The following is a 71250-nucleotide window of genomic DNA, read 5'->3' as shown; positions in this document are numbered from 1 at the left end:
TCAGGGGACTGCAGCTCCTTGTGGCCGGGGTGCCCACTGCAGCCACTTGGGGAATGGTGCCATTTTATTTTTACCATAACACCAAGCTTTTGGAACCATGGGCCCAAACACGTCTTTCTTATTTTAAGTTGCTTATGTCATATTTGGCTATAGCAACTAGAAAAAGAACTAATTCGGATACTGAATACTCAAAACCAAACAGGGCAAAGTTCTAACCTTCATGGCACTCAGTTTTTCTGAGAAAAAAAAAAGGATTGGAACAGTAATACTGTGTAACAGAGCTGCCAGCAGGTCTGGCTACTACAGCTTTCTTTTTTTTTTTAAGATTTATTTATTATGTATACAACATTCCTTCCATGTATGCTTGCATGCCAGAGGAGGGCAACAGATCTCATTACAGATGGCTGTGAGCCACCATGTGGTTGCTGGGAATTGAACTCAGGACCTCTGGAAGAACAGTCAGTGCTCTTAACCTTTGAGCCATCTCTCCAGCCCCATACTACAGCTTTCTTAAGCAGAAAGGAATTCTTAAGAGGTTATTATAAGTCCTCAGAAGCTTTTACAGGAAGAAAACCATGTTTTAAATCACAGTCATATTGGGGCTGAAATTCCTGGAATCAGCTCAGTCCCTGTTTGTCAGTTCATGTCGCAAGGGAGGAACATGAATCTATCTCCAAGGGAGTCACACACCTTGACAGCAGGCTGGAGCAGACCCCTGGACATGTTGTCTCTCTGAGAGAGCTAAGAAGCAGGGACACCAGGACAGAGTCATGACTAGACCACACGCAGAGAGGACTCATGGTCATAGAGAAACCAGAGCTAGGCAACAGCTAACGTTGTAAGAATGAATTCTATTCGGGGCTTGCACGAAGGGAAAAGAGACCTCACACAGATTCTATTTTTTTCTAGGCACAGTAGAAGTAAAGGGGACTTAGAATCAAGGAGCAGGGTTAAGGGTCAGAGGAGACATAGGGATAGAGAGAAACTCTGACAAAAGTCACCAAACAGGATTCTTGCTAAACAAAGGTCAGAGTGTTCAGATGTCATGTCACTAGGGAGAGTGTCATGCTGGGTGAGATGGTTGTTGCTGTAGCTGGAATTGGAGAAGGGCGTGGATGGGCCTCGGAGAAGGTACAGGAGGCTGACTGAAGTTTGGTCAAACATAGAATCCTTGTCATGACTCCATGTTCCTCCTTTGCGTTAAGCAGCCCCTAAAGTGTCTTTAAATGGGGTGTGTTTTTAAAGAGTCCCATGGTTGCAGTTGTGTCTCTGGAATAGGATTGATCAGTCTGGACCAAAGGTTGTTCCAACAAAAGTGATCAGGAGGGCTGGGGAGGCTGCTGGTCAGGTCCCTTTTCTTCTCCAGCACCACCAGGGTCATGCGCCCAGTTATACTCAACGCAACCACCTGACAGAGATAGCACATGAGCCCTCCATGTCCCCAAAGCTCTTGTACCGAGAGCATGGAGGGAAGAAAGAGAACTCCTGTTGCTACACTGTCCCTGTGTCCTCTTCTATGAGACATGGCCACATGTTCTGTTTCGTGTGATTATGTGAAAGATTAGTCTGTGAGGTGTGAACTTGGACATGGTATTTCCTGGGAGGTCTCCACACTAAATCTGTTTTTGGGTTGGACTCTGAACAGATTGTGTACCCTGATGTGCCACGCCGCTCATATTTCAACAGCACCCAGTGAGTGCCTGGTAAGTATGAGACTGTAGAGTTGAGAAATTCTAATTCCTCCTAAACCACTTGGGTTGACAGTGACTCAGCACTGGATGGAAGATGGGCATAGGACTTTACCTAGTAACAAGAAGGAAGAAAGTGTCGTCATTCGGGACAGTATCCAGGTGACATAGCCTGCCACAGCCGATAGCAGCGGCCATGTTTCAACAATGCAGAGTAGCTGAAGTCCTCCTACCCTCCTAGTGGAATGGCATTGGAGATAGGGCCCTTTTTTTTTTTTTGTAGTTTTAGGCTCATAGTGGGATTGGTAACATAGATGAGAAAGGCAAAGAACATTCTTTTCTGTGGGTGAACACAAAGGACATAGAGAGAAGGCAGCCCTGGGAAGACAACCCACTAGGAACTAAATAAACCACATCTTGCCCTTGGGTTTTCAAGCCCCTCGAGCAGTGAGGAAAAGATGTATGTTCTTTACAGTGCTCACAGCTGAACATACAGCTGATGTCATGGGGGCTCCAGTGCACTAGGAAATGTTGTATATAGCGTCTGGAGTAGTGTGAATATAATTAGCCCCTCCCATAAACTCATAGGGAGTGGCACTCAGGAGGTGTGGCCTTGTTAGAGAAAGTATGGTCTTGTTGGAGGAGACTGAATGACACAGGCCTTTAATCCAGACCTTGCGGCTGAAGGGCACACTTTTAATCTGGGCCACACCTTCTGTAGGAAGTGTGTCACTATCGGGGTGAGGTGGGCTTTGAAGTCATTTTCTCAAGCTTCACTCAGTGTGACAGTCAACTGACTTTCTGTAGCCTGCAAGATGTAGGACACTCGGCTATTTCTCCGGCATCATGCCTGCCTGCATGACACCACGCTCCCCTCCAAGATTGACTGAGCCTCTGAACTGGAAACAAGCCCCCTCAATTAGAATTTTCTTTATAAGATTTACCATGGTCATGCTTCTGCACAGCAAATAGTAAACCCTAACTAAGACAGCTTCCACCCTTCCTACCCTTCTTTGGGTCCCGTAGCAACCCTACAACCTGGCATCCTTGCAAGGCTTCTGGAGCTTACTCCACCCCTGTGACATAGCCTTTCATATGAGTAGACTGTGCTGCACACTGTGACATATTTTGAGAATCACTAAGGGTGAATTAAAACACAACCACTCAACTGTTTGACCATTTTCCCATTGACAGATGAGGCCTGTGTCCCATTTCCTTGAAAATGGGGTGTCATGTGATGTCTTTAATCATAGCTTATGGGGAAAGTGCAGCCATATGAGTCACAGAGGATAATATGGTTCTTCCTGTCCACTGGTAGCTATGGCAACTTAAGCTACCAAAGAAGAACTCTCCCACCATGAGGCTGCCTTGCGAGGAAAGCTGTATGTAAGAGCTTGGGGGGCACAGTGGAGTGCAGTCTTCCATAACTCGCCAGACACCCGACACAGGTGCAGATGTTTCTAGTCTTTGCTCTAGTTGCCCCTGCCTTTAGCTTTTCTCCATGACATCTCCAGACATTTTGGAGTAGAGATAAGATGTTGTCACTGTTTCATGGTTGAGTTCCTGACCTACGTAATCTGTGAGCACCAGAACATTATGGTTTCCACCCCGCTCCATGGTTGTTTGTCATACAGGATGCTACTTGCATTGACAGGTAGGAAAAATAAACACACACAAAAGTGACTAGGTCAGAGTCATGGAGCCAGCATGGCAGAGGCAGATCCAAGTCCCCATGCTGCATCCATATTTTTTCTAGCCTTACCTCTCACCTGGAAGTACCTTTACCTCAGGGGCCACTCTTTGGAGTTTGCAAACTAGAACATGTTCAGAGACCATAGCTAAAAACTGGATCCAGGAGGAAAAGTTAGAAGGCCTACAGAAATTTAGCTTGGGCATACCTCTTAATGGACTATGTAGCCTGCATCTGGTAAACCATTGTTGGGGAAAGAATAAACATTTTGTACCTTGTTGGAGCATGGTGAGCAGTGAGCACGATGGGGCAGACTTTGGCTTAGGTGGGAAGGGATCTACAGGCACTAACAGGAAAAAGACAGGACCACCCAAGAAACCAGTAAGTTCCCATCTTTGGATGCTGCCAAGTATACCCTATATATACCAAATTCAGCAAGGATGACCCTGGATGTGTGAATGCCATAGAATACAAAAAACCTTCAGGTTGGAATAGGACTAGCTAACTTTAATACCCTGTCTAGCTCTGAGATATTGGAGTTTTGGTCACAAACTAGGAAGGGAAAGCAAACTATCACCCTTTAGAAGTTCTGTCCCCAGAGCAATGTTGGACACATGTCACTCCAAGCATCCCCTTAGGGAAACGTCCACAGGTTCTCCCCTAAAACTCTGCTTCTCACTCTGATCCTTGCTAAGCATCCATCGATGGGCTGGGCCAATGGGTCAAGGAAGAAAGTGCTCACTGTGTGAGCACAAAGACTTGAGTTAGGATCCCCAACACACACATAAAGGCTGGGCATGGTTTCCATGTCTGTAACCTCATCGTTGGGAGTGGGGACAGGCAGACCCCAGGAGCCCACCTATCAGTAAGCTTAGTGGACATAGTGAGCTCCAGGTTCACTGTCTCAGAAATGAGGTGGAGAGCCAGGCAGGGTGGCCCACACCTTTAATCCCAGCAGGCAAATCTCTGAGTTTGAGGCCAGCCTGGTCTGCAGAGCTAGTTCTAGGACAGCCAGACTACACAAGAAAATCCCGTCTCAAGAAATGAAACAACAAGAAATGAAGGTGGAGAAGAAATTGAAGAAGACAACTTGATGCTGACCTCTGGTCTCCCCAAGGACGCAAGCACACTCTCACCCCAGGGCACGCACAGAAACCTGCTACAAAGCCACAGACTTTTTGAAAGTACAAATATTTATGATTCTGAAAGCTCAACGAATATTAGGAAGAGTTTTCTCAGCTTCTTCAGGCTTAGGGACCACAGGAGGAGGACAAGGTTTATGCTCCAGGGTTGGGGGCCTTCCTGCTCTGCAAGCTTTGCCACGGAGGGAACGAGTGGCTGATTTGGTCAACACCTGGACAAGCCTAAGTCTCCCAGTCCACAGTGGACTTGGGTCAGGACTGGTTTATTGTCTACTCTAATTATTGTTATTAGGATGGTGTAAGAATTTTCATCCACCTGCAACCTAACAATTCTGGTAATAAGTGTTACAGACACCCCAAATGCCAGAGACACGGGTCTTTCTCAGTTGCCCTGGCTGTGTTACTTTCCGGCACTCCCACTGGCTGCCTGATGAAGAAGCTCAGCCACTGAGACACCTGATGGAAATCCATGTTTGTTGGCTTCTCAAAGACCCTGATTCAGCAAATGGATCAGAGCCCAGGCACCTGTGTAACCTGCACCCAGGGGCTTTTGTAGGAGGAAGGAATGACCCGCAGGCTCCTGCTGGTTCCTTCCTTCTGACATTTCTGTTTGGTCAGATGTAAGGCTAGGGTGGGCTTTGCAATACCTAGAGACGACCCAGGGGAGAGGTGGAAGGACGAACCCAGGCTGGGCTCACCTTGTGGGTCAGGAGCATTGGGTGAAAGCACTGGAAAATGGGGGACAGAGACTACAGGCTGGGTGAGGTGTTCCCCCCACCCCACCCAGGGTCAGGGCTGAAGCAGCTGGGCCTACGGCTCACTCTTCTTGCCCTTGCTCTTTTGATGTCTTCAGGGGTCACTGCCCACAAGGTTCAGCAGGGCATTCTTGTAGTCGCCACTGGTGTCATTCTGGAGGAAGAGGCACATGTGAGTTAGAAGGGTGTTTGTGATGTTGGCCTTGGTCTTCTGTTACCATGACTAAGAGTTGGGCTCCTTGGGCGCGGCCAGTCCCTTCAAGGGTTTCTATGCCACAGTTCTATGTAACACCATCCCTCTTTCTTCCTCATTTCACCCTGTTCCGCTGATTCTCCTTTTAATTCTCTGTCTGGATAAATGGGGGTGCTTGTGGAAAATGAGTCACAGAGACAGAGCCGCTCTAAAGCTCTCAGACAAGGAAGGCCTGTGGGCGGTTTCCTCATACAGTCAACTGCCCCGGGTTCTTCCTCATGTTTCTCTCGGGTTCCAGAGACACAGAGTTATTCGCTTATTCAGCATGATCCATGTGCATTCAACTCCTGCCATGGCGGAAAGCAAGGAGCCCAGAGTCACATCTGAGCTCATAGCATGGGGTAGAGAAAGCTTGGGTTTAGGTTCTGTAGGCCTGGACCATGGTTCTGTTAGAATACACAGACTCTCCTTTCACATCTGTGGTACCTGCACTTTCATCCATAAAACACCATTTGGGATGAGGTGCACCTTGTGGGTGACCTAGCAGCAGCACAGGCTAGCCTGTTCTTAGTCTCCTGTCACCTGACACATTGGTTGTGAAGTCTAAACCACAGCAAATAACAATTGCAACTCCCCTGTCTGCCTGCCCGCCTCCCTGATGCCATCCTGTCTGAAACCTCAGGTGCCCTCAGTATCCATGGAAGAATAGTTCCAGGACTCCACAGATATCAAAGTGATACGCTCAAATCCCTAGTAGGGAATGCCACTGGCCTTGGGTATAAATTACATACATCTTTCTATACTTTAAACAATCTCTAGATTATTTATAATATCAAACACAATGGGAATACTATGTAAATAGTCATGCCATATCGTTCAGGAAATAATGACAAGAAAAAAAGTATGTATGTGTTTAGTACAGACGCGTCTTTTCCTGAATGATTTTGGTCCTAGGTTGTCTGAACCAACAAATACCAGTTATATTGTAAACTACGAGTTGTTTCTCAAATGTAGTCAGCAATATGTCCTGCTAAGAGAATTAGCGCTTGACTGAGTAGCTAAGGAAGACTCCGGGATATACTTGCCATGATTTGACTTCTGGTCTCAATTTGCACCAGTTTCCAGACGGCTGTTGGCCTCAGTCATAACACGGTAACAGCCCTCTGCACTTAACACCCTGGGACCTTCACTAATTGGAATGTAGGTGGATAATCACTGGAGCCTGAGTTCCCTGCTAGGACCCCTTAGATCTGGATCGAGAGGGAATCCCCATTTCTACGAAACTTCTTAGTCTCATTGCCCCTTCAGAAACCGTTCCTTCTCAAGGCTTCAGCATATCCTGCAGCTCAGACACACAGCCACTCTCTGGGATAAGAGCAGCCTCTGAGCTCCACACACTCCCCATAGTTACACTTCCTCCTTCCTGGTCCCTACATGTGCCACATGGTAAGCATACAAGAGTGAGATGCCTGCTAGAAGGGATGGCCACCTATGACATCTGTGTCCCAGGAATGTTTGTGTCACAGGCTGGCGGAGAAGGGAGGGACCTGTGTCTTACCATGATCATGCTGCTCAGAGTCTTGCCATACATCTTCTGGAACTGACCCTTGATAAGGTTTAGATCAATCTCACTCCTTGAGACGATGTTCCTTATCAGTGTCCCATCACGTGTCCCTGCTCCCTGGAGAAGACAGTGCCAATCAGCCATCACGTCTCACCTTTCCTATCTACCTCTGTAATGATGGACAGACCTGTGGGTGGGTGGGGGGGCTCTGCACCAGTAGGGAGAACACCAAGAGGGGGGCTTTGCTAATATAGTTTTTTTCCCAAATTCTTTTCCTTGGTAGTGTTAGGGACAGAACCTGAGGACTTGTGCATGATGGGCAAGTGCTCTGGGCTCCTTTACAGCCCACAACAATGGACCTCTCTTTCTCAGTCTCCTCTCTCAGGGGCTGCGCCTTTCCTTAGTAGAAGCCCAATACTTCAGGTTGCCGTATGATTTGCTTTGCCACATCAGGTTCTATACTCCAAACCCTCATTGCTCCAGGAAGGTTTTCTGTTTGAGCGGCATCACTGCCAATGTTACTCAACTGGCCATTCCACAGCAGGACCTTCTGGCTCTCTCTCATCCCTGACTAGTCCCGGGTCATGACCAAGGAAACAGCACACTTTCTCCTTCGTGGGACAGTGTGTCCGGAGGGCTGGTTTGGCTCTCACTTTAGGTGCTGCCAGAGTTATGCTGGCAACTGATGTTAGTGCCCAGAGGTTGGGCACTGATGTTAGTCACTGATGACTGCTTTAAATGTCTCTCTTCCAGTTTAGTTCCGGATCACAGCAACTCTACTTGTAAAGAGCAATATGTCCACTTCTGTAGCCAGGGCAGCCTTGTAAACAACGGGAACTCTGAAGCTAGCACATGGTCTCGGGGAGGAAAACTGACACGCTAGATGTGGGAATGTCCCCACAGTCTGTCTGTGTCAAGGGTGTTACGGCCTGCAACAACAAATGTGTTCTCAGAAAGGAGGGATAGTGCGATGAAAAGCCCAACCCAATGGGTTCAAGACTGACGCATGACTCTCCCCCTTAGCAGTCATGTGACCTTGATCCAGCCTTAGCTTCACAACATTTCAGTTGGCAGTTGTGACATGGACCTCACAGAGGTGTCAACGTTCAGTGAGCCTTCAACAAACATCTGTCAATGCACCTGCTCAAATGTCCCTTCTGGAGCTGTGGCTTCCCTTCCCTAGTTTGCCCTTTGAGAATGCAAACCTTTCTGACACATGAGAGATTAGAAAAAAAGGGACCCCAGAGTTCAGGCAGCAGTGGCTCTGAGCCCCCTGGCTGTGCATCCGGCATCCTGTCGGGGTGACTTATTGTGAAGGAGGCGGCAGCCAGGACGGTTACCTTCATGGCGTAGTGGAGTCTCTCAGCAAAGTAGCTGTGGAGGTTCCGAGTGCATTTCACTGGCAAACAGAAAAACTGTGTTAACAACAAGAGGAGGGTGTGGGCCGTGTTGCACACACTTGCGTTTGTTTACGTGTTCCTGTGGGTGTTAAGGGCTACTGTTGTGTAAAGGCTAACATGTTTCTCTGTGTGCCACCTAGCTTTAATATGGAGGGTTTGTGTCGGGCAGAGAGAAGGAGGCAAGGAGCAGAGCCTCAGGCAGTGGGCAGAGCTCCAAGAGCCCAGAGCAGCCAGGTCAAAGGTGAGATGTGAATGCAGTGGGCACCTGTGGGGCTCGTCTGCGTCATCACCTAGGGTCTTCAGGAGGACACCTCGAAGCTGTCACATTCAGGAAGCCCCTCCATTAAGAATTTGACTGACAACATGGTTCCACACAGGTTGCCACAGAATGGGGGCTACACGTCTCCGAGTCCCTTGTGAGTGGAAACCCCGCGTTTTGTATTTTCATGTAACAAAAGAAGCTTGGCTTTAAGGACTAAGGCACCATGATTCCTTGGCTTGGAACATGGACCTCAATTTTTCTTTTCCATAGAAATATCTTTCATGGACCGTGGCATCTTCTATTGGGAGACGGTGTTTTAACCCAAGGCTGGGAGAGTGTGGGTTGCATGGGGAATAGGAATGTGTGTAAACTCTGTCCTGATTCTGTATGACTTTGTTGCTCAACCTTCTGATGCATCTGTGACCTGAGGTTGATTAACTAAGGCTTTAAGAAAAAACGAGCAGGAACTGCCTGTCACAGTGTGGTCCGGCACACCTTTGCTGTTGAGGAGGCATTGTTATGTAGGGTCCATGGGTAGAATTCTAGGTGACGTCAGAGGGTGTGACTAGCTCTTGCAACACAGGATAAACCAAATACACTTTGCCACAGTCATCAACACTGTCCTGGAAAGAGTGCCTAGCCTGGGAATCCCCATCTTGGGTCCCTTATGTGAGGTGGTACAGGGGTGGTTCTCTGCCTGGCTCAGGACTATTCTCTACTGTGACTCATTCCATATGACTTCAGCTTTAGGCCCAAGATGTGCTATGAGCAGGTTACGGTAAGCTGACTCAGTCCTCTGGCAGGCAAAGGTTTCCGGGTTTCTCGTGGCTGGGCCTCAAATCACACACACCCTCATTTCTTCAGTTAGCGACTAAGGTAATGACTTGAAACTTCAGTTAGACCCAGAAAGGTGGCTTTGAGCAGGGTACAGGAACAGAAGTAGGATGCTCATTAAGCAGTATCTGTGGGCAGGCCTGGGCCCTGGTCCTGGAGTTACTGTGGTAACACTTATGTGTATTCTCTCTCTCTCTCTCTCTCTCTCTCTCTCTCTCTCTCTCTCATGCAACATGGGGCACTGTATAGATAACACAGGGAAGAGTTCTCACCAGGCCACACTGAGACTCTTGGGTGCTATGAACCCAGGGACCTGACCTAAAGGGTATAGGTTAAGAGCATTGGGTGTGAGGTATGACCTTTGACTATAGAGATCCCAACCTTTGCTTTCACCTTCATGGGCTGTGGATGCATATGTGCCAAGAGCCACGCCCCTTCTTACCCACAGTGAGCATGGCCTCCTCCAGGGAACCATGGGTCTCGCTCTTGATGCTATCCTCAATGCTCTTATTGGCAATTTTTTCATATTCCTCGAACACTATGGAGAGAAGAATTTACTCAAGAAACACATAGATTACACGCTGCACATCCGTGTGCCATCTTTGCCTCCCTCTTGGCACAGGGGAAAGAGTTCAGGTCTCCATGCCTCTCTTCCCAAATCTAAGCCACGTATGACTATACATCAGATCTTCCCACAAAGGGAGAGGATGTGTGGCTAGGGCACCACATACTGCCAGGGCCCACAGACGTGAGTCCTGTTCCACCTTGACTAGGGCAGAGAGTTTGAGCTTATTTTACGCTTTCAAAGTTGTTAACGACAGGTGTAGCTACAAACGAGATATCCTGATCTAGGGAGTGGTTATTTGGTGTTTCAGATTAAGACAGCCCACGGAGGTGGATCTGCTCCATCTTGACCAAAGGTCAGAGAACTCAAGCCTATTCCTGTCCCTTCATTTCAAAACAGAAGGTTTGACCCAGGGAGTGGCTGCCTACAGGATACTTGCTCTAGGGTATAGTCACTGCATATCCTGCCCAAAAAATCTAATGCTTAACTCAGGAAATAGTGACTTGATATCTCAAGTACTGAATAAAGCAATTGTTCTGGTTGTCCTTTGTGTCACGTTAAAGTGGTCTTTGATCTTCTCCCCCCCCCCCTTTTGGATTGGGGTATATAAAATAAAACATATGGAAAATAAACGTGGGAAGGTTCAGGATTCAGTTTTAGTATTTTCTGAGTTGCCCTCCTGGTGCTATCCCTTATCTCTGTGTGTCTTTCATGTCTTTGTTCCTCCAACCTAATTTTTCTAATCCACATGCCCTTACCCCGAAATGTGAGAACCCATCGAGGATGGACCCTGACCATGCACCCCGTGTTTCCCCCCTCTGCCCCGTACCTCGCATCAGGTGAGTGGCACTGCGTGTACACAGAATGGTGATGAATTTCATCTCATCAGTTCCGTGAATCTTCTCACCCGCTGCATACAGATCCTAGGGTTGGGAAACAAGGAGGTGAGAGAGGACTCCGGGGCCCCAGATCTGAAGTCAGCCACCATTTCACTTGGACAGTCCAGTATGATGGCTCACTGTCCTGGGCTCCTGTTCCACCAACAACATTGGCTCAAGGGTCTTCTCTATCTGGGGCCAGAAGCTACTTTAGGAAATGCTCCTTCCCTGTTGCTCTGGGAACACTGAACAACAAGAGACAGATAAACAGAGATCTGTGTATGAATGAGCTCTGGGCTCTGAGAGAGGCTGTCTCTGCCAGGAGAGCCTTAGTACTTTCCTTCCCCAGGTTCTCCAGCTTTTTCTTCTTCTGGAGCTTTCCAGAGACCTTTCTTTCCTCCTTTGTCACCACAAGGTGGAGGCTGTAAGGTGGGGTCTATACTAAAGAAGGCTCCCCTTGGCAAAGGAGATCACGAAACTCAGAGTTCAGCTGCTAAGACCAGGGCACAGTATCACCTGTGCATCTTGGAGGGCCAGTCCTGGGTCCACAAAGCCGCTCACGTCGTCTCTGCTGCCCTAGGATCAGAGGAAATGGCTCTGTAAGGCAGGTCAGCAATCAGAACCCATGGCCGAGGGGACTGTGGGGCTCAGAGGGCAGGTAGGTAAGGGCTGCTGCTTCTAGAGACCATGAGACCTGCAGGCCAGCTGTCCTCACCAAGTCTCATTTTTGGCGTTTGTCTAATATGAGCAGATTGCAATGGTGGATTCAGGGAGCTAAGCTAGGCAGAGCCTGGCACGGAGCCACACAAAGGTTGAGGGAAGAGGGCTCTGCAGTTAGGACCCCTTTATCATGCTGAGGCATAGGTACTGTCCTCAGACCACTCAGGTTCCCCATATCCCAGATGCCACTCAAAGGCATTGCTCAAGAGTTGCTGCTAGGGCCTAAGCCAGCCACAGATTCCTGGAGCCTGGTTGTGATACCTGAAGGAGGCACACTAGAATCCGCTCCAGATAGCCACTTGTGTCTGCTTGGATGTCTTCTTCCAGGTTAGTCCCGTAGTCTGCAGGAGAAGAGAACCAGAAGGCATGGACAGTGAGTGACCCAGGGCCTGCAACGTACTTCCTCCTTTATACCTACTTCCTGCCTCTTCTTCCCATGGGCCTGGGAGGACAAGTTCTTGGCATAGAAGGTGTACGTATAACAGATGTCCTAGAGATGGAGACCGGTCTAGGTAATCATCCAAACCCAAAGTGACATAAATGAGCAACCAAGATAAAGGGAGACACAGACCAGGCCAGAGAACCAGACCAAGACCTGCAAGATGGAGGCCATTCTGTTGCCAAGTTCAGTGAACCCAGATCCTTCAGGCTACCCTGGCTGGTTGTAAACATGGAGGGCTGGCTGGCCTTTGCTAGTTTGGCAAACTATGTACTATATGGGAGAGCTGGCCAGTGGGGCTCCCCTAACACAGTGTGGCCCTAGCAGATGGCCCTCTCCACTGTTCTGGCTTAGCCCATGGGCATCCGGTAAGCATTCTCCCATCCACTGCTGCCTCTGTTCCCAAGTACTGTCTGTCACAGCATTAAGGGACATGAGTTTAGTTGGCACACATCTCTCTCCCCATGCTCAACCACAGTTGGGCACAGGATATAGGTACTGGGACAGGTATGAAAAGACCTCGAAAGGGTCCTTTCCAATTTGGCATAGCTCCCTTGGGAGCTTCCCAACTCTCATTCCCTCTCAGGCTGCTAACACTTCAGCCATTCCCAGGTTTCCACCCCACCATCTTGGCCACCCCCTTACCTTCCTCATAGGCCTTCATTATCTCTTTCAGCTGGTTCTTGGTCCGAGAAGCCAGAATCTCAATGATGACCCCTTCTTTAGTTCCTAAGCCCTGGGGAGATAAGCCTCTATGTTCTGGAGTGTTCTGCCCCTGGTCTCCTGCTATGCCTGCACTGTCTTCTCAGAAGCCATGGCCACCTCTCTGCCCTCCTCTGCTGGGGCCTCTGTTAGAGGGGTGGTATTGAATCCCCACCTTTGTTTCTTGTGACAGCTATTGGGGCAAATTATCTCGGCTCTCCTTCTTTAGCTGGGTGGTCTCACACAGGTGGCTCTACCTGACCATCTTTATGTACACTCATCTGTCAATGAGGAGAATGAGCCAACCCTACCCTGAAGATGGGATTAGAGAACACAGCTGAAATGCCTGGCATAGATCACAAAGGTATCCTTCCAGTGGGAAGGATTGTGGTTTCTGGGTCTCCAACGCCACCTCATCTATGAGAGTAATAGGAATGGTGAGGAGAGAAAGATGGCCAAAGGTCGGTGCTTGGACCGTAGAGATGGGTTTCTGAGTCCCTTGCATTCCTTCTGGTCCCTATTCTAAGAAGTACGGATTGGGTCTTCACTATGACTGGCCAGCCGCACTGTGGGGTGACTGTTTGAGCAGGCTGCAAGCTCATTAATTAAGTTGGGGACCAGGCGGCCATTCTAACGTATGGCAAAGTGGAGTACCTTCATGGCGTCATGCAGTTCCTTGGCCTCGTATCTGTATGGCGGGTACATGAGGGCCACGATGAGTCTCTCAAATTTGCCACTCAGCTCTGACTTTAAGGTCTCAGTGAGGTCCTAGGGCAAGCAAAAGGGAAGGTGAGATGATGTGTCCTCCAAGCCCACTGGAGTCAGAGAGCAGGTGGGACCTGGCCTGGAGACTCTTCCTCTCCACATGACAGAGTTGTCATGCTGGTGTGATCTCCTGGGCCAGGTCCTGAGCTTCTCTAAGCAACAGCATCTGTGCCTGTTGAATAGGGACAACAGAACTTGTTCTTCATACCATTGATTAGTGCCTGTAAAATATAGACAACGGAATTTGTGCTTCATACCATTGCTTATGGGGTGACGGGCATGTGTGACAGCTCTGGGAACAATCAAATTCGGGCACATTCTAAACTCCAGAAAATAGAATTGCCATCGCACGACCTGGGTGTGGCAACACCATGCTTAACAAAATTAAATGATTCAATGAGGGAAGGAAAAAAACAGTGAGAGAAAGAGGGAGGAAGGGAGAGAAGATTCCAAGATTCCATCTCACGCCTGTCTCTTTCTAAGGGCACATGTGTCTACAAGAAGCCACAAGGCACCACACCCCTGATCCTTTCCACTGTCACTTACAGGCTCTGGAAGTAACTTTGAAAGTTACTCTGCCTCTCTGATGTTGAACACAGAGGACAAGCTTGAAACAGTAAGGAGAAGGAGTTGCAAATATGTAGTTTCCCCTGGGGAGGCTTGCACCTCATCACTGGTGTTTTTGTGTTAAATCTGTGAGCAGAGGGAGGTTCTCCAGGACCCATGTCTAGACACAGACCTGTGGTATTCAATGTGTACCTTCAAATTCCTGGCTCTGTGCTAAGAGCTGCTAGATCCCCGGTGGCAGGAGAGATGAGGGACACGCGAGTGATCATGGGAAGCATGTCTGTGCTGTGGAGGGGAGGAGGGCCAGGCATATACTGCCAGGGAACATGGAAGACATTCAGGTAGTGGGGGACAAAGCTGAAGAGAGCTGAGGCTGGATCCTGAGGGACAACTGAGGACTGCAGCGAGAGAGAATGGGGAAGAAGTGGGGCTCCACCATGCAAGACCAATGCCAGACTGTGACTGGAGTTATAAATGAGTCTACCAGACACAACAGAATGGCCAGAGAAATGACTACAGATGGATGGAAGGATCATTTTACTGCATTGTCTCCTATGAATATGTGCCCATCTCTGGAGGAGATGCCTGGTCTTCAGTATGCACCCTGCTTACCTTGCCAAATTGAGCCTTGAAGGACTTGGCAATCTGCTGCCTCTGCACATTGCTTCTCTTGGTGAGCACGTCTATGATGGCCTGCTCATTGGTTCCTGCAGGGGTGTACAGTATGAGAATCCCCTCTACCTCTGGGGGCATCAGAGACGACTGGGGAGGGGAGAGGGAAAATGCTTGCTGGCTGGGCAACTGGGCTATACTATCTGAATGCCACAAATGCTCAATTTCCATGGTGTAAACAAGACAGCCAGCTATCTCATTTCTTTGTTCTCCACCTCTAAGTTACACAGTGTTGGGGTGTGGCTCGGGCTTGACATTATAGTATAGAACCCAAGGACTATGGGCTTGGACTTTTGAAGTGTGGCCAAGTGAGATATTCTTAATCTCTTTCCTTTTGGTGGTCACATTAGAGGAAGGTCCAGACCACTGTGTCTGAGAGCCTGTCCTGTAGATCATGGACAAGTAGGCTCATCTCCTGAAGCCTCCACTTGCTCAGGTGGGGAGCAGAGCCAACAATAAAGATCTTATAGGTAGCAATATGTAGGAGAATTCAGTATAGACACCTCTGGGAATGAGTGTTCTCTTTAGTGCACCAGCTCACTAGGTGGAACCAGCCAATGGGTGACTCCCATCTGGAGGGAGACCAAGTCCTATCTTAAGCCAGTCCTTTCCCACTCAGTCATGCGAGGGTGGTACCAGAAGCAGTTGACCATCTGGTCAGTCAACATGGGGCAGAAGCAGGTGGCCATCTGGTCAGCCAACATGGGGCAGGAGACAAGCTGCAGAATCCACATGGCTGGTACCCCTGGTGCAGCATCTAAACTTCCATCCCCATGCCTAAAGCAGGCCCTATGTCAATCCATCTTCTGAGTCCACAGTGACACAGTGGGCCCAGAGTTCTTGCAGCCATTTTCCTAGTGAGAAATCTCAGACTGACAGTCTCCTCTGTCATTGTCCCTTGGGAACGAACAGTCACCCACCTCAGCTGGTGTGATTCCCTAGGAAATGTAGTCACTCAGAATTAAATGGGTACAGCTTTGATGCCTGACTCTCCCTGGTATCTCCTTCCTGGGGATGTGAGCATGTGGGGCCTCAGTTACCAGACCGTGGTTGGTACTCACCAATCCCCTTCATGGCTTTGTAGAGGGTCTCTGCATCAGGGTCTGGGTTGAAGTGAGAACTGCCCTTCACAGTGACACCCTCCTGTTCAATCTGCAAGACAGCCAGGGATGTACATCATGAGAAGTAAAGGAATGGCATGGGGGCCTGGTCGTGTACCCCGTTAGGCTAAGGATCTCCCCTGGGCATTGAGACCAATGGAGCGACTGACCTCTCCGGCCCCTTAGCTAACAGGTGGGTGTGGCTGAGACCAGAGCGTGTAAAAAGAAACCACCTTGGGGCTGCAGAGGTGACTCAGGGGTTAAGAGCATTGGCTGTTCTTCCAGAGAACCCTGATTCAATTCCCAGCACCCACATGGCAGCCCTGAAACTGTCTATAAGTCCAGTTTCAGGGTTTCTGATATCCTCATACAGACATGTACAAAGCAAAGCACCAATGAACACAAAATAAAAATAAGTTATCTATCTATGTATCTATCTATGTATCTATCTATGTATCTATCTATGTATCTATCTATGTATCTATGTATGTATCTATCTATCTATCTATCTATCTATCTATCTATCTATCTATCTACACACACACACACACCTATAAATCCAAAACAAAGCAAAAAGCACCTGTTGACTGAGAGAAAGTAGCAGACTGGTCACGCATACTTCTTTCGAGTCCCGTATACATGAGGATGGGAGGAAATGAATTCATAAGGAATGACTTCTAAAAGGCTGCCTAGGGAATGGGGAGCTGGACACAGGTCTCGCTTTGCAGAGAAGGGTCTAAGCCTGTCTTGGATGGTGTGGAGATTTCAGAAGGCCAGGAACCAAGCTGAGCATCTCTCCCAGGCTCAGCTCCTTTTCAAGGCCACAGCATCATATGGGGCAGAGCGTTGTGTTCAGAAAGAACTGCAGGATGTTCTTAGCTTGTGGCATAGACTTGAAAACCAAAGTATGCAGAGCCTTGTCTTTCAAACCTCCAATCCAGGGCGTGTACTAGGGCCACTTCTCTGTGTGTTCTGCATAACTAATCAGAGGCTTATTATGGATGACTCTTCTAAAGTGTGTGTTTGAGGGGAAGGAGCAGAAAGAATGGAAGGAATTGAATGAGGGAGACTCACGTCCTTCAGATGGAGAGAAGTTTAGTCAAATGCGTTCTGGTCATTCGCTGTTTGGCTCATTGTCCCCACCCACCCATCTGTGTTTCTACTCACGCATCCTCCCAGCTGTTCACTAATTCTCTACCCCAGCTAGACAACCCTTACGCCATCTGCCCTCCCTTCTTCTTCCTCTGCACTTCCTTCCTCTTTCTTTCCACTCCCCTCTCCTTTTCTTCCTCTTCCCATTTTCTTTCCCTTTTTTGTTTCCTTTCAAGCATCCTCCACCTATCTTCCCTTTATTCCCTGCATTGATTCATTTACCCAACCTTCCACCCAAGCTTCACGTTAGATCCTGAAAATGCAGAACAGGTCCCCACGGATGATATATACTTAAGAGTTCTTCTTTTGAGTAAGAAGCAAGACATCTTTCTGTGTCCTTTGCTTGATTTTTCACAGGCCCAGAAATAGATCTTTATGTCCCATCTACTGGATCATGTTTTATAACAGGAACTGTTAGAAGTAATTCCTGGGGTGAGCCAGGCCCTGGGTGGTCTTTCAGATGCTGCCCCCACTGTCTACAAATGCAAAGTTCTTGCTGTGAGGTCACGTGCTGCTACTAGAAGCCAGGTGAGTGTCCCCTCTGCAGAGTGCACTGGATAGGATGCTCAGCCCCTCTCCCCCCGGAGTCATATTAGGTGTTAATGCTCCAGGAGGCTGGGCTTGGTCGCATAGCTAGTAAATGGCACTGCTGGCATTTCACCCACAGCCTGACTCAGAATCTGAGCTCTGTCTGCCTCCCCCACTCTACAGATGATTCACTCTTCCCCAGACACTGGTTTTCTTGGAGTGTTTCACTGGAGAGAGCCTCACCCAAAGGCACGCCAGTCTTCTGGGAGTGTGGGGGTGGGGAGCCTCTAAGTTCTCACTTCTTAGTTTTGCTCCCTGCTCTCAGAGACCTATTGATTGAGGGGTGTCTCCATACCGGTAATTCAGGGACCAGCATTTGTCAGCAGCTTCAGGGCTGGCTGGGGTATCACCACATTGAGAAGTTTTGTTTTTTTGATAGAGGGCAGTGTTCTGGGGACCAAAGATCAGGTGGCTCCTGCCTGGAGTGGAGATCTGGAGGCATCTATCCCAGCCCCTGTAGGTCGGTCTCAGGCTCCCGATGGGGCTACTCTGAGGCCGGTGGGTTCAGACAGATAAGTTACCAGACAAAAGGTAATTCAGGCAGTCCTGGATGCTGTGTCTGGAACACATTCTGTCATGGGCATGTGGGAGCTACCAGACTTTTGCCTGATCTATCACGGGCTGCCTCTTCAAGGGGAACCCAAGGGGAACCTGTTCTGAAGACGGGCTCCTCTGGCCACTCTTCCACTCCCTTCAGTCCTGCTCTGGTCCAGATTCGTGTTCAGAGGACATTTGGTTCTCACTGGCTGCCCGGCCAGACACAGAGGCCTTGTTGTTCTCAGTCGGCTCTCCCAAGGGTCAACATCCCTGGATGACTGAGTCTGAGTCTGGACTCAGGCTGCACAGACCTAAACACTTACTAGTGTGGCTACTTCAGCGCCTGTCTAGTGCACCTGAGGCTCAGTTTCCTCCCTTGTGTTTGAAGCCGTCGGTACCAGCCTTACAGACTTGCTGTGAGGCTCTAAGGGCCCTGAATGAGAGGTGCCTGGAGGAGGGTCCCCATGCAGAAGGTTCTGAGAGTGCCAGCTTTATCATCATTCTGAACAGGTCCCCAGGAGGTTGACCCCTAGACCTGCCCTAAGCATCAGGCCACCAGGGCCAGCACCCACTGTTAGGAACTGCTCATTGCTGAGATCCAATGTGTTTGCCCAGAGCATTCTCTAGCTTAAAGTATACCAGCAGCTCCCTATTGTTCAAAAGTTGAGTTCCAGCACCTTAGCATGTTATTCAAGGCCCTTGATGCTCCATCCTGGCTACTTCTCCAGATCTAGATCCGACCTACCCAGGACATTCAAACCACACAGGGCAATTTTTCTCCAGAGCTTCACATACCGCTACCTCTGCAAGGTGCACAACCCCCCCCCCCCCGGAGTCTCTCCATGAACAAATGCACACCCTGCACATATCCACAGAAGCCCTTTCTTAAGTGGCCTTTGTCCTCAGAAGCCTCCCTCTAGACTCTCTTATCCGTCAGCTCCCTCTTGCATTTCAAGATTTTAAAAAAACATTTTGTTTCATTTTATTTAAACTGTCTTACTTTTCACATCCCTGTAGTAACTTTTCTAAGCATGGGCATTTTTTTGTCCAGCTTCCTCACCAGTGCTCATCACCCAACACAGAACAAGGACCCACCTCCCCATCTTATTCCTACTCACCCAGGCTTTCCACCAGGCCATCCTGTTCGCCTCACTGCCACTTTTCCCAGGGAGATGAAGATTCACTAGTTGGGCTCTACTCAGTGACTGGACACAGCTACTCCCCGGCTAGTAGGTGTGGTTGTGTACACAGGCCCAGGCCCCACCCAGCACTCCCTCCTTGCCACCTCAGGCTTGGTTTGGCTCTGGGCCCCTCCTGTGGCTCCCAGGCCCCACCCAGGCACTGCCCAGGCCTGCCCTGAGGATCACATCATTTGCTGCAAATGTTTGGGCTGTGGCCTCCACACAGCTTGGAAACTCTGAGGTAGCCTTTGAAAGGCAACTTGGTAAACAAACAAACAAAAAAAGCTGCTACTTCTTCTAGGTTGGGCAGATCTCAGTCACAGAAGAACAGAAGCCCACACGCAGCCCTTTGGTTTGTTGCCATCTCAACATAATTAACTGCAATGAACTCAGCAAAGGGCAAAAAGACAGTCACCCCCCCATTCACTGGGGTGCACTGTGTCTAAATCCCTCTCCAACCCCCCAGTAGTGCTGTCCCCTCAAAACATTGTCACAGTCCTAGGAAGCAGGTACAAGTTCCAAGTGCTAGAGGGGGAACATCTCAAGCGCCTGGATAATTTGATCAAATGACAGGTCCTTTGAGAGCGGAGTCACCATCTGTCAGCTCTCCTAGACTAGGAGGCTGCTGCCTCCCACTGGGGGCCTAGGATATGCTAGTTGCCAAGGAGAAGGGCTATTCCCAACAAAATACTCATCTGGGGGATTTGTCTACTCTTCTTAGAATGTTCCTCATCACAGCTGTCCCTACCCCACCCCTTAACTTAGCTAACTCCTACCTACCTGTCTGCGTGAAGTCACTGCCTCTGGGAGCACCACCTAGTTCCAGGGAGGCTCCTATAGAGATCTCAGCTGTCACAAAAACAGTTCCGTAGTGATTCTTCAAATCTAAGAAAATCTTGCGGAGTGGCCTTTTAAGAATGACCCATGAAGCGATCAAGGTCCCCACCCCGACTCCAGTGCTCTTTACTCTACACACAGAGTCTTCAGTCTGCTCCTTCTTGCAGCATGGGCTGTGGTGGGTAAGGGTAGACCCGGGCTGGCAAACAAAGGGGAGGGGGGCAGCTATGCCCTGAGAAGGCAGCTACCAGGAAAACCGGAGAGCCACTGAGCAACTGTGCTGTGAAATGCCTCCAACGGAAGAAGGCCCCAGCTGCCTCTGCACCACAGGGTGATGGAGGATCCATTCCAGGCCTTGGAAGCTTAGACTCCCCTGAATTTTTAGGGTTGGTGTATATTGGAGTACTCATGCTTGTGTGCATTGAGATGCTTCTATCCAGGTACATTCATGTGAGTTTGTTGAACCAGAGGGTCTGGCCAAAGTCTGACAGGACAGGTGACTGAGATGGGTAGAGTGTCCTTGGATTAAATGCCAGCCTCTTTAGGGACATCTGGGCTCAACCATCCCATCCATGCATCACCTATTAAACTTCACGTCACCGTGTGCCTCTGGAGTGATACAGCACCCCCTTATCTACCCAACGTGGACCCACATTCTTCCCTCACTTAGTATCAGAGTCATACAGTACCTAAGAGATTAAGGGCACTAGAAAGGGTCCTCACAGAGGAATTCACTGTTCCCTCTATCTCCTCCCTCTGGGAGGACCACACAGGAAAACAATGGCAGGAACTTGCCGGGGATCTGGGGGTGCTCAGCACCCAGACCTAATCCCACTGAGTGCTGCGGGCTCCCAGCTCCTACTCTGTGTGCCATCCATGTCTCAAAGTTCAGAGTGCAGTTTTTGGTTGCATTCTAGACACTGAACTGACTACATGGTACCGGCTTGTACACCTCTAGCCCCGGAAGGAGCATAAGTAGCCTGAACATTAGGGGTGAAAGCATAGAGCCGTGGTTCTCAGTCTTCCTAATGCTGTGACCCTTTAGTACAGTTCTTCATACTGTTGGGACCCTTCACCATAAAATTATTTGTGTTGCTACATCATAACTATAACTTTGCTGCTGTTGTGAATCATAATGTAAATATTTCTGGAGATAGAGGTTTGCCAAAGGGATCTCGAGAACCGCTGACTTAGAGGAAAGCATAGGATTTAGCTTGAGCGCAGGGCAGGAAGTCTGTTTAGCCTGGGGCCTGAAGTGCTGGGAAAGGCAGTTCAGAAAAAAAAAAAAGATTTTCCACTGGGTCATCAGTGTCATCGGGGCTAGCTATTTGGAAGGGGTCAAAGGAGGCCTGAGCATAGAGCTTGTGTACGGATGGAGCATGCGTACAGGGGGTCAGAGCATGTGTGGGCGTAGAGATGCGGCTTGTGCCTCAGAGCTCATTGTCACCACAGAAACGTCCAGCAGAGGAGGGAGAGGCATGCACGAGCTTGTAGTTTGGAAGGGCGTGGCCTGATGCCATCAAAAATGAGCCGTGGCCGAGGAAACAGCAGGTGGGGTTTGGGACCGGCTGAGGCTCACAGACAGAGCAAGGATATCCCAGACCCTGAGAACACAGAGTTAAGGTACAGTAAGGGTTCCACCCAGCTGTACTCTCGGGTCCCACCCGACTGGTGGGAAGTGCACGATACAATGTGTTCTTCTGTGAGGGCCTGGCTCAAGGTGCTTAGATGGCCTGCCAAAATCAGTATGACTGTGATTTAAATGAGATAAGGAAGATCAGGCCAAAGAGGGTTAAATAGCAGAGGTTTTAATAGTCATGTGGTCTAAGCGAAGCTGCCCAGCCCTGGTGTTGGTTAGAGATGAGTGATCCAGCCTATCAGATCTGAGGAAACACCTACGTGGTGGTCCTAGAACATAGACCCATATAGAAAGAAGCCCAGCAATGGCATTTGCTGCGTGAACAAGGCAGATTTCCACCTCTGCTCAGTTTGTCTTTTAGCATCCGCCCATCCCAGGTATTCTGGGATCTGAACCGCCTGCGTTCCCTCATCATAGCAGGCCCCTTTATGGAGTTTTCCACTGTTTGCTCAGCAAAGCAGCACACCCAGCTTGTGGGTTTGTGTGTTCTGCTCGGGCATCTCCCTGTCACCTTTGACCACTGAGAGTGGAGAGCTGCCACACCCCCAAGTCTCTCATCTGCTCCTCAGAGGCTGCAGTTCCTCCAGTTTCCAGGGCTGCACCATGGCAATCAAACCTTTTTCGGCTCCATCTAGCCGTGTTAAGTTTCTAAGTGAATTTGCTTTCAAAACGTTGCTTTTTATTCTTTGCAAAACCTGCCCTTTTCCAGGCTTTTCTGTTCGCTCTTTTCATGGCTTCTCATCTCATCACTTTTTAAAACATTTTAAAATCTGTTCATTGGAACTGGCAATTCTATAATCCGCATGCATAGCTATAGGCAGGAAAAGCTCTGAACATGAAACTAACATATGGCTGGCACTAGATTTTAACCTCTTGGTTTCTTGTATTTTGTTTCTTGACTCTCCTTGTTTGGATGCAGAGGACTCCCCTGCTCCTTGACCCGCTTCTGCAGGAAGATTTTCCCAGGAAGCCCTAGTACGCTGGGTGTGCAAGGTGTCTCCAGGGGGAGTTTTCTGAAACCCATTAAACTCTATCAGCAGTGATGGGCTGTAATGTTCATTTCTCTCTGCAGACTTGGAGCACTGATCTCCTGCGAAGTCCACAGCAGGAGCTAAATCTGGGCAGGGGATGAGGTTTTGGTTCTGTTTTAGGAAGTTGGGATTGGGATAGCATTATCCCTCCTAACTTCAGCTTGTAAGGTGCAGATTCCAACTCTAATGTCTCACAAGAAGCATTTTAACCCTTTAGGCAGAAGCCCTGTCCTTTTATATTTTTATTTTTTGAGACAGGGTCTCTCTACATAGCCCTGTCCTGGAACTCACTATGCAGACAAGGACGGCCTGGAACTCACAGAGATCTGCCTGCCTCTGCTTCCTGAGTGCTAGGGTTAAAGGTGTGCGCCACCACACGTAGCTTGTCCTTATTCCTTTAAACATTTGTTCAATAATTTGGCTTTGTTTTTTTTTTCATTATGACATTCCTTACAAATTTTCTTATCTCTTCCTTCTAGCTAAATGTTGCATTGGTGAGTTGTGCTCAGCATGGAGGCTTTGGCTAAGTTGGTGAACATGAGCCTATGCAAGGAGTTGGTAGACAAACATGTCTGGTGTTTGTTTTCCGCTAGTAGCCCTCGGTAGCCCAGGACAGGCACAGAGAGGGCAAACAGGTGTCTCCGTCCACCAGGATTCAGAGTGCTAACCTGAACAGGACACAGAGAGAAAAGTCAGAGACAGGTGTGGTGGCTCAGACCTGTAAACTCAACTCTGAGAAAGCACAAACATGAGGGTTATCATGGATTGAGGTAGCCTGGCCTATGTAGTGGGTTACAGGTCAGCCTAGGCTATAGAATGAGACTGTTTTAAAAGGAGATGAGGAAGGGGAAGTTGGGGGAGGGGGAATCAGAGACACGTACGTAGCATGTTGTAGTAAGAGTGGGCCATGAGCTTGACTCAGGGGTGGCACTGGAGAGAAAATGCAGGTGTGGTTGAGGGCTAAAATAAACTTCAATTATGGGATGGGAGTATGTATCTAAAGAATGTACACATGGAAGGTTCCATGGAGCTGATAAGAGCATATCTGAGCTGTGTGTTTAGCAGAGGGCCAGGTTCAAGAACCGGCTGAGGGTAGGGGAGGATGATAACATATGGAATGGTTCCAGACCACCACATCGGATGGGTTGTCTATCACAGGTGTTGAGGTGCTCTGAATGCCACTTGGCATCGGGATGCAAGGTGTTTGAGCCAAATGCCCAAGTTTCTCAGAACAGAAAGAGATGGAAGATGTTGGGAGGCGCAGGGCTCTTTGATGGACACTTGCGTAGGGTACAGACCTCCAATTTATCAGCCCCATAGAGAGGGTGGAACTGATTGACGGGCTCAGGGCCGATGGGCCCTAGTTGTGGTTCTGCTCAGAGCTGGAAATGCGTGTTTGGAAATATGTGGCTTTGGCGATGCCCCGTGTGCGGCTCCTCGCACCTCCAGACTCTCTCTTTAAAGAAATATCTCTAGAAAGGGGAAAGTGGTTCCAACAATGGTGGCACACACCTTTAATCCCAGCACTTGGGAGACAGGGGCAGGCAGATCTCTGTGAGTTCGAGGCCAGCCTGGTCTACAGAGCTAGTTCCAGGACAGGCACCAAAGCTATAGAGAAACCCTGTCTCGAAAATCCAAAAAAAAAAAAGGAAAAGAAATGTAGTACAAAGCCAGCTAAAAGATGGAACAAAAGTCTGTCTTGTAGTTGTTTTGTGGAATTTGGAGAGCGGTTTAGTGGGCAAACGTAAGCTCTGAGCGCCACCTTCTGGAGTTACAGCATTAACACCGGCTCCCTCTCCATTCCCCAGATCTCAGAATGAGGCCGGGGACTTCTGGGCACAGAATGAATATGTGAGGTTGCCCAGGCAGAAGTGTGTTTATTCTCAGTCCCCTCTATCTTCAGGACACAGCTGCCACAAATGTAGCCTGAGTCCGCCTCTTAACTAAGCCCTGGACTCCTCCTTGCCTGGAGAGTCCCACCAGGCCATGGCTCTCTGGGTTCCCTTTCCTGAGACCTTCAGACCACAGTGAACAGGGTAAAAAGCGGCAGGAATTTTTGTCACAGGAATTACGCCTCTGAGTTTGAGACTCCTGAGTTAATTCCAGGATCCGGAGCTGAACCTTGGCCTTCTAGCCTTGGTGTCCTTGACCTCCCCAAACTGTCACAGGGATGGTGAGTCCCGGGGTCACCTCTCCCTCATCTGTCCAAGGGATGATGTGCCTTCCTCCACAACCTTGCAGCCTGGCCTGAGCAGTTGGGCCCCAAGTCACCATGAGGACATATGTTTGACATGGGACAGGAAGCCGGTGGGTACGGCTTGAGCTGAGCTATCCGGCCTCCAGAGAAAGATCTCTGTCTTGGTCCTGGTCTGAGGTGCTCCGTCAAGGCACCTCAGAAAAACCAATGCAGCAACGATGCTGTTGACACCACACACCCACGTTTCTTTTTTTTTTCATAACTGAAGGTATTCACACAATGTATTTTTACTGTGTTTTCTCCTCCTCAGTTCTTACCAGATCCTCCTCATTCCCTTATCCACTCAACCTCAGGTTTCTTTTTCCATCTTTCCTCAAACAAACAAAAACCCAAGAAACACACACACACACAAACAGAAATAAAAATAAACAAGCAAAAGACCGATACGATGAAAACTATGCCAAACGAAACAAAATGATACCATACGCATACCAGGTACATGTTTGAGCATGTTTGCGTTTGCCCAGTAACTCCTGGGAGCGTGGCCTACCCCAAAGTGTGTTAATTCACATAGTGACACCCCATTGGAGAAAAACGTTTTTCCCTTTGCCGGTGGGTATCAGTTACAGATATCATCTTAGTCAGAGGCGGGAGTCTGTGTCCGTTCCCCCTTCCAGTACTGGATCCTGTCTGGTTGGAACTTGTGCTGGTCTTGCTCCTTCTGCTACAGCATCTGCAAGATGAGTTCATACACAGCCCCTGATTCTTGAGCACAGTTGGTGGGACTCTCAGGCTCTCCCTACTGCCTGGGCTGTGCGTTGTCCATGTAGGCCAGTTTGTAGGATGGAGGCAGCAGGCCAGGGTGGGGCTCTCTCTGGCAGGAGAGGCCCTCGTTGGGTGGGTACAGGTTGATGGACTCTTCTCTGCCCACACAGCTCTCTGCTTCCTGGGGATCTCGAGAAAGGTGGGTGGGGGAGCAGGAATAAAGTATGTGGAGCAGCAGGCTCACACATGGGGAGACTGTGGGCCAGGTTCCTCAAAACCTTGAAGATCACTTTGGAGACACCTGCTCAGTCTGTAGCCACGTCCTTAAAGCCAACCCCTATTCCCAAGGGCATTCAGCTGACAAAGGAGATATACACTTGATATTTGGGGGCGCATTCTGAAGTTCCCTGTGGCATTTTAGCAAGCTTTCTGTTTTATCTAAGAGACTCAAGAAAGAGATAGAGTTCTTTATAATTGGAGATACATTTCATTTGGGGACCCTCTTCCTCTGGTGTTGGACAAAAGTCTTATGACCAGAAGGCACCAACCAGCTATCATGGCCGCCCTCATGTCACCAACCTTCATGGATATTTCACTTCAGCTTCAGTCAGACGGGACAGGTGGGGCTAGGTCTCTGGGCCTGGTCCCTACTTAGTCACCCTATGGTATTGTTACAATGAAGATGACCTCTCTGTGACCCTTGACTTCTGCCCCCCTACACTCTCTGTACCACCTCACTATTCAGAGACTCTGTCACCTTTTAGAAGTTTCCGTCCTGAAAGATGGAGGAAGGTCCCCCAAGCCCATTCTGGAAGCTGTGATAAACTACCATAAACTGTGTGGCTTCGATAGGCATTTACTGCTCACCGCTCAGGAGGGTGGAGTCGAAGGCTGAGGAGACTAGTGCCTGGCCAGTCAGTCCTGGAGCTCTTTGTGGGGACACTGGCTGTGTTCTCATAGGACAGATGGATCCCATTGAGGGGACTCTGCTCTCGTGACTTAGTCACCCTCTATGGCCTCACATCATACTGGGAGGGTAGGGGTTTCCACGCAGGTATTTCAGGAGGATAGATGCATTGAGGTCTCAATGTAAGTTGGCTGGACTTTATGCTCCCTCTCTCCTCCCCAGGGCAGACACAGGACTTCCCTTTCTCTGTAACCTCATGAGCCAGTGGAGATAGTGTTGTTACCCGCTTTCCATACCCCGTGCTGATCCGTTACTTCTGCTCCTCTGGAGAATCCTGACCAAGAAACATGACAAACCCCTCACTACTTGCCTGCTGGGAAGGTGAAGTTGAGAACAGAATGAAAGGGTAGAAAAAGAAGACGTTATGGGATTAAAGGGAAGGAGGAAAAAAGGAGGGAAGGAAGCAGAAGGGGAGGGAGAGAGAGATGGGGAGGGGAGAAGGGGGAGAGAGGGAGAAAGAGGGGAGGAGGAGGAAGAGGGAGGAAAATGGGAGAAGGAGGAAGACAGAGGGGGTCTTTTAATAAATACCTTATGAGTTCTCTTCTGCCATCCAGACGTCTACATTATGGGCCAATCGTGGTACAGAGACAAAGGGATGGAGTCATAGCTTTGGGGAACATGAGTTCCTGTTGAGTGTGAAGGCGGGCTTGTGCCATGTGCTTGCAGAGGGACACTGCACTGTCACTACTAGGGGTGTGAGGGACACTCCTGGCTTCAAGGAGCCCAAACGGGAGTCCAGGATGAGAGGCCATGCAAAGCAGTGAGGAGGTTCAGAGCATTGCAGCCAGGAAGAATCCTTTACCTCAGCTACAAGGGTAAAGTCCCCAGGATGCACTGAGGAGCGGCTTCTTTGCACTGACCCTGGTCCCTCCACTGAAAGACTGTGAGACCTCAGGAAAGCACTCATAAATGCTCAGAGCAGAGCATCCTTTCCTCTGCGGAGAGGAAGGCAACAGCCAGCCTCACAAAACACTGGCAAGGACACCATGACTCTCTGGTGGTGCCTCAGACACATAGGCAGACTAAGCACAAAGTTAGGTGGGCAGATACTCCTAGGCCCTGCTATGACGTCTCTTAGCTTCCAGGATGAGGATCAAGAGTTGAGAAAGGGCATCCTACAAACCAAGGCCACATCTGCACTCTGGAGGGTCTAGCTGTACCACTTTGATAAAAGTGACAACCTCTGACTGCTAAAGACAGGGCCTGCTGGGTAGTGACGGAACCCTGGGCTACTGTAGAGACAGAAGGCCTGGCCACTAGGCCCAACCCAGTCTGCTGTGCTCCACCTGTGCCTGTCACAGTCTTGACACAGCACAGGTCTTTGGCAATTGGAGAGAATCACGGGTATCTAAGTTCACTCGTTGTCACCAGATACCTCTGTTTCAATTTGTCCGTTCTTCTCCCAAAAGAGATGTTTGATTGACAGAAGCCAGAGAGGACTGGAAGGATGGGAGAAGCTCAGGTCCCATCCAGGTAAAAGATGGGACTCAAGTAGGCAGCCCAAGTTGTGATGATGTCAAGGGCAGTACCAAACAGGGAAATTGGGGTAGTAATAGGAATCCCTTGATTTTGGAGGTCAACACTATGCAATGGAGAGAAAAAGCCCCAAAAAATCCCTTCACACAACATGGTTTTCGTTGTGGAAACATGGAGGATGGTAGAACCAGCATTACCCACCGACTTAGTCAAAACCAGCTACAAGCCAAGGTGTGGCATATTTCCACCTGGATTTGCATTAGAGAAATCCAACCACGATGCCTGAGTATAACCTTCAGGGAAATGGAGAGGGTAGAAGCTGACACTTCAATGATGGAGATTTGGGACTACTGAATAGCCTGTGTCGTGGCCTCCTTGGGGAGTCTTCAGAGGACCCTGGGGCCCCTTATTGGGTCCTCATGCTGATGTATCTGGTCCCTGCTGGATCACATAGGCATGGGTCACAGGCTGGGTGGTTGAACACTGTAACACTCAGCCCCATTGAAGCCTGATTCTAAGGACACTCAGGTGAGGTTTGCCTGATGCAGCAGGTGGGAGGCTCTCTTGAGTGTTGGGAGTATATGGTTTATCTAGAAAGAGAAGTCTTGCTTTCAGAAGGGGCTTTCTTTCCTCCTAGGATACATTCAAAATTCAAGGATCTAGAAAATGGAAACCAGGAACATGCAATCAGGTTGAATCATCCAAGTACTTCTCTTTGCCAAAAAAACTGAGGGAAAGAAAACTCAGAAGAGTGTTTAAAGACCGGGAGGAGCTCTCAGTTTCACAGAGACCTTCGAGGAAGATCCCATTTGTCCAAGCTTTTGCAGACAGATGAAGATAGACTTATAGGAAGTGAGACAAGTGGGTATTGCCTGGTACATGCAACAATCTCACTTCAGACGGCAAGCATCTCCCTAGATACGGAGCCTGAGGGTCAGCAGCCAATTGTAGCTTTCTCCCTACAATCTAAGACCTGACACACGTGTCCAATATAAGAAACAAACACCTCTTAAACTTAGAATTATGGTTCTTTAGAGGATGGACGACAAGGGTAGGCTTGACAAAGGGTTTCTACAGATTGGCGGGCATGGGGTGGGAGCAGAGGCAGCATCCTGGAGGGAGATGGGGTACACTTGTTTGGGTATGAGGACTGTGAACAGTCGAGAGTGTAGCACTTCTGACTCGGTTGGCACACTTTTGAGCACAGGCTTGGTGCAACAGGGAGACTTTCTTGGCCTGCTTTAAGGCAGATCTTTGGCTTGCAGGGTGCCTGGGAGATGTGAAAGCACTCCCTGCTGGGTTGAATAACAATCCTTGGGGAGTATGAAGGTTTCGTGAGATGGAGATAGTCTCTATTGGAAGGAAGACAAAGCTTTGGGCTGCAGGAGGCCTGTGTGCAGCTAGGATTCACAAGAGTAAAGTTGTTGCATCTCCCCTGGAGGAAGGACAAAAACAGAAGGTCACAGAGAGGTCACTGGAATTGAGGCGGAAAGTCCTTAGACCATGGTTATCTATATGGAAGTTACAGTTTCTCTGAGGCAGTCGTGAGAATGGAATGAGTTTCCAGGCTCCAAGCAGCTCCTGGGTGGAGGGGGTAGGCATAGAAAGATGAGTGGGGTTGGGAATGCCCCATCATTATGGTAGATACTCTGTTCAGGGCAGGGGGAGGTTTCTCAGTTTTACATCTACCGAGCCAGATTTCCATTAGTTTAACAGGCAGAGAGATAAAGCATGAACTGAAGAGAGCCCAGACCTCAGTGGATGTGACTCCCAAACTCGACTGCACTTTGTGCGTATTTACAAAGGAGATGGCACCAACTAGACAAATTCCTTCGGGAAGTGGAGAGCCACAGGGCAGACATTCATGCTGTCAAAGTTCAAGGCAGAAAAGCCACTTACTTCTACTCCATAAATGCCCAGGTTTGCGGTAAACTAAAACTTGTAAACAATTCCCTGGGTTGTGATTAGCTGAGGCACGAAAGCTTATGAGGTGACTGGAACAAGCAGGCTCCTTTCAAGTCCTCAAGCTTGCGCGCCACTCCCACCCAGGATCGGGAGCTTAGGGACCACCTTCCCACTGGGTGACACAGAGTGGGAGGAGAGGCACATTCAGTCCCACCAGGATCTTATTCCTGTTGCTTTTGTCTAGGTGAGGCTGCGCCTGAAGGCGCCTTCGGGAAGGGTGGCACAGGACACTCAAGTGTGGGAGACGGTATGTGAGCAGGGTCCCTGACCACAACCTCCACTCCCTGCTGCTAGACTAGGGTTAAGGTCTCCAGAATGTTCTTAAGTGGGTCCCTCTTAGACAGTACTTCCTTGCTCAGGCAGAAGACCAGCCTGGTGGAACATCCCTGAGTACCTTCATACAGGCACCTGTCTGAACTTGCCAAGTGAGCTGGATTAGTGTTTGGTTTCTACTTATACAAGCCCAGTGCTGCAAGCTGACTGTCCTGCAAGAGGCTTTGCCCTAAACAGTTCCCTTTATTTGTCCCTGCGGAGGGCACAGCAGTGGACATCTTACATTGTGCCTCGAAGGGAGCAACAGGTGCTGGTTGACGCTCACTTAACTTTGTACCTTGTAGGGGACTTCAGGCCCCTCCCGCCACAGTAAACCCTGAAGTAAACCATCTCAGCTAAAACCCACCCTTTCCAGTGCACGGCTCTCATGAAACCGTGGATCCAGAACACTGCAAGTTCAAAATACAAAACCAATGGCCATTCTGTGCCCTGGAGTTTTCCTGGGTCTGGCTCACCTGGACCTTGGGATGACACCACATCATTGGCATCTGGTGGTAACCTGGGTGAAAGCAGCTGCAGCATGGGCCCAGGTTTCCCTGAAAAGCATCCGGGACATGAGTAAGCAGAAGCGCATGGGAGCTGGCCCCCACCAAAGACACTTACTAGAACTCTGTCAACATGGGTGCAAGAAGTCAAATCCCATCCTCCCCTAAGAGGGACCAGTCTAAAGACTTGGTGTCTGGAGTGGGCAGTGGAGGACATAGAAGTTAGGACAATGTGGAAGAAAAGGTGCTTTGGAGAAGTTCAGAGGCTTGATGGGTATGTGGTGGCAAGCAGAGGCCTCCAGGGGAGCTATGGGCTTTGTGAAGTGTCTGGGTAGAAGGCCTGGGAAGGGGGAAAAAGCCAGAACTTGGGCCACATAGGTCAGGCTGGCAAGAGGTCCAGGTCTCGATCAGGGTCTTCTGCCCCATGGTCCCAAGTAAAGCAAGGAGAGGTTGGAGGAACCCCGGGCCTAACTGTAGAGAACGTCATGGTCTCAGCCCTACAGCTCAGAGTCCTTGGGCCCTATGGAGTGGGTGGGGATGAGCCAGGGAGGCCAGGCTACTGGCAGTGGCTGTTTTCCTCTTAGGAGACCTGTGTTGGTTTCACTGTAGCTCACAGGCAGGGAATGGGCTGGCATGGCTCTCAGATGTCCTTGGCAATGGCCAAAGACTTAGAAGCTCTCTGGAGGGAGCAATGGGCCCACCACAGATAGAGGCAGGGCAGGGAGGAAGACTTCAAAGCCCTGAGGGAGACTGGGGCTCTTTGTTCCTTAGCACTGTTCTTGTAGGGTGTCCATATTGGGATTTGGGGCTGCTGTCTGTCTTCCCCTTTTCTTGAGGTGGCTTGGAAGGAGTGGCTTCAAATGAAAAGCTGTTTGCCCTGGAGCTCAGTTCCATATAGGAAGCTTGTGATGCCCCTTCAGAACTCCATGTCTTCTACCTCCATCTTGTCTCTCTTTTTCCACCTCAGTGGCCATTAAGACCACTCAATCAGCTCTTCTGCTTGTGTAGGAAGAGCCTTGGTCCTGGCTGGCCAGGGCAACTGGCGTTTGGCCAGTTCTTGGTGGACAGATGGTAACTCATGACTGGTCTTTTTTGTTTTTACTGTATCAGACTTTGCAAGATATACCCAATATATCTTGATTCGTTCGTCCACAGACTAAGGGGACAGCAATGACATCGTTGGGGCAGAGACAATGACATGGGAACCAGAGACTGGCAAGACAGGACACAGTGGCCATGTCCAGCGAACCTGCAAAAACAGGGATGCAAGCACTTGGAAGACCCTTCTGTGTGCTGCTCCCCTCTAGCCCTGGGAGAAAGACAGGGAGCCGGGTGTCCTCAGACGTAAAGTGTTACATGTCCACAGTCAGATCTCTCTATTGATGATTGGCTGTGCCCATCCCCCCTGAGCTGAGCCTAGGGTCACAGCATGCCCATCTCCCAGTCACCTGGATGCCTCTGCCTCCACAGCCACAGCAGGCGACAATCACAGTAGGGCTTGGGTTGACATGTGATGGAGATGAAGGAGCGATGGGAGGAGCCGGTGGTGATATAGGAGGAGGGGACTGGTTCTCTTCTGGATCCTGGAAGTGAAAAGGGTTGGTGTGTGTTTTGCCTGCAGCTTCTTGAACAGAGAGGGGCACACCGTGCCTTGCATACCCCTGCACTGGGGAGTCAGTCAACTAATGTTGTGGAGCCAATGGAAGACTGTAACCCACACCCGGGAGGTCATTCATGAGAAGAACAGCCAAGAAAGCCCCTCTGGTTTGTAGATATTGAGCTTCCCCAAACGCCAAGAGCCCACTGCTGTGTTCTTGATTCTCTTGGGGCCACTCTTGCTGGCAGAAGCCTAGCCTGGAGGCTGTGCAGAGGGTGGGCAGTGCCAGGTGGCATTCTCCTCCACTTGGTTCTGGCCTTTACAGGGGCAAGCTCCCAGGGCAACTCTGCAGCTAGCACTCTCCCACATGGACAGGAATGCTGCTCCAACTCCGGTCCAGGCCCAGGTCCAGGTTCTGCTTGCTCCAGCCTTTTGTTACCTCTTCTGGTCCCCACCCTCAAAGAAGACACAGTTGCTTTCCCATCTGGTCCCTCTGCTCAGCTGGGAACATCTCTCATAGCTCATGGTCAGTTAGGATATCCTCAGTATTCCCCAGTTCTGGACATCCTAGGTGGACCTCAGGGAAGCCCTTTCAGCAGGTGACGGACAAGGAGTAGAGAAGCCCAAAGGCTCTGAGCCCGGAGATGGAGACCTAGGTCTGACGCATGCAGCTCCTATACTCAGAACTCGTTTGTGTCCTTGACATTCTATAAGGAGCCCTATGGGATCCACTGAAAGATACCAGTTCATCAATGGACCTGCACACAGTGGTGCAGGTCGCCAAAGCCCTAATGATTGTGAAATGCAGGGAGTCTGTCTGGGTGACATTATTTTGGGTCCCGTGACTTTCCCATCAATCTGCATTCCACCCATTCACTGCCAAAGTAGTGAGCGATTCTGGGCTCAGACTTCATGATGCCTCATGAAGACTTCATGATGTCATGTGATAGTGTCACCCTCTTCCCCTACCCAACTCACCTTCTCTGATTCTGGCGGCGGCGGCTTTTTCTTTCGCTGGAATGTAAAACAGACAGGTGTGGGCTTGAGTGGGAAGGGTGGGCTTTGCCTTGGCCCTGCAGCCAGTGGGGACCCTGATCTGGAACAGGGAGACAACAAGGCCTCTGGGTGCCTATGTAGGTGTCCACTGCCTGTGGTGCTGTGTCCAGTGGGTTCTACCTGGCCTAAAGTAGACCTCCTTCCTCTCTGGTAGAGGAGGAGGCCACACGAATCAAGGTTCTGGTCCCTGGAGAGGGACCACAACTGGAGCACTGCTCATCAGTCACATCCCAACTATAGTGGAGCTCACACTTCCCCTTGGCAGAAGCTCACTGTCCTTCATCCTCCCTTTTTCATCCCGCAGCCTCCTCGCTCTCTAGTTTAGTGCCCAGATTTCTCTGTTCGTTGTGCCCTTGAGAGGAGGTGGGCCTTGGCAGCTCTTCTTGCACGCTGTCCCCCAGGGCTGCTACTTCCTCCTTCTCCTTCATCTCTCTGGAGGGTTCCTTCCATCCTAGCTCCCCAGCTCTTCTGCCTTCTCACACCCTGTCCCAGAATGCCAGTGCCATCTTTGCATCTGGCTCTGCTTTAACCAAGCTCTGGTTACGTCTCTGGATGGGTGCATTTTCCCCTGAAGCTGAACAGTAACTGCAGTCCCTGGTGGGGGACGGTGGCTCTGCTGCTTCTTTGTACTTCTGCAGCCCAGTATGGGGCTGTATGCTATACCGGGATCGGGAAAGGAGTTGGTATCAAGGGTAGTTCTGCCCTAACTAATCATGTCTGATAGGCATCACCCTGCATATGGGACTACTGGGACTACATGAGGGATCCTGTCCTGACATACAGGGCACCTCTGAGGTTTGGCCACATGAGGCCTGTAGATGTGTAGCTGATACAAGATGGTTAGGCCCATTGGGTGCTGGGATGGCCTCTCTCCAGGGCCAGCCTCAGCCCATAGCCCTGGCATCTTAAATGGAACTTCTGCATCAGCGAGGCTGGAGAGTTCTCAGAACCCAGGCTGCTCTAGGGCTTGGGGCTTTAAACTTAAGAGTCTGTGTCTCTCCTGGATGACAGAAGGACCTTGGGACAGATGGGAAATTGCCAGCAGGCTGGTTTATAATACTGCACTATGACATTGTTCCTTGGAGAGGGGGCATGTATGTGGGAGCCAGGGCAAGGGGGAGGGGTGGGCAGTGGACTTAACCTTTATGCAGCACCATATCCAACAGCAGCACAGCAACAGGAGGAACACCAGCACGATTGGTAAGAAGATAAGAAATTTCCAGTTCCAGTGAGGGTAGTTTTCTGGTGATTTGTTGGGAGCAGTGGTGACTTTGCCTTGTGTAGTGTCCTCTGAGTCTGGGTCTTCTTCCGGTAGCTGGTTGGGTTTAGGGTCGCTGCTGCTGCTGCTCCTGCTGTCCCTGCTGCCGCTGCTGCTGGCGGCGCTGCTGCTGCCGCTGCTGCTGCCGCTGCTGCTGCCGCTGCTGCTGCCTACTGCAATCCCCTATGATTGATAACAACAGTGGCTTCTTCCCATGTGCCCACCCCTTGTTTCTTATTTGTGCATACACTCTCTCCACCCAGCTTGCCTAGACCCAAGGGGCTATAGCTGAGTTAGTGGCCCAGGCTGGTCCTCAGAGGGCAGTCAACCTTTCCCGGCCTTGAACCTAGAAAAGGATGACTCAGTATCTCCCAGGGTCTGAGGATGCCAGTTCTTGCTGTGGCCTTGGTGGACAGTGCACTGGGCTACCGGTGATCAGATCTCAAGGAGAGGGTTGGGCTGCTGGGCCACTAAAGAGGTGTAGGGCCGGGAGATGTGGGTCTCCCTTCCCTGGCTGCTCTCTGTGTCTCTCAGTTCTGCCTGAGAAGCTCACCCCTCCTTCCTCTGAATATTGAGAGAAACTCAGGAGTTGTCACAGGTGGACACAAAGCTCTTTCTCTTGGGCATACCCCTCAGTCACACTGCACAGGTGCTTGGAAGACAGATGTGGAGTTGGGAAGGCAGCCCTTGAGGAGCAGCTCTTTCCCCCTCAGGGGCCCTGAATGAGCTCTGGGGTCCACAGGCCAGACAGTTCCCCCACCACGGTGGGAGAGGATGCCCTGCAGGTGATAGTAAGCCCGCAGAGGGGCAGCCAGGGATAGAGAGGACCCTGTAAATGACAGGAGTCACCAAGCCAGCAGGTACTTGGCAAGTGAGACCGAGTAGGTTTGGGTCCACACTAGCTACTGGGACTCTGATTCACTGGCACACATCTTTGACTGCTGCTGACAGAAACTCTGGGCACATCCATGTGGTGCTGTCGTGTGCCCTGCATGTCTTAGACAGTGTCTGGCAAAGCCTTGTACCTGTCCCAGGTGGCTCTTTGAGAAACTGCCACAGACTACCTAAGGGACTTGTGTGCACCTCCAGGCCTTTTGTGACTAATCTTTTGACCTCTAGGTGGATCTGTAACACCCCTGGGCTCTTACCCTGGTACTCCCACAGTTGGTACCGGTTATGATGAGTTTGTTCCCAATGAAGGAGATGCCATTGTTCAGACTGACCTGAAGAGAGACTTCCCTAGTGCACAGAAAAGAGAGTTAGATAATGGAAAGAGCCCTGGAAGCCTTGGTTTGCTGGAACGGTCACACACATCAACCCTCAGTGGAACTAGGCTGACACGCTAGCGGAGAGTTCCCTGATAGTGAGTAGGTAGGTAGAGAACTTTGATCCCCAATGCATAACAAGTCAACCTCTTCAGGGATGGTGAAGGCTACAGATGGGGTCAGAAGAGGACTTCATGTCATATGGCCATAATGGCCATGAGCTAAGGAATCAGGGAGGTATTGAGACAATGGTTTGAACCCTCAGACCCATCACCTCCTCCATTCTGCCCTCAGCAGTGCCTGAGCACTGTGTATTCCTGAATACTACCAGGGACACTAACAGGGGCCCATGGAAGGGAAATGGAACCCATATATAAGCAGATACGTGATTCACAGCAGAGGGTACACACCAGATTCCCCACAAACTGGTGAACACCAACCCCTGCACTCTGCACTAAGCTACTGGCAAGGGGCACTTACTCTGATAAACAAACTACTGGATCTCCAGCAAGGGGCACTTACTCGCCAGCACTCTGTATCCTTGGTCCGGGACAGGATATACTTTTGTCATTTATATCAGTAGGGCCTTCATCTAAAAGAGAATGACACAAGATTATCAATAGGGGTGTCCTTCCTCCACTGTCACCCTCTGTCTGAGGCTCACACTGCTTGATGATTGCCTAGATCCCCCTGCCTCTCTTTGTTGAAGGGCACCCGCTGAGTCCCAGCTCTGCCCACTACTGAACCACATTCTGATACCCAGCAGGCACACATAGCCAAGGGCTCCTGCACCCCGGGGAAGAGAGAAAAGACAAGACACACCACACACAGGACAACACAAAAGACAGAGTGCAGTGTGCTGTAACATGGGTGGGGCATACTGGGGAGAAGACAGATGCTTAGTCACTGGTGATAGGTTCCTTCTTTTAGAGATATGATTTCTTATTTTAAAAAATGAGCATACAGTGCAATGATGCCTTGCCTGGGATTAGCTAAAGATATTCAGCGGTGAGACCGTCAGGCAGCTGCACTGGGTGGGATGTGAGTTACTGAGCATAGGAGTCAAGACCATGGACAATAATTCTTGGTATGTATGTGTTTGGTGCACCATGTGCACTGACACTGATTCTGTGGGAATTGCTGATGTCTGAGCTCGAAGCAGTCAGGAAATGATCTTAGGGCTGGGGGCTCCGGGCTAAGTGAGAGGCACATAGTAAGGCACCTACTACTAGGTTGCTGGAAGTGTGGGCTCTGGGAAGAAGTTTGGACTTTACTGCTGGGGAGATGGGTCCGCCAGGGACTGTGGAGGCTCAAGATAAAGGCAAGTTGAAGTGCTGGCAGACTCGATACAGGAATAGGAAAAAAGGACCAAGAACGGCAACCAGGCTTAGACCCAGGAGGTGGGTGGATAGTTGGACTGTTTACTGAACTGGAGAAGGCTCATAAGGGAATAGAGATTCTTCTTTTGCTCCTTTGGGAGCCTGAGAAGAGTTCTGTAATTGTGACAGAAGCCACTTATCTTTAACACACATTCCACTGAGCTGGGGCATAAGTCAAGGGCTGAGCTGTATTCCCACTGGCTAGGCTTCCAATTTCCCAATCCTTAGTTTCCCCTCTGTGTGTTGTAATGAATAATTTTCCAAAAAGGCTTCTTAGACGTCTTCCAGGGTCAGTCTGGAGGCTGCTGTTCTGTTCTAACTGTAGACACCAGCTTCTGGTGTTTGACTTTCAGGAAGGGGAGCAGAAGACAGACTAGTGGGATGCAGTAGTCAGGGATGGGCCAGTGTCATGCCAGCCTCCAGATGCCTTTGGGAGCTGGGGGGTTATTCTTTCCCTATGTTTGTATGAAGGCAGATGGACCTAGGCATGCCACTTGGTCTTTTTTCCATTGGTCCAAGCTTCCTTAACTCTCCAGTGTCCATTGCACATGGTCAGTAAGAACAGAAGGCAAGGCTGACTTAGAGAAATGATTCTGTATGGTAACGTATACCTCAAGGATGCCACGGGAATACTTACCAACAATTCTGGAGTCATTGAACGTGAATCTGCAAATAACTTGGCTCATGTCTTTCGCATTACTAAACCCACGTCCACTAATGTTTACTTGGTAGGCACCTGCAAGAAGAACATTTGAGCATTGGAGCAGAGGAGTTGGGTGCCATGTTTTCTCTGGTCTCACCTTTCATGAAGGGCTACCCTGAAGAGGGAATTCTCGGGAGCCTTCATGAAATAACAGCAGTGTCTGAACCGTCATCTGTGGGACTTGTAGGGCAAATCCTTATCTGGATGTTACAGAGCATCCATGCTAATGTAACAGGGAGGGGCCTTGCCAAGTTAGGAGTCCTTCTGGGATCCCTGAGCCAACAAATTTGAAGTTTATGCGCAAGTCCCAGCCCTGTTCCAAGCTAGGCTAACTCAGCTGAAACCTTCCTGCTTGGAAACTTCTGCATTCCTTACTCCACTTGGGCACTGTAGAGACACAGGGCCTTCTTTGAACAGGGTTAGATACCAGCTTCCTACTTAATGCCTGTGGTACCCCCGAGCATGGAGAATATCAGTGCTTTCCTATGTTTATGGTATATGAATAGAGACCCCAAGAATAAGGGCTGGGGCATAAGGAATGGGTCCAGTCCCTGACCCACCCAAGAGAGTCCCTCATAAAGAGATGGCGCCTCTGAGATCCAGGTCCCCATTCTTCTTAAACTTCACTCATCCTGCCAATCACTCTGAGGTTTAGCAAGGTCTTTTTAACATCAGTGAGGATGGATGGGTGGGTGATTCCACAGACCAGATTCCTCTACCTTTTCCTCATTTGCCTGCATAGCTGCTTCGGTGCCCAGGGCCAGCTCATTCCTGCTGTCCTTGTATTTCAGATGCCTCAGGATGGTTGATCAAGGACCGTCCTCTACAAGGACTCTCCTCAGGCTCCATAGCACACAGGATGACTCAGTACCACCTCAAGCAAACAGCCAATTCTGTTGCATTCGGGGTCCTGGTTTCTGCCTCGGGTTTCTCTGAAATTGACGGGTATTCTCACGCGAGAGCTTAACACAAACTTTTGGCCAACACTTTAGCAGGTCAGTGACTGAGCGGATGGACATCTGGAAGCACCTGTTGCCTCCATTCAGCTTCAGGCAGGAAAGAGTGACAACCTCATGCTTTCATGTGGGGATCATCACAGCTTTCCAGACACCAAGGCCGGTGGGCTCCAGGACAGTCAGAGGCAGGCTATACTGTTGGCCTTTTTATTTTTATTTTTTATCCCAGAAGCGGAGGTCTTTCTTCCCTTCATCTTACAACATAGCAGACTTCTTACTTTTCCATAAGACAGGGAGGGGCGGGGATGGCCCGGAGCCAGTGACTAGGATGGAAACATTAGGGTCAGCTTCTGTCTTTAACACCGATGAGCCTTCAGATGCTGCCTGTCCTCACACCTTCTGTTGTCTCTACATCTCACAATGTAGTTCTATGTACTGGAGCGCCCACATACATGGCCCTCTGGCTTACATTGGTGTTGAGGGTGGCACAGCCCCCAAGCAAGCTTAGTCTTGTCTTCTTAGGCCTGGAGTCTTGGACTCCCATTGAAGAATTTGGAGGTCAGAACTCAGCTGCCTGAACTAGAAGGCAGAGGAAGAGCTGAGCTGCCCACAGTGGTAAAAGGAGGCGTAGAGCTCCCTGCCTCTCTCTCTTCTGCAGGGCATAAGATCTAGCTCTACAGGGCCAAGTCTGCATGCATGTACTGACAAAGAAAGGCATCCTTCCTCCAGAAACAAACACACGTGTGTCCCTGGCACACGGATGCAGGGACCTGGGGATGGACAGAGGCCATCTTTGCCAGTTCTAGTCGTGGAGGTCAGGTGTTGGCCATGATGGTACCCAAGTGCGGTAAGCAATCCTGTTTTTGTGCGTGTCTTTGCCAGGCACTGGATGTTTCCTCATTTCCAGGAGCATGTAGATGCCCACTGCGCCCAATGGTTTGTTTACCCATCGTTACGATCACCTTGTTACTGAACCCTATCTTGCAAAGGTGGAAATTGCACCCGGATTTCCACTTTGGCTGCTCCTGGTCTTTCTAGCAAAGCCAAAGTGTTCTGAATGTGTTGGTGGTTCCATCCCACTTTCTAGGGTTTCCTTGAGAATTTCAAAAATACCTTCTTCTTAGCCTTATGACACCTTCTGTTTTTTTTTTTTTGTTTTGTTTTGTTTTTTTCGAGACAGGGTTTTTCTGTGGCTTTGGAGCCTGTCCTGGAACTAGCTCTGTAGACCAGGCTCGTCTCGAATTCACAGAGATCTGCCTGCCTCTGCCTCCCAAGTGCTGGGATTAAAGGCATGCGCCACCACCGCCCGGCGAAACCTTCTGTTTTGAGATAAATAGGCAGTATTCGCATGTACATCACAATGTAATGTGATGTATATACAAATCACAGAATGTACCTTCCAAATGTAGATCGTACTATACCCAAAGCATAGTCACCTCACCCTCACATATACTGCAATACACACAGTACCTTCAGAGGCGCACATACACCATATGCACATATTTTATACACTGGGTAACACACATATTAACTATAATGTGTATTACGTACTGCATACACATGCATACTGCCTATGGCATTTACAGCCATAAAACACAAGCACACAAATATCATGTGCCTTTAGAAATACTACATATTTAATCACCAGAATCATACCTCTCTCTCTCTCTCTCACACACACACACACACTTCAAGCTCTTTAATGGCACACATATACTCATAAATGGACATGCTCCATGTCCTACATAAAACAGCACACATGATTTATTCTACACTCACAGCTGTAAACATGCACCACAGATATCATATATACTCTTCTCATATAGCAGACAACATAAATGCATGCCATAAATATATACTAGACACCACATGCCTCATAAAACTCAGACATGTAGTACATGTCATAAAAACACATCATGTGGTGCATACACATTATATACCCTTTCACACCACAATGCATCACAACACACAACACCCCAATATACATAGCACAGTCATCACTTTCTCCACCCATGCCTCTTTGAGCCACTCACTCCACAGCCCTTGCAACAACCCATATCATATTACATATGCCATACCCATACACACTGCTCATACACATCCATCAAAAGCACACTTACCACACTCAAGACATCTCTACAAGACAGACTACAGACAGTACCTATACCACAAGATACCATATATATTGACTTCCCCAAATATCAAACCACACGTACCCTCCTTCCCATAATATTCTCCTAAATTTTCCCAGTGTAGAGGGGACAAGATATACTACATACATATATACATATAAACCTTACCACAAAAGTATCACATGAAGATACCCTACCTACAAAACATACAAATCACACACAGAACATATAATTTATATAAAAACTCCAGCTCAGTTTTCCATACTTATACTACACAAAATATCACACCTACACATTCATCCATTATATACACCCACATGCATGTCACATGTCATAAGCATATCACATACACACACAAACCAAATTTCCTGTCTACACACATTTCTACATAGAAACACATGTGCACAAACCATACATCAGCCGTACACAAGTTAATTACCTGTTTCACTCATTGTAACAAAATGTCTCATTAAAGCAGCTTAAGAAAGAAGGGCTTATTTTGACTGACAGTTCAAGAGTACAGACCTCGGAAGTCCAGCATGTTGGAACTTGTATTGGAACCACTGGATTCAAAGGGCTTGTGTAGCCCTGCCCTTCTGGCTCTGATTCCTTCAGCACACAGAGCCTCTCTTTGGCCGGCCCCACAACATGCCTGCAGTTTTCTTTAGTGGATGCTCCATGGTTCTAGAATCCCTAACACGCTGGGGTCTCCACTGCAACATAGGTTCAATTTCACAGCTTTAAGCAAAGGTGTCTAAAGAGCTCTCTCTGACTCTGCTACACATTAGGAGGCCCACAGAGCTCTCTCAAGGCTCAGTTACCCCCTCAGTATTGTATCTTGGGTGTCCACACAATCAGTACCAGATGAATGACACTGCCAAGTTCTGCTGTCAGCTTGGGATGGCGCTGGGTCCCCTGTACGACAAAGCCGTAGTGGTAATTACATGTGTTGGTTTCTAACTCTGAGAAACCACTTTCCTAGAATGTCACTTTTGACCTAGAAATCCCTTCTGAGTTCAGGCTCTCTCTTTTCAAATAAATTTGCATTTTCATAGGATAGACCAGTTTATGAGTCTTGTCTTCAGGGACCTTTCTGACTCTCCTTGTTTTAAGCAGATTTCTCTCGAATGATGCTAAGGACTTTAAATAACAACAGGTGCTTTTTCAGTTCCAGCCTTGCTTGCAGCCTTAAAATTCACTCCTTTTCTCCAGCCAAATAGCACTTTTTCCCCCCATATCCTTTTCCTTCTGTGGCTCTCTTCACTGTAGACCTGGTTAGCAATGAGCGGTAACCATGACACACTCTGAGTGTTATTATGTCTTAAGATTTCTTCTGTCAAATAAATATCCCTTTAAGTTTGAATTCAGCTTCACTAAAGTTCCCAGGACACAAACACAATACAGGCAAATTTCTAGCCAGACTATGACGTGAATGGGCTCTATCCAGGCTCCCAACAGTCTTTAAGGGCCTCCACGGTCTGTGTTTCTCTTGGCATACTGGTCTTTCAAATTTCCATTAGAATGACCCACTGTGCTATGCAGTGGTGGTGCACTCTGGAGGCAGAGGCAGGTGGATCTCTGTGAGTTTGTGGCCATCCTGGTCTACAAGAGCTAATTCCAGGACAGCTAAGACTATTACACACAGAAACCCTGTATTGAAAAACAAAAATCAAAAACAAAAACAAAACAAAACAAACAAAATGATCCATTAAACTTTTCTGAGAGAATTCTTGTGCTTTTCTGTGTCAATTTTCCAAACTTTCAGACAATTTTCTCCTACAAGGTGTTTTCAAAGGCTCAAGAAGTACACAGAATTTAACAACAATATCACTCCTGATACCAGTTTTCTGTATCAGTGACAGCAAAATGCCAGACCAAATAAGCTTAAGTTTACAGTTTTAGTTCACAGTTCAAGAATACAATCCATCATGTATGGGAGGAAGTTCATGGTGGCAGGAAAGCGAGGCATTTGGTCATATCATAGCCACAGTCATGAAGAACGTGAACGCCAGTGTTCAGCTCACTCTCTTCTTCTCTAACTACTCAGCTTGGGACCGCAGGCCATTGGATGCTGCTGCCTGTGTCTAGAATGCTGTCTCCCACTTCAGTTAACCCAGTTGAGAAACTCCCTTGCAGTCACGCTAAGGGGTTTGTCTTCTAGGTAATTCCAGATCATGTCAAGGTGATGATCACTATCAATACTACCACAATACATATATCACATGATCACATGTACCTGTGCAAACATACATACCCTCTTGAGTTATACCATTTCCCCATGTCTGTGACCCCTCAGCTCTTACTTTTTATACACACATAGGAAGGTTGCACGGATAACACTTCAATACATGTCTTGGCAGCAAGCTGAGAGAGAGAGAGAGAGAGAGAGAGAGAGAGAGAGAGAGAGAGAGAGAGTTAAATAGGTAGGATAGTAAGCCTCAAGGAATGCAGACAGGGTTCCCCAGTGTCCCACATCCCACTTGCTCACTGTGTCAACGATGCTCTGCAGAGCAGAGAACCCTTTTTGAACCGCGATACTGTGACTCGGGCTGTCTGCAATCTCCACCATCTATGATCGGAGAAAAGTCACCGGTTAGAACCTCAGAGCCAGAAACCAGAAGCCTGTTGCAACAGATTCCCAGACCTGGGGCAGTTACTGTTGCCCTGAGGCCATGATGACAGGAGGGTGTCAGACACACCCTAACTTTCATTCAAAGTCCAAACTTCAGGAATGGGAAGCTCTCCTACCCATTCTATGGAGGGGGTTGGCTTACTCAACAATGTGAGCTACCCTTTTGCAGTGGCTAATTCTAGACAGGGCACTTTGGGTAGGTGAGAGTTCCACTCTCTTGGCACTGTGAAGATGCCTTTACAATCTTGTTCTAATAGGTTATACAGGGGCACTTGGTCACCTGGTCTGAAGTACCTGTGTTTTGTCAAAATCATGCACACCCACGGTGAAAATGGTGGCTCCGAGTTCTCGAGCTTTTTGGGCCTAAAAGAAAGAATATGCTAAAAAAACAAAAAAAGCAAAAAAAAAAAAAACCCAAAACAACAACAACAACAACAAAACCACACAGCCCTAAATATCAGAGGCAAAATGCTGATACTTGTAGACTGGACTCACCTCATCCACAGTCTGCTTAAATTGCTTATCCATCAGTGTCCCATCAGTCAGAGCAATGATCACACTGTTGACATTGCTGCCTGTGGAAGAAGCAAGAAATGGGTGGGCTTAGTGGGAGTGGCCTACTGGGTGAGGCTGCAGAGCCAGCACTATTCAGGGCAATAAAGTTGTTTGTTTGTTTCTAACTCCTTGGTCTCATAGAATGAAAAGACTTGGGTACTACTAGTTCTACAGATTAGGAGCCAGAGGGGTTTGAGACCCTCCCAGCAGGTCTGGTTTCTTATTCCCTGGCTGTGGAACCTCTCCCTTAACTAAGGGTTGTGCCACAAGCCCAGCCTCTCCCTGGGCTGGTGGGGAAACAGGAGGGAAACACCCTTCCTTGATGAGGATGCCCAATGAGGTAGGTGGAGATTGGGACCAGCTTCAGGCACTACGTTAGGGACATCTTAATGGGAACAGTAGACCCAGTGAGTCAAGACCTGCAATGAGCATAGTGAAAAATGCCTTTTAGAGATGTAAAAATAGCTTAGTCAGGATCCCCACTACACCCAGGGCTGCACCTGATAACCAGAACCCAGTGACATCACTCACACAAGATAACCAGACACAGTCCTAGAACCCCACGACACCCACTGGACACTCCATAATCATATACTTATATATCAGAGACCAAGAGCAATGCTCTGCTCTGTGTATCGGGAGAGACACCACCTTGATCTGCCCTGGGGCTGGAGACTTCTATTAGAGTCTGGGCCTGATCTTCAGCTAAGATATACCCACAGGAGAGCAGCCTTGGGGAGCTAGATTTAGGACTAGAGTGAGGGGTTTAGAGTGTGAGCCTTGTGTGATGACCCTCAGCATAATAAAATATAGCTTTTGTTATACTAACTACCTTCTTGCTAGCCACAAGGCTCCAAGTCAGAAAGTCTTAGGCAGGGAACCCAATGGCCCCTCATCAAAAATCCCCACTGGATTCCACAAGACCCATAGTCCAGAGGGACACAGGTCTTGGCTGGACATGATTGTCTCATGGGCTTAAGAAGCTGACCAAACAAAGCAAGAGGTAGGAGAAGACTTAGCAGCCAGAGGGAAACCAAACCCTGGCTTCCAGCACAGGGTCCTCAGTCTGCCCAGGCCCCGTGTTTTCTTCTATTTCCCACTCTGTCTGTATGCCAAGGACCCTAGTGAGAACAAAGACTACACGTGACCACACGCAGCTTTCGGTCCTCTCTGAAGCCTCCTGAGTGGGGTGTTGTGCTCCAGAGGGGCCAGCTACATGTGTGTGTGTGTGTGTGGGCGGGGGGGGCGACAGGCTTCAAGAGTTAGACTTGAAGAGGCTCAGGATCTACACACAGACCCTGTAGGGAGCCCAGCTCTGTGGGTCCCGCCCCACTGAAGGCACAGACAGCTCACCTTCCGAGTTGGCCTTTTTGATCTGCTCTATGGCCTGCCAGGAAAAGAAGAAAAAGAAATGGTGAGATGCATCGATGTGGCCCTCTACACCAAGCCAGTGTAGCTGTGCCCAGAGGGGGCTACAGCTCTCTGTACCTTATGAATCCCTTTCTGCATGTGTGTGAATCCGTCAGGCACCTCTTCGAGGAGAGTGAGAAGGCCCTTTTGGATTTCTTCTCTGAAAGGGATAAAACAGAAAAGTGGTATGAAAGATATTGGCAGTGGCAAAACATCTCTTAGCAGTCCTACGGCCTTGTCCACCCTGCAGGCAGCCCGGCTGAGAGAGGGTACTGGACAAGGGACACTCTTTCTCCTTTGTGAGCCAGGTCTTCCTCTGATCCATGAGCATGAAGGCAGGATGGGGCAGGGAATTCAGTGGGCCCCACGGGAAGGTCTGGTTGTCTTTGAGTTTGTTTACATCTGTAGTCACCCAGGGCCTTGGAGATTTGGACAGAGTCCTTGCCCGTTAAGTCCTTGGAGAACATCCTGGGATTTAAGCTAGAGATTCACAGTGGGTCTCTGCATTCTGAATGGATGACCTAATGCCATGGTCACCCTCCTTCTGAACAGTCTATTATCCACTGTGTAGGTCTAGAGAGGGCCATGCCACCCTGCTGACTTACTGACCAGCTCCCGTCTCCACCGTCACAGCACCCTGGCCTGACTCCCTTCCCTCCAGTCTGCTAAAGGCAGCAGTCTGTGTACTTAGATATGAGCCTGACTGTGGACTCCACTAGCTCCCATCACTGGGACCCAGGCCTTGAGGGCTGGCCATGCCTGGCCCATATACGTTCTTCTAGAAGATGAGATGATCAGGGCCCAAGCTGTGGAGTTCCAGTCACAGTTCTGCCCTCATCCCTTTGCCAGCATAGCCCAATCCAGTTCTCTCCCCTCTGGCCAGCTTAGCTCCACTCTAAGCCAACCCCCAGCCTTTGGCCATCCCATCACTTACCCCTCTATCTGCCCTTAGAGTCTATCCTTCTGCCTGAGCTAGACCACTATCCTTTTTCTATTTCTATTCTCCACTCAGCCCAGGATAACCCCTGAGAGACACCCAGCATCTCCTTCTATTTCTCCTATGCCCCGTGGCTTCTCTGCACTCCTTGCCAGAATCACCCTTAGGAATTCTCTCTGCCACTCAAATTTAATCAAGTTTCCCCAAAACCCAGCCACTAGGGTACACTGCAGCAGGCCTGGCCTGGACCCGTGGGAGTCAGTCCGTTCCTGCCCCACCTCCCAGATGGACCTTGGGTGCCGTGTCCGTAGACTCAGAGACTCTCGTCCCTTCCCTTGAGGTTGTCCCCTCACTCTTGCTCCTGCCTTTTCCCTTAGGATGCAGGACAGAGATTTTCACACCTCCAGTCACCCCAGTCCTTCATGTCTTCACATCTCTTTCTGGCTTTCTAACTTTGTACGGAGTCTCTGGAAGAGCAGGTAAAGTTGATCTTCCTCCTCGTCAGTCAGAAGCCCCCAACTTCTTACCTCTGGGATGCTCTCACTGTTGGGTCACCCCACTTTGTGGCTACCCCTTCCCCATATCTTCCTGTGGCTCTCATCTTGACACTTCCTTATTGATTGATGACCACAGGGGACCTATGCTCCCCAGACTCCAGAGCTCTCCTCAGGCTTTCCCAGATGCCTCCCTGTTTCACTTACCCAAGCAGAGAGCGACACAGGCCAGAATTCTCAGAGAACATGCATGTCTCACCAATCCCCTGTTATTATGGGTGTTAAGGGTACTGACGTGTGCTTTCCCAGTTCCCATATGTTATCATAGGCAGGGTTTAGGTAAGATTCAGGGGTGGAGAACTTCTAGAAGTATCAAGCCTATGAGTTCTGCTTAAGTACAGGCCTAAGGGTGCTAGTAAACTGGGGTTCGGGGTCAAGTTGGGTCCAGAGGTCCCCTATGGATGGGCAATGCTGGAGACGCAGACATCTCTAAAGGCCTTCAGTGTCCTCGAGGTACCAGTGTCCCGGCCACTGGGCAATACCTACCTGTCTGAGGTGAGTGGTATGATAACTTCGGCCTCCGTTGAGAAGGTAATGACGGAAATCCGCATTTTAGGGCTGGGGACAAAGCACATGTACTGAGAAGCCAAGGCACTGGATCATCAGTCTGTCAGGGAGCAGACATGCACAAAAATCCCTGCTCCCACCCCAGCTCCTTCGCACTGGGGACATTCAGAGGTGAGGGGTTAAGGTGAAATTGGCAAAGGATTCTGAAGCCCACAGAGATATGTAGCTCCGGGGAAGAGAGAGAACGCGTCAGCACAACCCCCGCTCCATCCCATGCTTCACCTCTCTTCTCCTCTCCCTCAGTCTCTCTTTCCCTCAGTCTCCCTCTCTTCCCATCTCCCCTCACTCTTTTTTCTCCCTTTGTCTTCTACCCTTTCCTCTTTCGTATGCACACACACTCAGGTCACCCATTCTGAACAGGCAGAGAGGCTCTCACGCTCCCCCATAGGGACATCATCATCCCTGGTCCTGGCTATCAGATTCTTTGCATCTCTAGCCATCTTTCTTCACCCTCCCTGCCTCCCAACTCAAAGAGGTCACTCTCCATCTGGGAAGCCCTTCATAAGCATGCCTCCCCCTCCTCTCTCCCTATCACACAGCAGGAAATCAGATTCCCTTGACTTAGCATGACCTCTACTATGGCTTTGTCCCCAATCTACCTGTGGGCCTCTTCTCCCAGCCTTTCCTGAGCAACCGTCACTCCCCTAGTCTTAGGGACTACCCACTTACTGGGAGTCACTGCTATAGTTTGAGGTGGAAACATCCCTTATAACCCAGATTTTGAGCACTCGTTCCCCATCTGGTGACACTATTTCAGGGGGCTATAGAATCTGCAGGTGGTATCTAGCTGGTTGAGGCAGATTATCAAGTCAGACCATCAACAGTTAGAGCCCGGTCCCTGTCCCTGCCATTAGCTTTCTTCTTGTTGGTCTTCATGGTGTGAACAGTCTTGGCTACACGCTCCTCTTGCCATGCCTGTGAAGGAGGGACTGAACCCCCTGGAACCTGTGAGCCATAGACCCCTCTCTTAAGTTGTGCATGATAAGCACTGTGGCCGCAGTAATGTCACCCTTTGACCCTGCTTGTCCTCCTGCCTTGAGGACTCCAGTTTCTCTAGGACCCTGAGACTTTTCTCTGAGGATTCCTGCCTTTTCCTTTGTTTTTATATGACAAGCTCCCCAGCTCACTCCTCTGGCCCTGAACATCCTATGCTCAGTATAGGTTACCACCTATCATGGTGTCCTTCCCACTCAGAGGGGTCCTGGAGGGTGGACTCTGTCACTGTACGACACCGAATCCCCAAGGAGGATCAGCCAGTGTTGCTGTACCCCAACTAGATGCTGTCCCCCATGTTAGCACACCAGCCTGGGCCTATGCTCCCTCTATGAGGGGATCTCATGCCCATCAAATCTAAGAGACAAGAGGACTACTCCCTTGAAGCACAGAGGAGATTACAGCCAGAAGAAGCCATACTTCTGAAATTTCTTCACCAAATCTTCCGCAAATGAATAAACGTGGATCCAGTTTGTGCCCACACTGCCTGACCTGAAGACAAAGGAGTCGTATGTCAAGGTATGACGTAACATCATAGGGTAGGAAAGGGCAGTTTTAGCCTTCCCAGGTGTTCATTGTTTTTATTTATTTGTTGGTTTGTTTATTTTTATTTTAGGAACATGCTGTGTCAGTGCTGACCAGGGTGGATCATCATGAGAGGTGATCTTCTTCAGGGTCAGTAGTGAGCAGAAGGTAGCCAAACAGCTTCATCTATAGAGACTGTGAGGTCCCCAAAAGGGTCTTTAGTGGCTTCCCACAGTGCCTGATTATGGTAGGTGAGGGTTGTGTTGTCTCACGATGAAGGATGATGTCTTGATTGGAAGAGCTACCTATGATTTGATGTGTGAGGCTTTCCACTCTGCCTCTACTGACTTTTAACTTACCAATTCCCAGTCCTGTCCATGAATGTGTAAGTCAGGGCTACTGGCACTATTGTTATCAGAAGGCTTTTGAACACTAGGAAAGGCCTAGAAGGTGACCCAGGCTTGGCCTGGAGCTCCCTTATTAAACTCTTGGGTTATGGGTTGTTAAGTATCAAAGGTCCTTCTCAGGTGAGATTACTCTGGAGCTTGTGGAACATTTGGGGGCATAGGTTGGGTCTTGAGGATTGTTAGATCTTCCCAGCTCTTTGTTGGCCCCCATATCATACCAGCTGTAGCTGTCATGTCTTGCCTACCAGGCTAGCCTAGTCCACTGAGCCATTCATGAGCCAGAACAAAGCTCTCCATTGTTTCCTGCTTGTCTGTTACAAGATTCACATCATCGAGGGGCTGACAGAAAGGACTTCAAGTCAAAACTAACCTGGAGATAAACTCACTTTCTTCTGATTACGGGTGACTCCATCAAGAGGACATTGCAATTGTAAACACATACACACTGAGCATGGGCACGCCTTATTTCATAAAAAAAAACACTATTAAAGTTGCGTGGTGGCAGCACACGCCTTTTATCACAGCACTCAGGAGGCAAAGGCAGGTAGACCTCTGTGAGACTGACGACAACCTGGTCTACTGACTGTGTTCTGGGGCAGCCAAAGCCACACAAGAAAACCCTGTCTTGAGAAAACAAAACCTAAACAAACTAAAACAAACAACAGCAACAACAACACTAAACATAAACCCACAACTTAGCCAAAACACAGTAAGAGAAGGTGACTTTAGCATCCATTGTCAGCAATAAATTGGTCTTCCTGACAAAAAGCCAGAAACATTAATGTTAAATGATGTCATAGTTCAAATGAACCCAGCAGACAGTTCTGGAACATTCCACCCAAACATTACAGAATGTATGCTCTTCTCAGCAGCCTGTGGAACTTCTCTAAAAGTGATCATACATTAGGAAATGAAGCAGAAACCTCTGTCAACATCAAATGACTAATAAATTTTTAAAGTGCTCAACACCTTTAGCCGTCAGGGAAATAGCAATTAAAATCACTCTGAGAATAGATCTCAGGCCTGTCAGAATAGCTATGACCAGAAAACCAACAATAGTAAGTGCCCACACAGGTGTAGAGAAAGAGGAGTCCTTATTCACTGTTGGTGGGAGTACAAACTGCTGGTATGGATATTAGTATGGATATTTCTGAAGAAAACAACAACAATAACAAAGACTAAAGCAAAAACTACTATGCAGTCCAGAAATATACTTGCGGGCATACACTCAAAGGACTCTATGCCCGACCACAGAGATACCTGCTTATTCTTGTTTATTGTTGCTCAACAGCAGAGAAAAGGAGTCCATGAAAACACGGTATGTATATACAATGGTGTTTTCCTTCACCATAAAGAAGAATGAAATTATGTTAGCCCCATAAACAGTCATGCTGCTATAGCACCAGTGAATACATCTTGCCTGGCAGGTCAGTATTGTGGCATGTAGTGCCCAGCAATTAAATTAGATAAAGACCACTAATTTATTCCCCCTCAACAGCCTGACTAGCACCTTCTAGGACCATGAAAGCTATACATCAGAGGGAGAGAGAGAGAGAGAGAGAGAGAGAGAGAGAGAGAGAGAGAAGAGGAGAGGAGAGGAGAGAGAGAGAGAGAGAGAGAGAGAGAGAGAGAGAGAGAGAGACAGTCTTGGCCAGTTCAAGATTTATTTCTCTGTGTCCTATATAACAACAGTATGTAGTGTCATCAACAATCGGGTCTTATCATCTAGTTATGGTGGACAGCCAAGAGTAATGTCAATAACATGTTTGGGTACCTCTGGGGAATCCCCAAGCCAGTAATGTATGGAGAGGTATCTGTGTCTCACACTGAGATTTTCACATAATAACCCATGTCTTTTGTGAGCAGCATTGTTCACCAATGTGGGGCACTGTGTTCCAACTTCTTTTGAAATATTTTAAGTTAGTGTACAAAGTAGTTAGGCTTCATAAGGCTTCCCCTATATGCTCAGCTTTGGCGAACCCACTTACTACTCCATTCTCTTTACCCACCTGTGCCCACTTCTGCTTAAACTTGAAGCTCCCAGGACCTCCCCCTCTGTCCTTTCATATTTGCAGGAAAATAGGTGCAACGGGAAAGCATGATTTCAAGTGAGGTATGTGAATCCTAGTTCCTAATTTTTACATGTGCCATTTATGTTGGAGTGTGCACATATCCTAAGAACTGAGAAAGAGGCCAAGCAAGCCTTGTGCCCACTGGTGCAATTAAAGCAGATCTGTTATTGATAACCAGTTGCTTTCTGGTTGAATTTGAGTCCTACTCCACAAAAGGGATTTCTTATCTGGTCTTATAAAACATAGTCAAAAGCCTGTAGCGGGGAGATCATAGGCTTTGGTAGAGAAGCTACTGCTATTGTTTTGCTAACAGGATACAAAGGATCCATTAAACATCTTTCTAAACAACTATGATTACTATCAGCATCGACTTTGACCAAACAACCTTGGCCAAAAATTTTGTTTGTATTTTGCAACGAGCAGCAGCAATCGCAGAGGCTCGGACTTGGTTAAAGAGTAGGTAATTCCTTCCACGTGGAATGACTTGAAACTCAGGTGGAAGTGAGACATTATATCACACCCTCTGAGGTCAGGGGACTATCACCCAAGATTGGGCTAAAAAAAAAAAAGAAAAAAGGAAAACTGGGAAAGGATGGACCTGTACACAACCTGATGAAACTCACTGGGTCATCAAAAAACAAACACGAGAGTAGACAGGGAGAGAGAGAGCAAAGGGTTAACAGGGGAAGGAGAGCAGGTAAATGGCAATGAAATGCTAAAATACATTTCATACATGTATGAAAATAAGAGAAAAATACAGACACGTCAAATGGCTAAGCTCAGGAGATAGAAGTGTAAGCAAGTGTAATCCAAGAAATTGGATAGTTGGAAGGGGCACCACCAGAGAAGCCCCGAGCCTCTCTGGGTCTCTGACTCCATCTCCATTCCCTCTCTTCACAGCCAGGAGGGGTCTAAATATCAGCCCAACTTCCCTACCACACTGAGAAAAAAACAGGCTCTTCCCAGGGTAGGCTCTTGTGTCGGGAGAAAAAAGGTGAACCTTTAAGGCACTAAAATAATGCTACTTGGAGCAGCAAAGCTGAGAGAGTGCCCACAGAGGCCACGGTAATCTCCAAGGTCCCTCTGTGGGTAGCTCCTAGTACCCTCTGGGCCTGAGGGGCATGGTGACCAGATCAGGGTCAAAATGTTGGGGACAGAGCCATCCAGAGGCCTGTGTTGGCCTCCTTGCATTCAGGAAATCAGTGACAGCCTACATCCCGGGGTCTGCCCACAATGTCTTGCCTGTCCTACAGAGTCAGACCCACTGCTAATGCCCAAGGACTCTCTAGGGACAGTGCAGGAGGGCAACTCACTTGTCCAGGATGACGTAGAGGTCGAAAACACCCAGGCAGTCCTCTGACATTGGGCTCTCACCCTGGCTCCAGTTTTGCCTCATCTGTTGAACCTGGCGTTGCTGGGAACTTTTGGAGTCCTTGCTCAGGCGGTGGAAGAGTTTCCAGCCAGGGCCACGGTAGCGGAGGCTCTTAGCGTTAGAAATGGGAGGCAGTAATAAGAACAGTAACAGAAAGAATGCCAAGCAAGACATGTGGAAACCGTGAATACCCATGCTGTCTGTCCCTGTGGCCTTCCCAGCTCTAGAGATGCTGTGGAAGGTCACAAGGAGCTGAATGACAGCTACTCTTGGTCTTTGTCTCCACCACCTCTGCTTGAATCCAGGAATTGAAGATCACAGCTTGTATTCTATCACCAATAGTAGCACTGCACCTGAAAAACTCAGGACACGGGCTAGAAGGTAGTTGCTCTGGGGTATCCCTACCGCAACTACCTGCAGAGCCCTTCCCCTACCAGGGGAAAAACACCCTAGGGTTGTGATGGATAGAAAGGTTGACATGGTTACTTTGTGACCTGCCCATCCTCTTAGCCTTTATGCTGACAGTGACAAGAGGCAGTCATGGGTCCTTTGCAGGAGTCTCAGATGAGGGGTCCTTGTCTCTAATCCTAGCCCCTCACAGGGCATCCTTAGGGGATGCCCTCAAGGAACCCAGGTGTTTTGTTAACTGAAAAGGTGGCTGAGCTCACTAGTTACCGTGGACAAAGCAATCAAGACACCAATGGCCAATCTGGGCTACTAAAGTGCTTATGAAACTAGAGAGGTAGCTCACAAATACAGTGCTTGTGTACGCAAGTGCAAAGCCCTGGATTTGATGCCCAGCGTTAGAATAAACAAATAAGAGATTTGATGCCTGTGAGAGTGCTCTGGGACATCATTGAAATATGTCTGTCTGCTGTGTTATGCGCCCAGGCTTCATTCAAGTTTCTTGGCATGCTTTATAGTTTTCAAAGTCTCCTAACTGGACTTCATTTGGTCCTTGTGGTAGTTTGAATGTAATTGACCTCATAAGCTCATAGGGTGTGGAAAATGGGAGGCCAGTTGTGGATCCTGAAATCAGCAGGCAAGAGATGGAGATTGTGGACTGCTGCCAGTGTCCCCTGTGTGTGGGGAGAGATTCCCCCATCCACTGCCATGTGACAAGTGGCCCAACGGATGGCTTAACCATTTTATTGTGATCTCGAGTTAAGTGGGTCAGTCCCTCAGGAAAGGTAGAGTAGGAGGCCCCTAGGAAAAGAAACCTGGGAAGTGCCAATCACTAGCAGAGACTGGAATTGTCTGGAAGCTTCCTCACTGTCCCCTGTGGCACCAGCGTTAAGGAATTCCAGGGTGGGACTCAATTGGAATAGTCATGAAGCCTTAGCCTATGGTCTCTTCTTGTGACTTGGGCCTCTTTACAGCATCAGTGGATATGAACTTTCTTCATGGAGGCTCAAGAGCTTGAGGGGACAAGGTCTGCTGTGAGCAGTTTGAGATGTGGGGCCCTTTATGACATCATTTCAGGCACAGTGTCATTTTATGCTGTCTTCTGGTCAGAGCTTCACCAGCCTGTCCAGGTTGAGAGAGGAGTGTGGGTGGGCTCACCCTTGTCTTCACCCTTCTGTATTAAAGTAGCTGGAGTGGCAGAGGGGGCATGGTGTGGAGAGACGGTGCCAGCACCAGACAACTGCCTTCATAAGGGATTCAGAACCAGCCAGAGCGTGAGGGAAATCACGTTTCAAAATACCATGCTTACTTTTCTCTATAGGACGGTATGTCTTATGAAAGACAGTAAAAATTGAAACCTTTCCTCTAACTAATTCTAAAATAAATCTCAATACATAACAACATAAAGAAATCTTATATTTTCTTTTGTTGTTGTCTTTAATGAGTACCTCAAATAAGTAACATGTTGAAATTGATCAAATTTAGGATACTTGCTTTATCACATTGGAGTTCTCATCACATCTTCCATGATAGTTCTTATTGTCATAGTTTTACAGCTTTTCTCATTGGATAGATATCTCTTAGACTGTGACCTTAATCTGCCTTTTATCAATTGCTAAGTGGACTGGCCATCTGTTCACCTGACCTGGGCACTTATATACTTTGAAGAGTGTGGTGATATTTTGTGTTTTAACAAACAAAGCCTGAAGATCAATGTGTAACATTAAACTGCTACAGGCCAGGGAGTGGAAGCACACACCTTTAATCCCAGGACTCCAGAGAATCAGAGGCAGAGGGATCTCTGTTAGTTCAAGGCTACCCTGGGCTACAACCACGTCACTTCAGTCTGAGAGAGAGAGAGGAGAGAGGAGAGAGGAGAGAGGAGAGAGGAGAGAGAGAGAGAGAGAGAGAGAGAGAGAGAGAGAGAGAGCTCAAACAAAGGTGTCCCCAGCACTTGGGATTCCATGCCTTTGATCCCAGCACTAGGGAGGTGGAGACAGGAGTGATATGGTTGGCCACTCCGATCCCTCAGCTTTCACCCCCTCATATCTGACTTCATTTTTTTTTGTTTTGGTTTTTTTTTGAACAATTAAACTTTTTGCTACAGAAGAGCCTGTGTGTATGTGTTCTTTCTCAATCCCAGGTGCTTATTCTTTCGTATTGGCCCATTTACTTTGTGTATTCTGCACACCAGGACCTTTGTCAGGCGTGACAGTATCTTCTTCCAGCACATGGCTTGCTTTTCAATTTTGAAAGAACAATGTGCAACTTCTTAGTTTTGATGCAGATTGCTATGCGATAGATGAACGATCCTGGTTTCCAAGGTAACAACCTGTATCCTAATGAAAATCTTTCCTTACTGAGCCATCCTTTAAGGGGTGATGAGCCCGCAATCACTTCCATTTCTTTTCCTGGCTTGTGAGCTATGCCAGCCCACCAGATGCTGACTGGAAGTTCTACCTTCCTAAAAAGTCCCAACCAAATAAAACCGCCTAATTTTGGAGATTTCAGAACTGTGAGCCAAAACCTGGATGGAGAAGAGGCTGCTAAAACCCCTCTCCTAGTTGGGAGCTCTTGGCAGCTGTGGTTGCTGGGGGACAGAATGCTTTGTGGATGGGTGCTGCCCACACTCTGTGCTGGCCCTATCCCATGCAGCCTGCAGTTCTAATTAGACTCTGTGGGGGAGGTGGTGGCGGGGAGGAGGCAGAAATCTTTAATAAATAAATAAATTTAAAAAAATTAAAAAAATGGAATTAACTGGGGAAAAAACAAAGAGAAAAAAACTTACAGTCTGAATTTTTTATGCTTAGTTTTAGAAATCTAATATTTTTAAAATGTGATTTAATTGGCTACTATTATAGAAGTAGGTGCTATTTTTATATATTATTTTTATAGCTGAACAGATATGTTCTAAAAATAAGCCCATCTTTTAAAATAGTTATTGCTTCAGGTGTTTTGCTATGGCATCCCAGAGCTAACGCACAGGTTAACTGTTGCTTTCCACCTTTAACTGCTCCCAAGGCAGTTGTGTCCCTGAACACCTTCAGATTCCCCAGTGTCACAGAGCTTGTCCTAACTTGGTATAGGGCTGTCTTTCTACACGTGGGGCATGGAGGCAATCAGAAGGGCAAAGAAGCCGTGGGAAGCTTCAGCAAATACCCAGGAAGAGTTTGGAGGCCCTGGGAAGATCCAACTCTGGTGGCTGCTGGACCAAATCCATCCGTGAAGACCTCGGGGATGCTGGAGGATGTCGGGGAGTTGGTGTAGAAAAGGCAGGAACCACAAAAGCACAGCCCAGAGTGGTGCTAGCGGAGGAGGTGGCGGTATAGGTGTGAGGGCCAGGGATGTTGGGGTGGGGAGGGGTGGGGTGGAGGGGTGGAGTGCAGGGATGGAGTTTGGATGGTGAGTGGTTGGGGTGGGAGGTAACCTTCAGCAGCAGTGACAGAACCAGACAAGTACCCTACTCTTTTTTAAATTGATTTTTATTGAACTCTGCATTTTTCTCTGCTCTCTTCCTTGCCTCTCCCCTCCCCTTCAACACTCTCCCATGGTCCCCATGCTACCAATTTACTCAGGAGATCTTGTCTTTTTCTACTTCCCATGTAGATTAGATCCATGTATGTCTCTCTTAGGGTCTTCAGTGTTGTCTAGGTTCTCTGTGTTGTGATTTGTAGGCTGGTTTTCCTTGCTTTATGTTTAAAAACCATTTATGAGTGAGTACATATGACATTTGTCTTTCTGGGTCTGGGTTGCTTCACTCAATATGATGTTTTCTAGATCCATACATTTGCCCTCAAAATTCAAGATGATGATATTTTTTTTCTGCTGTGTAGTATTCCATTGTGTAAATGTACTACACTTTCCTTACCTATTCTTTGGTCAAGGGGCATTTAGGTTGTTTCTAGGTTCTGGCTATGACAAACAATGCTACTATGAACATAGTTGAGCACATGTCCTTGTGGTATGATTGAACATCCTTTGGGGATATACCAAAAAGTGGTATTGCTGGGCCTGCCATTGGCATAAAAACAGACAGGAGGACTAATGGAACCGAATTGAAGACCCGGGTATTAATCCACACACCTACAAACACCTGATTTTTGGCAAAGAAGCAAAAAATAAAATAAAATGTAAAAAAGAAAGCATATTTAACAAGTGGTGCTGGCATAACTGGATATCAACATGTAGAAGAATGAAAATAGACCCATATCTATCACCATGCACAAAACTTAAATCCAAATGGATCAAAGACCTCAACATAAAGCTAGCTGCACTGAACCTCATGGAAGATAAAGTGGGAAGCACGCTTGAATGCATTGACATAGGAGACCACTTCCTAAATATAACCCCAGCAGCACAGACACTGAGAGAAACAATTAATAAATGGGACCTCCAAAAACTGAAAAGCTTCTGTAAAGCAAAGGACACAGTCAGCAAGACAAAATAACAGCCTACAGAATGGGAAAATATCTTCACCAACCTCACATCAGACAGAGGTCTGATCTCTAAAATATACAAAGTACTCAAGAAATTGGTCACCAAAAGAACAAATAACCCAATAAAAAGTGAAGTACACACCTAACCTGAGAACTCTCAGCAAAAGAATCTAAAATGGTTGAAAGACACTTAAGGAAATGCTCAAGTACTCTATTCTTTTTTTTATTCCCTCTATCAGTTTTATTTAAAACACAAATAAGTATTTCTCTTTCAGTAATGGCAAATGGTTCAAATAATGTTGAACACAAATCATTGATTAATACAGGGCATTAAATATGAACAGACTTTTTTTTAAAGCAGAAGAATAAAGGTTATATACAAAAGGGACCTACAATCTACAGGTCAATTAAAAAAAGAAAATCTGTTTATAAAATGCGTGGTGAAAGAAGAACATTTCACCCCTGCTTTGGAGAAGGGCTATCTTACAACAGTCAGCTGAAGATGGGTTGGTACAAGTGTCTATACATAAATTTCAAGTCATTTTTGCATGTGCAGAATCATCCAGATCTTCCCAGACTGAACGGGCAGTCCTGTGGCTTTCTTCTTTTCCATATTCTCAACAAGGCTACATGAACTTCAACTCTTGCTGAGCTGCTTACAACAGTTCCTTAGGAGCCAACATGACAGATGATCCAAAATTTCACTATCACAAACAAACTGGCCACCTACAGAAAGTATCACAATAAACAAGTCTTTCTTTCCGCCTTCCAATTCTGTACAGTGTCTCATTTCAAGACCATTACCCTCGTGAGACTTGTTTCTTCACAAGCCTAAACCTTGAGGTGATATGAAGACCAACATCGGGAAAAGAAAACTCAATCCAAAAATGAAGAAACTGGAGGTATCCAATACACCCCAGAGCATCTCGCCATCCCTGCAACAGCACAGCTCAGTGTACTGCTACAGTCCGTAGATCAATACTGGCAGCTTGAATGAGTTTTTTTACCCCTTCCTCCAAAGATTAAAACACATCAAGTAAATACTAGGCAAGAGGAGTTTTTTCAAGTACCCTACTCTTACACAGGCACCTGAGCCTGGGTACAGTTAGAGGCAGCTGGCCCAGGTCCTGGGAGCTACAGGTTGCAGACCTGGGACCTGGGTTGACTCTGTTTTGGTAGTCTCTCCTGTGTGCCTACTAGTCTGGCTTTTCTTACTGGGCAGTGGGGGTGCGGGGCTACAGACTATAAACTCTTGAAAATGTGGGTTGCAGAGGCACTAGCCCTCCTTATGTGCCCTGTGCAAAACCCAGAAGTTATGGGGAACAAGATCCATCCCTATGCTCCCCTCTCAGCTGTCTGCCTCTCTGCCCTCCCTTCTTCCTTAACTTCCCTGCAGATGTGAATTCTGACTTTAATTTCTTTCCTTCCAAGTTGACTTTCTGGGTCTTGTTTCCACCCATAAATGAAGCCATCCCTGGTGAGTGTTCTGCTCTTCTCAGTCAGGGTGTGTGCTGGGCATGAGGGTAAGGATCATATCCCAGCCACAGATCTTTCTTGAACCCGTATTTCCAAACATCTGGAAATGTAGCATGCTCACTGCCCATCATGGGAAAAGGAGCAAATGATGTAATTATATATTTCTGAGTTTTCAGGGTGAGTGGAAAGAAAATAATAGTTGGTGTTAGATGTTTCTGATTGGTGGAAGAGCACGGAAAAGTGACAGGACACTAAGTGCCTGTGAACGCCCCTGACAATACACACAATAAGCGACATGTTTTTACTGCTAAGTGAGGCATGGAACATTTTTAAATTCTAACTGTGGTAGTTGAAATTAACGTTCATGTGTTTGTTAGGTAGGAGGGCCATTGTGAAAGTATTTTATGTTAATACCAGGTTTTCTTGGCCACATTTCAAGTAAAGTTATCTAGAAAAACAAGTCTGTTTAATTTGGGGAAAAAGCAGAAATAAGATATTGAGACCTTATACTTCTTATAGAATTCAGTCTTGTTAGAACGACATGACTTCTTTTCTGATGTGTATTATATATATGCCCTAAAACCCAAGCTACCAAAGTTGTTTAATTACCATTTAAAACCAATTTTGTAGTTTATTATGTTCTTTAATGTAAAATCAGTCTGCTGAGGCTTTCATCTGATTCTTCAAGGAAACTTGGCATTAGGTTACACAGAAATGAGCAGAAACCAAATTTTATGTAGTTACATTGCATTTAGTGAATTTGCCACTATTTTGTCATATCAAAGAATACTGGGCAGTTCCTGTGTGTGTGTGTGCACATGGCTTCAGTTTGGGAGGTTGTAGCAAGAATTTCCTAAGCTGTAAAAATGGTGATTTGTAGAAAATATTTTTGTTTATGAAATGAATATTTAATAATGAGATTATAACTTCATATCATGTTCCCGTAATCCTAACACTATGGATGAGAGAGGGGAGCATGCAGGATTTAAGGCCCACTCTAGCTACAAAGTGAGGGCCTATCTCAAGACAAACAAACAAACAAACAAAAAAACCCACCCCAAGTTAATGTTATCAGTTTCTGCAATAATTTAAAACTTTAAGCAAAATACTTTATTTTAAAGGTCATTCTGCAGAAAGGAAGGAAATGAAGGAATAAAAACATTACCCGTTACAGTAGACCAAGGCAAGTGCTTTAGCACTCCCAAATTAGCAGTGATATGTTCACATTAACTTCAACAGGATGGAGAAAGATGCTCAAGAGGGATGAAGAAACTCACCGTTATACAAATGATCTTTCATTAGGATGCATCCATTCACTTCCAGAAGCAAGACATGTGATGGACACAATAGGCACTAATAGGGTAGAATGTGACTGATGACTTTTCTAATTATTGATTTGTGGGTCCTGCAATTCAAGTGTCCAGTTAGCTATGTGTTGACTGAGGTTTCTGTCCCACTCAGTCTCGCAGCCATTTGTCCCAAAGAAACACACAGAGGCCTACATTAATTATAAACTGGTTGGCCTATTAGTCCAGGCTTCTTATTAACCCTTACATTTCACATTAACCCATAATTCTTGTCTGTGTTAGCCATGTGGCTTGGTACCTTTATCAGTGAGGCATTCTCATCTTGTTTCCTCTGCGTCTGGGTGACAAATGCAGACTGAGACTTTCCTCTTCCCAGAATGCCTCTATTTTAGTCACCCCACCTATACTTCTTGCCTGGCTACTGGCCAATCAGTATTTTATTAAACCACTACAAGTGACCAACTTCACAGGGTACAAGACCATTGTCCCACAGCAGCTATACCTACGACCCTTGCCTTGTGGAAATCACAGAATATTTGAGTCAAATGGTGAAACTTCTTTCCTAAGCATTAAAGAGCAACCTGGTACCCAGGTCTGACATTGGGGAGATGTCTCCCAAGACTATCTCTGGCGCAACAGGCATGTCTACTAGAAAGGGCAGGTGGTATGAGACTCTGTCTCTTATCAGTGCCCAAGGTCACCCTCGACCAAGGGCAGAGTTGCACTTTTGGCCTCTGGGAAGAGGAAATCAGAAGCTGAAGTCAGGCTGGGAAGGAGATTTCTTCCCTGAAGTACAGATGGCAAGACCCCTGGGATCCTTTGAGTTCACAATTCAATCCACGGAGAAGCAGTCAGGGACCAGGGAAGCGGGGCCATATAGATAGAAAGCTGGGGATCTGGTTGCTGGGGAAATAGCTCTGCTGTTGTGCCAAAGGCCAGCTTCAGTGAAGTTCAGGTCCCAAAGAGGAGGTGTGGAGTCACCAAAGGGACGAGTGTACATCTGAGGGTTCAACAGCTTCCCCCTCAATCAGATTCTCCATCTATACATCATATCATTTGTATACATAAATCATTGGACAAGTATCAGAGTCTGGATCTCTTTTCACTTGTCCATTAAATGTCCAGGGTGAAAAAACAAAGTACAAAGCCAACCATCTTATCTGAAGCAACATCTTTTTACAGTCTGTGTCTAGCCTGGCTGCTCATGAGGTTACAATAGGTTAGACAGTCTGAAATTATTTATTTATTTATTTTTGGATTTTTCGAGACAGGGTTTCTCTGTAGTTTTTGGTTCCTGTCCTGGAACTATCTCTTGTAGACCAGGCTGGCCTTGAACTCACAGAGATCTGCCTGCCTTTGCTTCCTGAGTGCTGGGATTAAAGGCATGCACCACCACTGCCCAGCCTGCTCCTCGGTTTTATGGTAAGGGTCATTTTGTTTATATATGCTCCCAGAAAGGAGGATTCTGGTATCTCATTCTCTTATCATCATCTCTGACTATTCTTATTCCCTCTATGTAGGGCAACGGATATATGGGTGACATCTTGTATACAGAGCTGAGCAAGATATTCCTCAGAATCTACCCCCTTGGTACCACAATCCTTGGGGCACCAGGAAGACTCTTCCTTCTGCAACTTTCCCATCAGGCTCTCTGTCTTCAGAGTTTCCTCGGGAACACAGATATATTTACCCAGGGTCTGTATAAGCAGAAAGCTCTGCGTTAAGCAAGTGGCTGCTCCTAAGAGGGAATACAGGAGCCAGCATGCTGGCGACCGAATCTCTTGGCCAGGTTTCCCTGGAACTTTGGCAAGCAGGATCCTCCATCTCAGGACTGCAGTCATCCCTTGTGCCATGGCCTGCGCCACTCTTGTCTCTTGATCACAATAAAGGGCAGACTCTCTCAGACATCCGCAGGAGTCAGGCTGCTCTTAGTAGGTGTCAATAAAACCCTTCCACTCCTACTGAATCCTCAAGGGCCCTCACAAACGGAGAGGAGCCCTGGAAGGCCAGCCCATCAGTTGTGTTTTTATTCTGCCTGGCCTGGAAGCTGCCCTTAGAGAGGTCTGTGGAGAAGGTAGCAGAATCAACTCTCTGTGTGGTCATGTGTCACCCGTACCGCCTTCTGTAGGAAGAATGCTTTGCGGTCTGTGTTGGGACCACACATTACCTTGCCCATCAGGGCTCATTTTGACTCTTCTAAGGCTGTATCATGTGACTCAGGTAATGTTCAGTCATGGGGTCTCTACCCTCCTAGCCAAGGATAAGAATTGCCTCCATCTTCTTTGGTTTGGTGATGCTTCGCAGTGAGAATTGCCTAAAAATATCCTGTGTGTCCCAAAGACACGGGGGTTGAGAAGAGATGGACAGTGGAACAAAGTGCAGTCTCCCTGCAAGTCAGGTAACGATACCCTACCTTCCTAATAAGCAACTCCAACTAATAAGCAGCTCCCAACTCTTTTAAAATTAAAATCCAAGAACAGATACATGGTCCAATTTAGCAGCAAAGACTTCTTGGTCTTGGCTCTGTGGCCTGCTACATGGGAGGGAGTGACAACAGAGGGGCTCTGGGAGACTCCTGGGCAGGAAGTGACTGGGAACAAGTGTTTGGGAGATAACAGGAGGCCAGGGGCAGGCACTCCTGACCTGGGGGCAAGCTGGCCTTAGAGGTGCAGGGAACAGGAGAGCAGAGGGCCTTCAGGAGGTTAAAGTTGATGTACTGCCTCTGTGGGGAGAAAAGAAAGGTGAGTGCCATTGAAACTAGCTCAGAAGGTACGGTCCCTACTCAGCGGGTAGGGTCAGCACCAGCATCAGCACAGAGTGGTCCTGGACAAACTTCTCCTCTCCCCTGGAAGCTGTCCTCCAGCCTCTACTCTCCTTCTAGATGCGGTGCTAGAGGCAGAAGCTGGCCTGGTGTGGGGCCCCAAGGATTTGTCTCCCCAATTTTTGGAACCAGAGGCTGTTGCTCCTATCAGAAGGGACTCAGTGTCTCAGTTAGGATTTGGGGGTGGGTGGGAAGACAATGCTGGGGACATGGGTGGAGGACCTTATGCAACCCAAGGGTCTCCATGAGGTGAACACCAGAAGACATACCAGGAGCTTCCGTGTGAGGTCACAGGGTAGTGGGAGGAGTTTCCCTGTGAAGATGCAGGCAAGTGGAGCCCTGGAAGGCTCACTTTGCAAGTAGATGAGGGGCTACCTGCCAAAGAAGACTGAGGCTTCAGTTCTAGAAAAATTTCTCCTCCAGACTCCCAGATACAGAATCTCAGGATGGGTACAGAGGCTGAGGGCTGCATGCATGCTGGGCAGGAATGGGGTGAATGCAAGGTTAAGCCATAGCTGGACACTTTCAGTATCTGGTAAGTCTATCAGCAATGGCAATCCAGTACTGTCAATCATGCCTGCCAGCCAGTCCTCCTGGACCAGTGATCAGCCATGGATTGCCTAAGTTCCATGTCCTGAAGCCACCTGGGAGGTTCATGAGCATCAGGTCCCATGTGTTGGGTTTTTCTCAGCTTACATTGAGACCATGGTTCTGCATGCCCATGTTCTCAGGAACAAATCAAACCAGAGAGAAACCAGCACAGGCAAAACAAAACAAAAACAAATAAACAACCCCTCCAAAGCAAGACCCCAGCTCTTCCCAAAAGAAACCAAAGGTCATTCTGCTCTTTAGGAGTGGCCCTGGGTCACACTTACCTGGTCGCTAGACCGAGACCACATCAGTGGCAATTGGTCGCAGCTTGGGGCATTGAAGTTGCACACGGCCACATTGCCCTGAAAAGCAGATGCAATTGTGAGGAAGAAGGTGGTCATGGACTCGGCTCCAGAAGGCCCAGTGAGCATCACTTCACAGGACTCTGTCCCTAGGGAGCCATGAAGAGATCCCCAGCATGCTCCTTGGGGAGTATACAAGCTTGAATGCCTGGGATGCTCGCTGTGGGACACAGTTTCAGAATCTGGGACAAAGCAGTGTTTATGTGGGAAGAGAAGCCAGTAGCTGGCTTTGGAGATGTGTAGAGGCTTGAGGGATTGTGTGCTTGTAAGACCGAGCCTTTAGGGGAGCCTTGATGTGGGCACAGACCTGGAGAGGGGCACTGGAAATGGAAGCGCCTGTACCTGGGGCCACAATTGAGAGGCAAGTTAAAGGCCCATGTCCTGTTCAGAAGCAGGTACCCTGGGCCAGGTCAGAGAGGAAGGCAAGAGAGGCCAGAAGATCCCTGGCTCTAATGGCGAGGGACCCTGTAACCTAGGTTCTGCGTCTCAGATGCTAAAGGCCCTGATGGGTTGGGGCAGGACCTTCAGGCCAGGTCATGTACTGTCAGAGGCATCCTCCCTTTCTGGAAGCTGTGGATTGACTTCTTTCTGGCCACCCATAGGCATGGGAGGGGCAAGACTGACTCTCAACTGGCCTGAATGACTATAGACAACCCAAGGTTCTCAAAATGAAGTGGTAGGTCCCTCACAGACAAAGAAAAGTGGAGAAGAGAAGCAAGTCCAATGGGAGCTGGGGTTCTTTTTTCCTCAATGCTGGCCTCATGAGTCCTCTCTGCCCAGGGCCCAGGGCCGCTTCTCTGCTGGCTTCTCCCTCCCCATGATGAACCTAGACCTTCTCAGACTGCGTGGCTGCTTCCTAGGGCTTGACTCCCTACAAGGCCTTTGCAATGCCTTTGTAGGGTCTCTGTGTCAGCAGGAAGCAAAAACACCTGGGCCAGCTCCTTTTCTCCGTGTGCATGAAGGGACCCAGAGTCCAGGGCCACTGGCTTTCAGCAACTTTCACGGTGGGCAGAGGTTATACAGGGCTAATCCTTGCTGTTTTTGCTGTTTCTGACTTCATGAGTATCTTTGTCACTCAGTGTGCCTTGACTTCCCACATTCCTAAGGGTGACACCAGAGACACTGCTGGGGTGGGAACAATGACTCTGAGGACTAGGGACTGGCCAGTTAGAGCACACGGTGGCTACTGTCCTTACACCTAGACTGTGCCAAAGGGAGTCTTCGCATTTAGAGAGTTCAGGTGGGGTGGGGAAGAACTTCGTGCCGCCCTTCCAACAGTAGAGGAGCAGGCACTGGATGTGATCTCGAACCAATCAATTTGGGTCTGTCCCACCGAGCCGCATTCCCTCCCACACCCAGGCTCTGCTCTCAGGTCTAGGTGTGCCTGTGACCCTGAACCCAGCCTGGAGTCACGGCCTTCGTGAAGTCCTCTTACCTCTATGCCTCTGCTCACACACACGTTCCAACAGGCGCAGCGACAGATGATCACAGTGGGGGGCACATTCACTGGTGGTGCAGGTGCTGGGGGAGACACTGGAGGAGGGGCCTCTTTCTTCTTTCTGGGCTGGTCAAAGGGTGGAAAACATGTCTGAGCTTTGTCTGCAGCTTCTGGAAAGGGGCATTGTGTGCCCTGTGCAGCGCCTGGCATTGCGAGGCCCCTCAGCTATTATTTTGGGGTGAACAACAGGATACACTTTATTATCTTGGGGAGGTCCTCCAAAGTAACTGAAGGAAAATCCATGCTCCCTGCAGTTTTCGTATATGGGGTTTCACAAATTGACAATCTGCCCTTGGTTCTCCTAGGGTCACCCTTGCTGGCAGAAGCCTGGTCTTGACATTGCATTAGGCCAGCACTAGCAGGCAAATATCCCATATGTCTTGGCCTTTGCATGGGCATCCTCACCCAGGCCAACACAGTCCCATCAAGACAGGGAGCCTATTCCTATCTCAGCCAAAACCCAGGTCCACCAGCCCCAGTCTCTGACTACAACTTCTGATCATCACCTGATGTGAACCACAGATGCTCATCCACCTTGTTCCTGTGCTTCCCTGGTGACATCCCTCACAGCTCAGGGCTAGCTGGGACTCTTTCACCACCCTTATCCTTCAGGTCCCTAGGCTAACCCCAGCCAGCCCCTCTATCCTGCCAGGAGACAGGGATGAAGACAATCTAATGGAGCAAGAAGACCTCCAACATGGGAATGGAGACCAGGGCTTAACAGAGAAGCCCGTTCTTGGGATGCTGCAACTTCAGCATCAGAGTCCATGGGAGTCTCCTGAAAGCCACCGAGGCAGTTGTTCACACTGATCGTTTGACCAAGGTCTGTTTGTGATCTGGTGATACTGAGAGTCCCACAGCTTTGCAGAGCCTTTGCTTGTCTTTGCTGAGGAGTGGGAGGCCCTGGGTACAGGCTGCACAATGCCTCACTTGCTGGTCACAAGATACAAAGAATGACTCACCTTTGGCTGTGGTACAGGAGAGGGCCGTGCCTTGGGGGGCTAGAGGGGGAAATAGGAGTGAAATGAAGGCTTGGTGACACTATGGTTTGGATCACAGTTCCCCAGATGCCCCATGGCTGAAGTCTTGGTCTCAGCCTGTGGTGCTCTCTGGAGATGCTACAGCCTAGGGTGGACATCGGGGATCCGTGGGAGGAAGTTAATCATTGGCCGTGTGTCCTAGAGTGGTTCTTTCTCTTTCAGAACTGGAGATGAGGTGTGCACTTCCTTGCCCCATGGTCTCATCACAATATGCCCCTTTGCCACAGGCTTGAAGGAATGGGACCTTATGAACTAAAACCTTCAAATCTGTGAGCCAAAAGAAAACTTTTCTCTTCGAAAGTTGATGATTTCATGCATTTTGTTGCGCTACAGGAGGCTGGATAACAATTCTGTTGCCCCTCAGCCCTGCAGGTGACCCTCATCTGGAGTAAGGGGTTGAAAATGGTGGAGCTGGACTGCTCCACCTGACCCCAAGGGAGCCCCCCAAGAGCGCTCAGCACCTGCCTCAGCAGGCTGTAAACATCATGGTGTTGTCCCATATCCATGCGCCTGTGGGGGCAGGGGCTGCTCACCTGTCGGCAGCACAGCCACCAGATCCACCACAGCAACACAGGGATCATCAGCAGCGCCAGCACCAAGGTGCTGAGCAAAACTTGTTTGCTTGGCTCAGCTGCTGGGGGCACAATGGCCAGTGGTGGAGGCAGAGTCGGAGGGGGAGGCAGAGGCAGAGGTGGAGGGGGTGGAGAAGGAGGAGGGAGAGGAGGTGGTGGCAGTTGTGGGGGTAGTGGAGGAGGAGGTGGAGTAGTGGGGACAGGAGTAGTCGTTGGGATAGTGGTTTCTGGGGTAGAGGTTGTCGGTGAAGTTATGGGAGTTGTTGTTGGTAGGGTGGTGGTCTCAGGGACGACAGTAGTGGTCAGTGGTGGAGGTCTCTGTGGGAAACGAAGATCACCATATTTAGCAGGCAGCCTAGCTTTGTTGTGGGACACTACAGGGCGTCCTTCCTGGATGCCAGTGCATCCTTTCCATTCTCCCAGGTTACCTGGTCTCAAGGTCCCATAGTAGGGCTGGAGGATAGGTCTCTTGCCTAGCTCTGGCCTTGTTCCAAGGCTCTGCTCTGAACTCAGGTGAGGATAGACCCAGCTCCTCTGCACCCTTTGTATTTCACCTCTCACTGTGGTCTCAGATGGCAATATGCTGGACTAGGGGTGACTAGCTCGCTGAGAAAGGGGGCCAGGTTGCTGCTTGCCCAGCCCCCACCCCACAGATATAGGACTCCATCTTGCCTTCCACCTCTACAATGGGTAACTTGCCCCTCCTCCTCCTGGGCCCTAGCTTGCCATCTGTACAGAGGAAGGAGTCCCTTCCCTCACAGGCACTTGCAAGCTTAGAGCTTAGATACCATCCTGGCTGCTCTATGGGTTGTCACTCACAATGAGCTCAGCCTATCTGACCCTTCCCCAAAGGGTCACATTCTTGCTTAGAGCAAGAAATACAGATAGCACTGATGTGAGGTTCCTGGCACTTAGGAACATCTTTGCTGAAACACAGGTCACGTGGAGGAGGGCGGCAGTGATGGTGCGGACTGCTGCTAGGGGTGGGTAGCACCTCCATCTTTCTAGAAACTAGGATGGGCCACCCTAAGTGCTTGTGTATCATGAGCTGCTACTTGGTCTTACCTAGCACCCTCCCCATCTTTGACATCCCAGGAGAGTCTGCTTTCTCACAGGGCCTCTGCCATTAAACCCACTTGGGATACTCACACAGTCAGAAGTCTTCACAGGGATGGTGTGGGTAAGGAAATCTCTTCCGTTGTTCAGGCTAACTTCAACTGAGAAGGTTCTAATGCACAGAAAGGCAGACCTCAGGAAGCAGCCTAGGGGTCAGGGACTTTCTTCATGGCAACAACTCTGGACTTCCAGGACTTGGACCTCTCAGAGTGGGCTGGTGAACCATAGGAGATTATTGCCCATAGCTCAAAGAGTCATCATGTGCAATTATGGCCACGTGCATGGCTCAGGACATGAGAGGCCCTCATTTGCTGCCATCCTAGCTGTTCTGAGGGCTTACAGAGTTTGTTGTCTTAGCTTTATACAATTGCCTAAAATACCAGGTATTGGGGCTTGGGCTTATCATCCCTTGTCCCTAGCTCTGAACAGGGCCTGGACACTGGGCAATCCCTGCCTATCATGGGGATCACCAACAAGGTCAGGAGGCAGGGCATCCAGATGTTCTCCAACAGAGGGGAAACCAAATTCTGAGCACTATGATGACGACATTGTCTCTAGATGTCTAGGGCCAAGAATTATGGGCACTTACTGTCCAGGTTGCTCTATTTCTGGTCTAGGACATATAATGACAGTGAAGTTCTTATCAGTGGGATTTTTATCTAAAGAAAGAGACACAAGAAGAATGTCAATGGTCATGCTCATCACCTACCATGTCACCCCAAGCTATGTATGGCAGGTAGAGCTGACATCTTAGCAATCCAGTAATGACTGGAAACAAATGGTTGGTGCTTCAAACCCACGTATGGTTCTTGGGAGTTTTGCATACTGTGGACCATGGCCATCCTCTTTGAGCTGATGTTTAAAGCTGAGACCAACCAGTGAGAAGAAACTGAACTGACTGGTGAGAAGACAGGGTATGTAGGCAGAACTGTGGGGGAGGTCTGGGTTTCCTTTGAAGTTTACTGATTCTTTTGGGGCTATACAGACACTGAATATAGAGGACCCAGAACTTGCTGGTGGGTGTGGGTGTGGATTAAGAGGAGTCAAGGATGACATTGGGATTTACAGCCAGTGTGATTGCATGGATACCATCTACCAAGTTAGGGAAGCCAGGAGAGAGGTGTTGTGGGATTATTTCTGTGGGGACCTGAGAAGGGTATAAATATCACCTCCTAAGCTTGATCCAGAGGTGGCAGCTAGCTGGATTTCTACTGGTGAGGATTCCACTTTTCTTGCCTGTCCATTCCCACCTTCCTACGTGCTTGTTTTCTCCAGGGTGAACTGGACTGCCTGGCCTCAGAGAGCCCTGATGGTCCTGCTATTTGTGCTTGAAGGAGGACAACCACTTCCCTGTTACGACCCCCATTTCCTGAAACCCGTTGAGTCTCTCCTTCCCCAAAATTAGAGCCACAGCCCTGTACCTACTGACTTCTGGCCACCAGTAAGAGAGACGGGAAATTTCCTTGCTGACCTAAGCCCTGGGACCAGGTCAGAGGGTAGGGAGACTCTCTGCCATCTCCAGTAATGACCATGCCCATCCTCCAGGGGGCACTCAGGACATTTCCCTGGTGTCAGAACTAAGTTTATAGGTCACTCTTAATATTCCCACAAACAGACTCTTTAGCGATTTAGGATGTTCTGTGACAGAGTTATCACCGTGGCCACCTGGACACTTCAATCGTGACGCCTACATACAGACCAGCAATCTAACAAAGACCACCAGTCATGTCCCTGACCTTTCAGTGTCTGAGTGGTGTTCTTTACATTTGGGGCGCTGCTAGGTACATATTGGTCATAACAACAGTTTCTCCGTCCCACTTGAGTTATCTGTTGTAAACCACATTTTAGTAGAATTAAACTTCTTATTGCGTATTTGAGATTATTAACTCTTACCATTGATAAGTGCTAATGTTCTAATGTTCTCCACTTCTGTTTTGCTATTTTGCAGTATGTATCATTTTTATTAGAGAAATCATAATGAGCAATGTTAAAAGAATACTAAGCCCTTATAACATTGAATACAAAATTAAAATCCCATCTTATATTATCCCTTTATTTTCTATCTTGGGTAAAGGATGCTATGTATGAAATAGTTTATTGTTACCTGGACCAGTTTTCTGGCCCTAAGTCCAGGTAAGTAACCTGGTCTGGGAAAGGGTTTACTCCC

At 48.4% G+C, this 71250-nt stretch overlaps 2 protein-coding genes across 2 annotated transcripts; both read right to left on the bottom strand.

Moving 5' to 3' along the window:
* Positions 1-4553: 4553 nt before the first annotated feature.
* Positions 4554-19426, bottom strand: LOC121455083 (annexin A8). The gene is made up of 12 exons (XM_041662625.1): positions 19332-19426; positions 15898-15988; positions 14777-14871; positions 13487-13600; positions 12776-12866; positions 11953-12032; positions 11488-11547; positions 10923-11016; positions 9971-10066; positions 8373-8431; positions 7027-7149; positions 4554-5429 (listed from the first exon to the last, which is right to left on the bottom strand). Exons 1-12 carry the CDS (start codon positions 19350-19352, stop codon positions 5370-5372), a joined length of 984 nt encoding a protein of 327 aa, XP_041518559.1. The 5' UTR covers positions 19353-19426; the 3' UTR covers positions 4554-5369.
* A 9901-nt stretch (positions 19427-29327) lies between these two features.
* On the bottom strand, positions 29328-53654 carry Antxrl (ANTXR like). The gene is given in 17 exon segments (XM_041663035.1): positions 29328-29741; positions 31060-31140; positions 32538-32672; positions 33665-33700; positions 34884-34984; positions 36133-36239; positions 36788-36857; positions 38282-38380; positions 43739-43799; positions 43924-44004; positions 44362-44430; positions 44563-44642; positions 45976-46009; positions 46111-46192; positions 48010-48081; positions 49504-49575; positions 53401-53654. Coding segments are annotated over 17 exon segments (1848 nt in total).
* Positions 53655-71250: the final 17596 nt, after the last annotated feature.

Source organism: Microtus oregoni, unplaced genomic scaffold, assembly GCF_018167655.1.
Source record: "Microtus oregoni isolate MIOR12 unplaced genomic scaffold, Mior012 000013F_ref0000133, whole genome shotgun sequence".
Lineage (NCBI taxonomy): Eukaryota > Metazoa > Chordata > Mammalia > Rodentia > Cricetidae > Microtus > Microtus oregoni.
The sequence above is the reverse complement of the archived record's forward strand: the minus strand, read 5'-3'. Positions and strand labels throughout refer to the sequence as shown.

What these genes read in the sequence shown, in the direction of transcription:
- LOC121455083 (XM_041662625.1), bottom strand. Translation starts at nt 19,352, where the DNA reads ATGGCCTGGTGGAAAGCCTGG. An exon ending in TCAAGGCTCAATTTGGCAAG is followed by an intron (nt 13,601 to 14,776) that starts GTAAGCAGGGTG and finishes TGCTTGCCCTAG; the next exon opens with GACCTCACTGAGACCTTAAA. An exon ending in TGGCCCTCCAAGATGCACAG is followed by an intron (nt 11,017 to 11,487) that starts GTGATACTGTGC and finishes TCCCAACCCTAG; the next exon opens with GATCTGTATGCAGCGGGTGA.